The sequence below is a fragment of the Labeo rohita genome, chromosome 12 (genome assembly GCF_022985175.1).
Source record: "Labeo rohita strain BAU-BD-2019 chromosome 12, IGBB_LRoh.1.0, whole genome shotgun sequence".
NCBI classification, from domain to species: domain Eukaryota; kingdom Metazoa; phylum Chordata; class Actinopteri; order Cypriniformes; family Cyprinidae; genus Labeo; species Labeo rohita.
Genome location: NC_066880.1, coordinates 7,722,178 through 7,780,482, shown reverse-complemented (window position 1 = coordinate 7,780,482; position 58,305 = coordinate 7,722,178). Strand labels below are relative to the sequence as shown.

General features: G+C 35.2%; 2 protein-coding genes across 4 annotated transcripts; both read left to right on the top strand.

Annotated features, from left to right (window-relative positions):
- Positions 1-3,990: 3,990 nt before the first annotated feature.
- On the top strand, positions 3,991-11,769 carry btbd17a (BTB (POZ) domain containing 17a). Its single transcript, XM_051124185.1, has 3 exons — positions 3,991-4,328; positions 6,459-6,741; positions 9,499-11,769. The coding sequence occupies exons 1-3, from the start codon at positions 4,235-4,237 to the stop codon at positions 10,583-10,585; spliced, it is 1,464 nt and encodes a 487-aa protein (XP_050980142.1). The 5' UTR covers positions 3,991-4,234; the 3' UTR covers positions 10,586-11,769.
- Positions 11,770-12,579: 810 nt separating this feature from the next.
- On the top strand, positions 12,580-36,062 carry map2k6 (mitogen-activated protein kinase kinase 6). Of its 3 annotated transcripts, none has more exons than XM_051124196.1 (12): positions 12,580-12,930; positions 25,734-25,797; positions 26,003-26,051; positions 27,417-27,530; positions 29,316-29,435; positions 29,738-29,854; positions 30,049-30,100; positions 30,186-30,313; positions 31,841-31,918; positions 32,134-32,273; positions 32,978-33,023; positions 34,264-36,062. In XM_051124196.1, exons 1-12 carry the CDS (start codon positions 12,843-12,845, stop codon positions 34,339-34,341), a joined length of 1,074 nt encoding a protein of 357 aa, XP_050980153.1. In that variant the 5' UTR covers positions 12,580-12,842; the 3' UTR covers positions 34,342-36,062. The 3 variants fall into 3 exon arrangements, with proteins under 3 accessions (XP_050980153.1, XP_050980154.1, XP_050980155.1); XM_051124197.1 differs by lacking the exon at positions 12,580-12,930 and adding an exon at positions 13,361-13,415; XM_051124198.1 differs by lacking the exon at positions 12,580-12,930 and adding an exon at positions 23,424-23,497.
- The last annotated feature ends 22,243 nt before the right edge of the window (positions 36,063-58,305 follow it).

Genomic DNA, 58,305 nt, shown 5'->3' with positions numbered 1-58,305 from the left:
CCCATCTCAATTTCTTCTTCAACTTCAAAATCTTCCTATATTGCTGTACTTTTATTTATTTATTATTTATTTTTGTAAAGGGCGTTTGAAATTTTTTGCATGTTCACTTTGTAAACACTGGGTCGGTACTTCTGCAGTGATGTAGATGATTTTAAAGTTGGGGAAGAAAACGAGATGGGAGTTTTTCTGGGACCCTTCTTTCCCAGATGGGATCGTTCATAGCCCTTCAAAGCTTCATTTAAACTGCATTTTGGAAGTTCAAACTTGGGGGCACCATTGAAGTCCACTTACTATATGGAGAAAAATCCTGAAATGTTTTTCTCAAGAAACACCATTTCCTATCCACTGAAGAAAGAAAGATAATACATCTTGGATGACAAGGGGGTGAGTAAATTATCTGTAAAGTTTTTCTTTGGAAGTGAACTACTCCTTTAATGACCGCTGTTCTTTCACCTGAATATGAAAGCTTACTGCTTTATTACACTGTCTATGAATCACTGCATCACTCATCATAGTTACTGTTCTAACACTCTACAATAATATTGACCGTTCCTAGGACAGGTCACCAATGGAACAATACAAACATTAAGTAAGGCATAATCAGTTGGTCATTATCAGCTGACGGTACATTATTCTGCATTATGTAGCTTTGGTGTACCATTTAAATAAATAAATGGGCATGAAATATTAATTTAAAGTGAGATTATTACAATATGTCAGAAGAAATGTAGAATCCAGCACAGCTCTGAATAAACTAGTTGCAAGGGACAACAGTCAGTTATACAGTTTAGCTGACATATTTTATCAGATGTGAGATATATATATATATATTTTTATTGTTTCTTTTTTTTTTTTTTTTTTTTTTTAAGAAATTAATACTTTTATTCACCAAGGATGTATTAAGTTAATAATTAAAAGTTTATTAAAAGTTAATAATAAATAATTTACATTGTTATAAAATATTTATATTTTGAATAAACACTGTACTTTTTAAACTTGTTATTCATGAAAGAATCCTGAAAAAAAAAATCACAGGTTCCAAAAAATATTTGGCAGCACAACTGTTGATATTATCCAACATTGATCATTCTAATAATAAATCCGCATATTAGAATGATTTCTGAAGGATCATGTGACACTTAAGACTGGAGTAACAGCTGATAAAAATTCAGCTTTTCATCACAGGAATAAATTCTATTTTAAAGTATGTTAAAATAAAAAACATTATTTTATATTGAAAAAACATTTTGCAATATTACTGTTTTTTTTCTATATTTTTAATCAAATAAATGCAGCCTTGATGAGCATAAGAGACTTCTTTAAAGACTATTACAAGTCTTACTGACCCCAAACTTTTGAACGGTAGTGTATATATTTTTAAATTAATACTTTTATTTAGCAAGGCTTCGTTAAATTGGTCAAAAATGACAAAGAATTCATCAAAGAATCCTGAAAAAAATTTATAATAATAAGAATGTTTGTTGAGTACCAAATCAGCATATTAAAATAATTTCTGAAGGACCATGTGACATTGAAGACTTGAGTAATGATGCTGAAAATTCAGCTTTGCACTCACAGGACTATATTACATTTTTTTAAATATAAAAATATATTAAAAAATGAAAACAGTTGTTTTATTACAATGAGATTTCACTATATTACTGTTTTACTGAAAGCAGCCTTTTTATCAGGCCTGTTAAACTCTAACTGTGTTTTGTCGCAATCAAAATCAATTCACTCTGATGTAGCCTTAAGAGGAATCCATTCATCGCTACCAGTCTAGATCAGGGTCACAATCGGCCTGATAGTAGCTTCAGGGTTTCTCCTAAGTAAATGATTTACCCATATTTTACTCGGAAGTTCGTCTCACACGCACACCACACACTCCCGTACACTTACACAAACACACGCGTATCTGTTCTCCCTCTGTTGCCTTGTCACACAGCCAAGGTTCAGGCTCTCTCAGCACATTTCCACCGCTCCTTTGACTGGCAGTAAACAAGTGACATAACCTCTAACTAGAGGACTCTGCAGCAGGGGTGGATGTCCTTACATACAGAGAGAGAAATAGACTCCATTCCTTCTTTTGATCCTGAGTGTGGACAGCATGTAATAAGATCCACATGTTCAGTCTGGCTGAGTGACCGGCTCAGTGCTAAAGAGAAAAATACTATGTACAGAGCTCTCAAATACTTCTGGGTGCCATGTTTAGACAGTCCTTTTACTACTTCTCATACTTTGAACAAACCCCTAACTCTAAGAATTAAGCTTTTGTGATATGGTTATGATATCTCAAACTGAGAAGGTTGTTGTGCTAAATCAAGTTATGCGATTTTAAAGAGACAGCCCACTACCTGACCGGAAATGATAAGAACAAACCTGAATGTTGTAAAGATTCTTGCTCTGGAAATCCTGGTTCAGTTCAGCCAACCGCAAACGCCTTTTGTTCCTCAGACAGTTTTTTGCAGTCTGACCGATTAGTGCAGCCCAAAACATGACAATAATTGACCATTTTCAGCAGCAATAATCAGCAAAATATGCACGTTTTGTTCGCTTCAGTGGCATTGTTTATGTTCAGTACCGGCGATTGATGACGCATCATGAAATAACTCTGTTCCAAAACTGTTTCAGTTTCTTTCATATGCAAAATACAACAGAATACATTTAAAAAATGTGTCTGGTTTTATCCGTACGATTAGTCTTCATTGTACTGCATATACATTTTACAAAATATGATCTTTTGTGTTTTGCAAGAAGAAAGAAATACATATGAGAAGGAGACAAAAGTGGGTAAATAATATCCAAATTCTGGGGCAAACTTTTTTTAACTTGATTTTTTTTTTGTCTCCCCTAATGAATACAACAGACCAAAAAATCTCAGATTTACACTGAAGAAAGATTTAAGACATATCTACATTGTAAACAATTTTTTAAATACAACTATTATTAAAACATGTTTGACAAGAAAATAACATTCACATTTAATTAATGTGTAAATTGCTAATTCTGTTATAATTTGTGATATTTTACTGAGTAAAAATTGTTTCTACACCATTTTTTCCACTGTAGGAACTAGAATATCACATTTTTACTTGGGCTGATTTTCAACCAGCTTTGTATTGTTACAATACTAGTAGTATATCATGTGCACCCAAATATCCCTGTTTATTTGTCAGCAAAATGCTGATGGAAAATTGTGTTTGTTTTTTTTTTTTGTTTTGTTTTTTGATGAAGTTAACACTTCAGATCGAACTTCTGCATTTTTGTATCCCTGCCTACAGACAGTCAGACTGACAGTTGGGTGGCACCAAAATCAAAAGTGCATTATGGATGCTGAAGTTTATTTTTTAGTTTTTTTTTAGTTAAGGCTGCTCTGTGCCTGCTCAAAATTCTGTGTAAAGACAATGCTGGATAAAAGATAGCCCTCAGCCCCTAATATGAAAGTTTACAGTTGAAGGGAATTGCAGTACCTCTGAGCAGTACTAAGTAGTCTGTACAAAGACACCTAAATGCCACTGCAGAAGTGCTTCTGTGCCATCTTTGCAGTGTAAATTTGGTTATGCGGCACCAGTATATAAACTGCGACCGCCAAGTTTTATTAAAACCCATCTTTTCAGCAGTTACACCTGAAAGCAACGATTCAGCAACTCTCTGATAACCTCCACAACACCCTTGCAACATAATGGCAAGTTTTTTACAAGCGTGTTCATTTTACTTTTTTTAAATGTAAAAATGCAGTTGCTGTTCTAAGAAATGCATGTATTAATTTATGCATGCAGATACATTTGCATAAACACACCTGCAGTTCTCCATTACAGTGATTAGAATTCCACGCTCGCTCTGCCCGAACAGCTGAGGCCTCCTCTGGATGTATGTCATACAACATTGAAAAAGGGAAAAGTCAAAATCAAAGCCGTTGTCATGGCAACTGCCGTTCCTGCCCACCAAAACGAACTCCCCACCCCCCACAGGTTCCACTGATCGATAGGATATTGTGAGGGTGGAACTAACCCAAAACAACCAGTAACCTACATACTAGTTATGCACCATAGCCTATATGCCACATAAAGAGAAAGGGGCCGACAGACTATCCATCATCCGCTGAAAAGGAGGAGGAGGAAACAGAAGAAAGACAATTCAATTAAGGAAGAGTAAAGGGTTGAAAAGAAAGAAAAGAGACAAAACATAGTATACGAACATAGGAAGACCAAATCTACTATTGGACAAATAAAAGATGGCTTGTTTGTTGGGGAATGCGCTGCTTGCCCACATTTACCTGCTCTTCTTGTTGTTGGACGCCGGGTCTCATGTGCAACCCGTCCATGGAGGTAAGACGACTTTTTTTTGTGCTTTCTTCCAGATGATAGATGCTTCATTTCGACATTGTTTCAGAAGTATTGGTTTTGTAGATGTAGTTTGAAGTGTGCACTTTGCAAAGTTGCATGTTAACAGATCAATGAATTTTCAATCAGTACTTCAATTCATCAATACAAAAAGCATGTTTTAGAATATTTTTAAATATTGTCTGTCAGAGACAATCATGTCAGTTATATTGTTTTAATTTGATGACAAACAATGTATCATCAGCCATTAAGCCTTTTCTTTCATTTCTATTATTATGTTGTATTTGATTACGGATCTGTTTTATGATTCATAACGGTTTGTACTTTATGTGGTAACAAGTAATAGAAAACCAGGGCACTATGAGTGGTATGTTCACACGCACACCAACGCAAATAAAAGCACACACACAAGCAGCTCATGGCATTTCCCAGAACTCTGCAATGACACCTATCCCAGTGTTCAAGGAAATGTACAACAGAGGTTGAATGATGATGAGGGTGTCCATTATGAAAACACATTCTGTTTAAAAATACTTGTTCCCTTCTGAGCAAACATGAGGGTTAAGACAGTTCTACCAAATAGTTTTAACAATGGATTGGGAAGGTTACTTTGGAATCTAATAGGTTACAGATTATAAGTTACCCTATTTAAAATGGAATATATAGTGTAACTATTTCAATTACATCCATATTCATACATTTTTTATATATTTTTTTCTATATACAGTTGAGGTCAAAAGTTTACATACACCTTGGAGAATCTGCAAACTGTTAATTATTTTACCAAAATAAGAAGAAGCATAGAAAATGCATGCTATTTTTTATTTAGTACTGGCCTGAATAAGATATTTCACATAAAAGATGTTTACATAAAGTCCACAATAGTTCAATTTATAAAAATGAACCTGTTCGAAAGTTCGCATACACTTGATTCTTAATACTGTGTTGTTACTTGAATGATCCACAGCTGTGGATGTTTTTTTTTAGAAATAGTTTTCCTGTTTTCCTGAACAGTCTGAGGAAAACTGAGGGACTCATATGCAACTATTACAGAAGTTTCAAACACTCACTGATGCTCCAGAATGAAAAACGATGCATTAAGCCCGATGCATTAAGGGGGTGAAAACTTTTGAATTCGAAGATCAGGGTAAATTTAATTTATTTTGTCTTCTGGAAAAATGTAAGTATCTTCTGGAGCTTCTGGAGGGCAGTACTAAATGTGAAAAAATATATTTAGGCAAAATAAGAAAAATTTACACGTCTTCATTCTGTTCAAAAGTTTTCACACCCCAGCACACTTAATGCATCATTTTTCCTTCTGGAGCATCAGTGAGCATTTAAACCTTCCTTAATAGTTGCATAAGAGTCCCTCAGTTGTCCTCAGTGTGAAAAGATGGATCTGAAAATCATACAGTCATTGTTGGAAAGGGTTCAAATACACATAAATGCCAAAAAAACAAGAATTTGTGAGACCTGAAGAATTTTTCTGAGGAACAGTGGGCAGTTCAGGACAAACAAGGAACTCATGAACAACTCACTAAACAAGACAAAACAAACAAAAAAACAGCTGTGGATCATTCAGTTAACAACAGAGTATTAAGAATTAAGCGTATGTAAACTTTTGAACTGGGTCATTTTTATAAATTCAACTATTGTTTTCTCTGGTGAACTTGTGTAAACATCTTTTATGTGAAATATCTTATTCAGGTCAGCACTAAATAAAAAATAACATGCAATTTGTATGAACCCTATTATTTTGGTAAAATAACTAACATTTTGCAGATTCTGCAAGGTGTAAGTAAACTTTTGACCTCAATTGTATATGTCTGTGTGTGACTCAGGTTATGAGGCCTGCATAGTTGCAAATTGAGTTTCATTCCTGAGCCATTTTAATACGTAATACAGAGAATACATACTTATTCATCAACATCATAAGCCTATATGAAGCAGCATATTTTAACGGAATAAACCACTCAACCATGTTTGAAAAATGTCTGTTTCTAGAAGCTAGTTCCAGGCAGTGACAAGCACTCAGGAGCATTTTATATTCAACAAATCAGACTCAGTGCAGTCACTGGACATTAATAATTACATTTCTTCCCCCTTGCTTTGCAGCTTTGAGAGCAGAGGGACTGATTGAAGGCACCACAGAAGTAATCAGTCACTCACAGGGACTGGTGGCACGGCTGGAGGGCCTTCTGGTGCTAGGGAATAACAGTGACATTTCCCTACGTGTGGAAACAGTGGATGCGGATGAGGTCAAGGTTATTCAAGCCCACACGCTAGTGCTTTCACTGCAGAGCCTAGTGTTTGAGGAAATGCTGAGGAACCGCAATAGTAGCACGCTAGTGCTGCGAGAAACAGCAGAATGCACTGCCGTGTTCGAGAAATTCATCAGGTGAGTGAAAAACTCAGATTATTTTTTATATTTATTTAATACATTTTTTTATATATATTTAATTTTACATATATATATATATATATATATAATATATATTTTATGCTATTTAACAGTGGAACACCTAAGGTTAAATTCAAATAAAAGAACCGACCAAGTATTTTTATTATTTAGGTCAACTAAACTAGTCTAAACTAGAATTGAAAAGCATCAGAAACATTTTCCTTACAAAAGAATGTGAGGTGGAGGACTGACTGAGGTGGAGGCTGATGCTCTTTACCTTTCCAAGCACTACAAATGTACATTTTTGGAAAAAAACCTGCAGTGCTCTATCATCCCAACATGTTAGCCTAAAACATGTTGGGACATGACTAATTATGAGCGCATTCCCATCCCACACATGTCCAAGACTCTCTCTAATGGCCAACGCTGGAACTGCAACTTTCCTGCTGTCACCAGCTCAGACCTAAAAGGAGATAACATCTATGAAACACAACAGCAATATTTAAAAATGAATTTTCTGCTCTTTAAGCAGCTTTATACAATGAGATTACCTGAATAGGGTGACGTTACAATAGTGATGTGTGGCTAGCGTGAGAAGATGTTTTGGTTACAAGATCACACGCCGCCTACTCATTTATTTTGAATGAGCTGAAGTTTTTGTTTGGGGTTTTATTTCCTTTATAGCGATCCAGAGGATAAGACGGCAAAGATACAGTCAAAAAAAAAAAAGGGCAAACAAGGCAGTGACGGCATTAAATTACAATGGTAAACAACACAACAAAATGCATTATTATGAAAAAAGAGATTTTTATTTTTATAAAAATAAAAATGCATCAGTTTTTTTAATTTGGCAACAATCCAGTTTGGCCCCACAGAGTCATTAGATGCCACATGTGAGACAGCCTGTTAAATACATACCAGGGTAGCAGAAGATTTTGGCACTCATTCAGTTCATGAGCTGAAGTATGAATTGAATTTGACACACCCAACAGGAAACTTAATTGGAATTCAAATCAGACTGACAGGAAGACGAAATGCAGCTCATCCAACACAAGTTTAGAGATAAGCATGAGTAATTACATCATTGTTTTTGAATAATCATGCATATTTATTTCCTGGAATGTAGAACATCCCATATTTACATCCTATTTTTAACCAGTTATAGTTAATAAAAAAATGTTAATATAGCCAAATGTTCACCATAATGTTGACTGCTAACTTTATAAAGTTAATTAAATATATATATATTTATTGAATATTTTGCTGTGAATATCTCTTTTTGTTTTCCAAGACGAAAAGGGAATAAAAAACATTTAGGCCAAAACAAAACAGCCAAATGTCCACCACAATTTTGTCAGCTTTTTAAAAAAATAAATAAAGTTAATCAAGTTAATTTAATATAATATGTTAATTTATTAATTATTATTAAAAGTATCATTAATTTGTTATTTATAAATAAAACTCATTTATTAATTATTATTTTATTTAATATTTTGCTATGAATATCTCCTTTTGTGTTATATGAGAAAAAAGGAAATAAAATTGTTTGTAAATAATGACAAAATTTGCCAAAAAATAAAAATACTGCCAAAATGTTTAGCACAATGGTGTCAGCTAACTTTATAAAAAAGATTATTTATTAAATATGAAATTTTGGGTATGTGTTTACATAATTACCAGGGCGGTCAAATCAATTAATCTGGATTAATCGCATCCATAATAAAGGTTTGTGTTCACATAATTACCAGTGTGGTCAAATCAATTAATCACGACTAATGGTATCCAAAAAAAAGGTTTGCGTTTACATAATTACTATTGCGGTCAAATAGATTAATCAGGATTATTCGCATCCAAAATAAAGGTTTGTGTTTACATAATTACTAGTGCGGTCAAATTGATTAATCGCGATTAACTGCATCCGAATCAAAGGTTTGTGTTTACATAATTACTAGTGCAGTCAAATCGATCAATTGTGATTAATCGCATCTAAAATAAAGGTTTGTGTTTACATAATTACTAGTCCGATCAAAACTATTAATCACGATTAACTACATCCAAAACAAAGGCTTGCATTTACACAATTACTAGTGTGGTCAAATCGATTAATCGCGATTAATCACATCCAAAACAAAGGTTTGTGTTTACATAATTACTAGTGTGGTCAAACTGATCAATCATGATTAATCACGTCTAAAATAAATGTTTGTGTTTACATAATTACTAGTGCGGTCAAAACGATTAATCATGATTAACTGCATCCATAACAAAGGCTTGTGCTTACACAATTACTGGTGCGGTCAAATCGATTAATCGCAATTAATCGCATCCCAAACAAAGGTTTGTGTTTACATAATTACTAGTGCGGTCAAATTGATTAATCGCAATTAATCGCATCCTCCCCCTCCCAAAAAAAGGTTTGTGTTTACATAATTACTAGTGCAGTCAAAACGATTAATCGCGATTAACTGCATCCCAAACAAAGGTTTGTGTTTATATAATTACTAGTGCGGTCAAATCAATCAATTGCAATTAATTGCATCTTAAATATAACATTTGTGTTTAATTAATCGATGTGACAACACTACTAATTACACATTAGTACAATGATGTACATTTAAATAATAGAATGGACTAAAATATTTATGACTCTGTTTATTGCTTGCTACCTTTAAACTCAGGCACTAACTGACATTTGTAATTTGTGTAAGATACACTGAATGAGCTTTGATTAACCTGTTTTCTTCTGTTTTGCAGATATCTGTATTGTGGTGAACTCACATTGCAGTTAGACCAGGCCACTCCACTGCACAGACTGGCTACCAAGTACGGCATCTCCAGCCTCCAGCAAGGACTAACCCAGTACATGAGCCAGAACCTGGCCAGCGATTCTCTGGGCGGTCACGTGGTAGGCTGGTACCAGTACGCTGTGTCGGTGGGTGACACGACACTGAGAGACAGCTGCCTTCAGTTTTTATCGTGGAATCTGTCATCGGTGCTTCAGAGTGCAGAATGGCCGTCGGTCAGTGTCGAATTGTTAATGACCCTCCTGCAGCGCTCCGATTTAGTGTTGAAGAACGAGCTGGAATTGTTTGAGGCGCTTGAAATCTGGCTCACCCAAAACGACCCAGATACCCTGACAGCAGAGAATGCCCTCCGACTGGTGCGCTACGCCATGATCCCTCCACGTGAACTCTTTCGCTTGCACCGACAGTCGCCCATCATGACGCGCTACCACGAATCAGTGCGTGATCTTCTCTACATGTCGTACCAGTTCCATTCAGCTTCACCCCTTCAGCTGGCTAAGTTCTTCGACGTGAACTGCAGCCTCTTCGTGCCCCGCAACTATCTCTCACCCATGTGGGGATCTCAGTGGATCATAAACAACCCAGCACGGGACGACCGCAGTACTAGTTTCCAAACCCAGTTGGGTCCGAGCGGTTTTGACTCCAGTAAGCGGGTGACATGGAACGCCCTGTTCTCGCCCCGCTGGCTCCCTCTCAGCATGCGGCCCATGTACACCGAGCAGGGCGCCATGCAGCCTCCAAGGCCCGATGGAGGAAGTGGCATCGCCCGGCCTCGTATCATCATCACACCTGCTACTTCCAGTGCAGATTTTGCAGGTGTCAGCTTCCAGAAAACTGTGCTCATCTTGACAAAGCAAAAGAACAAGCTTGTGGTGCGGCATATCTTCAGTTTCCACCAAAGCACAGAGGAGGTGGGTGACTTCCTGGCTGGCGTGGACCTGCAATATCGCACATCCGAGTACCTGGTGGATGGATCGCTGTACTTGCACATCATTGTAAAGCCTGTTTACCAGACTCTTATAGCAACCAAGAAATAATGTAAGAAGCACATTGAAGTAGGATATGTTTTAGATTTAGATTTTTTTTTGATGCATGGAAATGTATGAAAATGTTTAGGTCTGATGTGATTAACACTAATAAAGTGCATCTACACTGTCCTTATAATTTACTTTTAAGTTTTACTCTGGAAAATGTGTCAAAAAATGAAATACGCTAATCCACATGTACAAAATTTAAGGGATAGCTCACACAAAAGTAAAATTTTGTCATCATTTACTCACCCTTGTGTCATTACAAACCTGTATGACTTTCTTTCTTCAATGTAACACAAAAGGAAATGTTTTGAGGAATGTTAACGCTGTTCTAATTATATATATATAGTGAAAGTGAATGGAGAACCGGACCAGTCAAGCTCTAAAAAGCACAAAAACACTATAAATCCATCTTAAAAGTATTCATATGAGGCACTACATTTAATTGTGTACCATTTACTGGCATTGTATGGAGAAGAACACCTTTGAAAATCTGCTATGAATATCTCCTTTTGTGTTCCATAAAGGAAAGGAAATAAAAGTTATGTAAATTATAACACAATTTTAATTTTTGAACTATAGGCTGTGACATACACTTAATGTCCAAGATATTCTCATATCATAGGCATTATTCAACGTGATTAGGCAGAAGCCCTTACCTTTTTTAGGAAAACCAATTTATGTGTAATCACCACAACATCCTTTGTCCACACTGAACTCAATGGACAAAGAAAGAGAAGGTGCGCAGAATCTAAACCAGAGTGTTAAATTTAACATGATGTATATTGAAAAAAAATAAATACAGTTTTGCCACATTATTCTTAACAATTAAAGTATTTCAAGGTGCTATTGTAAATCTAATGAGAAATATCACATCTCTTTCATACCTATAATGTCTTGTAAATATCACACAGTTGTGCTGGTTATCTAGGCCAATGTTATAATTCATCGTTGTTTTTTTTATATTATCCTATTGTTGTGCCCTGGCTAAATCTTTTATGAAATTTCCTTGCATGTTGGGATCATGTATGTTTAATATTCACTCCCCTGTGCAGACCACACAATAAAAAACATGATGCTTACACAAAGTTTTAATCAGTTATTGAGTATGAGGGTAAGAGAAACAAGACACATGGTCATAATGGTCTTCATTTCTTTAACATAACTGCTAAAAAGTCACATTTTATTGAGTGCACTTATCTGCAGGCCTAGAGCGTAAAAAGTAGGCCCTACCTGCGACCACATAAGTCATATTTACGAACAAAACACTAAACGAAAGTGATTCTAATGAGTCGGTTCTTTTAAATGAATCAACAACATGCAGCGCGACTATTAGAGTCGGATTCCAGATCGAATGACCTTATGAGTCGGTTCTTTCAAGTGACTCGAAAACACTTCTGAATCAGTTGGACGGGTTATAAATTAATCTGTTTGAACGTCATGTCCGACTCAAAACGAACAAACAGTTTGTGTTAAATCTCGCGAATTTTATGTAGCAAATTTAATCAGGTTTAGTTAGTGGATGTTTGTATTGCTGTAATGAGTGATATTTTAGCGAATTAATAATTATGTTATCACATATATGCAAAAAGTCGGTGTAAACTTTACATACTTTTTTGAAAGAACTGAGAGAATTGATTTCTCTAATTCGTAACATATGATATACCTTCACATAAATCGTTGGTGGAACTGAAATAGTTAAGAAAAATCAGAACAGGAACAAGAACTGATGATACTTTCCTATTAAGAAAACATTTCCATCATCAAATATTCAGTTTCAGAACTGCTTGTTGGACTACAAATTCAAGCAATGACGTTTGCATAATGTAGTACACTTCCTGAAGTGTTTCACACCCTGCTTATCAGTCTGAAATACACAGTGTGTTAGCCTGAAAGAGTCACATTAGCATTAGGCCTGCTCCTCCTTTTTCCCCGGCGCACAGCAATTACGTGCAAACTACCAGTCCCATGATCCCCGGCGTCGTCAGGCAGGAAGAACGTGTGTTAGCAGGGGCTCACACTGATCCAAGTTAGGAGCTCTCAGCTGCTGGCCTTGGCCCATCATGTAAGTGCCTGCCGAGGTTTCTTTGCAGAGCGGTTGCAGAAAACCCCCCCGTTTTCGTTGCGTGCAATTGAAAGGCCAGCCTTTGCACGGAGAACAAGTTACCCGACGCCCAAAGGCTCCGAGTGCATGAAGATCGCGGCTTGTATTTTGCACCTTTGTTGCAAGCAAGCCCGCTTGAAGCCTCACTGCGAGGGATAGATGGAAGGAGGGAGCGACAAGGAAAGCAAAGTCTTTTGTGCTTCCCCTTCCCCCAACCCAAAAGAGGAGATGTCCGTGCCAAAAGGAGGTAGGTACTTTTACTCAGCCGATCCGTGCAAAACCTCGGAAATGCAGCCAGCGTTGCATGGCTTGCAAAGTGCACGGCTGCAGCTTCATCGTGGCCAATGCATTAAAAGTTTGATGGCTCGCGAGGGTCAGTTGCAATGCCTGTTTTAACGATCTGCCCTTTTGCAGAGTTTCTGGTAAGGCGATGCTCTCCTTAGACACTCGCACAGGCGCTATTTGCATTCTTGTTGTGCCACGATTATTAAAAGAAACGCCTTCTTTCCGCGTTGAGGAACTGCCTAGCCAGCAATGCAAAAGTGATTGTGCAATGGCAACGCCGTCCGCACCCGACTTATTCACGCGCACGAGGCGATTTTCTCTCGAACAATGTTCGACTGTTACGTCACGACGGCCTCGGCTTCGTTCTGCACATTTACATTACTTCGTACAACTTCTGCCGTTCGTGCATGCGAGGTGCATTAGATAACACGAAACTTTGGCCGACGGGTGAGTGTGCAAGTGCAATGGGGAAACAGGGACCTGACAGTCTGCTTGCATGCCATGTTGAGCATGCAACAATTTTTATTAGTTGCGCGTAATGGAAAATTATTCGGACGCTCTGTCATGCAAGCTTTGTTCCAAGCAGTAATGCATAGGTAGAGGCTGCAAAAATAAGATGCTAAATATAGTTTTGTTGCTGCAAACAGTTTAAGGAACAGCCTTCAGATGTGCTACACGAGTCTCCATTAAAAAATATTCACAAACCCTCAAGCCAAAACCTGCAAAAAAACACCCTTTCATATTCCATAGGTGCAAGACTGCTGTAAACTTGCGTGCTACTTGATTAATTGTGCATATTTTTAAATACTGCCATTTGTTCACCAGTTCATGCACAGTCATTATGCTGATTTGTTGCATGCATTTTCATTTTTTCCATTTATAGTGGCACACTGGATAAAGCTTTGCATGCTAAAGACTTGTCCCACTAAATTATGCAGTTTTCACCATATAGTCAATGGTGTGGAAAAGTCAATTTGACCAATTTTTTGTGTCAATATAGAAAGGAATTGCTGAAGTTTTAGTAAATTAGGACACGACTTAAATTATTTATTTGCCTTGCACAGCCTAGTTTGCAAAAGGATTCATGAATGTATATTAAAAACCTGCAGCGCATAGCGCTCTTTAGTACCAGTGCACATTTTAAGCTTTTCCACCATTTAAATTTTGGAATGCATGCTCCGAAAGCAGTATAATAATAACAATTCCCAACAAAAACACAGGGTTCCCGGCACTGCATGCTTAGACCCCTTAATTACACTCCATGGAGCCTTTGCAACATATCTAATATCCCTGCGCTTTCATGGAAGTACTGTATAGAGCCCGTGTGTGAGGTTTCTCACACCTTGGCCTGAATTGACGTACATACACAAGCCCAAATTAAAGCTATGGTCAGCAGCTGTTATACCGGGTCTGTTCCTATCCAAGCACTGATGATCACAGTCAAGAGGCGGATCGCAGCGCAGGAGTATTTAAATTTTAAGGACAGAACAATCATGGATCATATATTAGTAGGCGTGGTTGAAGAATGTGTGATTCTGACGCCCTAATGAGGTGATTTTGCATCGTTGAAAGAGCAGTAATTGTGTTGTTGTGTAACAGTGACACACCTGAGGAACATTTGAGGAACTAAATCCTTATGAACCAAGCCTCCGTCATGCAAACAAACACAGCTTTACCTTTGCACGAGGAGCAGGTCGTGGATCACGAAGGGCAATGTTTAAGGGCTGCTTGATATTGCAACTAGTTTGAACTTAAGTGTATCCTTAAAGGGACAGTTCACCTATTGTTGAGGTTTTTACTCACCCTCATTTACTTCCAAACCTGTATGCATTTCTTTCTTGTTTAGGGAAAAAAAGATGTTTTGAAAAGTTGTTTTGCTGTTGCTTGATCTGTACATATTTCTCTACTGATCCAGACGATAAGATACTCACATTTACCCGAAAGCTACAGTTTGAAGTTATTAATGATGGATTTGTTTATTACAAACATCCAGCTTTTAACTTATCAAGCTGTGTTATAGATTTTGGTGTTTTTATCTCTCATTCTGACGGCACCCATTGGCGAACAAGTAATGCAGTACTACATTTAACCAACTCTTTTACATCTTAGTTGATCTAAGAGAGAGCAAAACTTTAATTTTTGTTTTCAGACTATTCATTTAAGAACTTAATTTGCTTAATTTTCTTTCATGCACAGGCATGCTTGTTGTTATGTTGCATACTTGCATGCTAAATATGCAGTCTGAACATAACTCAGAATATAAACTGAAAGTCAGATTGCAAAACTGATTGGAAACAATCACTTAAGACGATGCACGTACGCTGTTAAAAAGTTGGCAACTATTTTCCTGGTTGGAAGTGATTTCTTGGAAGAGCACTCCTACTTATGTTAGTGGGGGTCTATATTGTGCTTGTTGGCCCCTGGTTCATTGAGTTTGCACTGGCCCCAGCGGTGCACACAGCGTATTGATGTCCCCGCCATGCAACCGTGCAGCCCGTTGCCCATTGCCGCCATGCGCAATTGTTACGTTTGTCATGCTAATAGACCACAGAGATACTAAATCCCCTATTTGCGACAGCTCAATTGTTGGTGACTGTCCAGCCTTGCTGTGGTGTTTTGATGCAATAGCATGAGGATTGTTTTAAGCATTGTGCAGCTGATCCCCCCCAGACCTTTCACTTTTCATCTGTGTGCGTGAAGAGCACAACCCTGCCCGTTCCATCTCTCCAGCATGCTTTTTTGCATGCTGCAATTCAGGGCATGGAATCTCCACTAGATACTTGCATGCAAATCACAGTTTGCACGTCTCTATATCAACGCAAGCAATACATTGCATGCCTTTTTTAAGCAGCTAAGCTGTTTTTAATGGGGTAATGTCAGGCCTGGGAGTGTCCTCCTGCTGAATCGCTTGGGAGTGACCAGTGTGATGACTCTATTGGCTCTCTGGGAGGCCCTGTCTGGAGGCCCCTCTCAGTCTGTCTTTGTTTTTTGTTTTTTTTTCTCTTTCGTTTTCTCTCCGTCTCTCTCGCTCTCCTGTGGGCCGTGAGCTATGCTGGGTTGCAGGAACTGCATTCTGACATTGATCCATCTTATTGCAGACTTCTGAATAATTGACAACTTTTAGGGTTTTCTCTTGAAGGCCGCCAGGGTGTCTCTTACCATAGCATTACTAACAGTATTGCTTTCCAAGAAAGGACTGCCTTTAGCTCATTGCAATCAGGGTGTGAAGTACATGTGTAGAAAGGGTGGAGATGACTTCCTCGGATGCCTCATATTGGGGAACAGTAGATGTTTTTTAAAAGCAATCCAATTTTATTATGCAAATAATGCATTTCTTGGTTTGAATCCATTTATCTGAAGTATATAATGCATATTATTGTCTGTCTTTGCATTTTTTTCCCAGGAAGACATGATGCAGTTAGATATAAGATGCTTTTAAATTCCTTTTTTTTAAGGAATTAATATTTTTGATCAAACTTGGCATTGAAACATTTTATAATATTACTAAAGATTTCAAATAATTGCTTTTGATTATTTTTTTTTTTTGAATCCTAAAGAATCCTCAAAAATTGTGCTGTTGCCAAAAATATTGAGCAGCACAATTTTTTAACATTGATATTAAAAATGTGAAATACCAGATCAGCATATTAGAATGATTTCTGATTTCTGAAGGATCATGTGACTGAAGATTAAATAATGCTGCTGAAAATTCAGCCTTGCATCTCAGGAATAAATTTCATTTTGAAGTATATTCAAATAGCAAACAGTTATTTTAAATAGAAATAATATTTCACAATTTTACTTTATGATCAAATTCTTAATGCAGCCTTGGTTTGCATTTGTCAAAAACAAAATCTTACTGACCCCAAACTTTTGAACAGAGATGTGCATGTTATTAAAAAGTGATTTCTGTTTGTATTCTTGCAATTAGCCGTGCAGACAAAACAAGTCATTTAAAATGTATTTTTAAGTAAATGACTGATTTCTAATGTGTATTTTCTAGAGAATGCATGCAGATTTTCACTATGAATGATGCACTAAAATTAATGTTCTTTTGATTATGCTATTGTAAAGAGAAATTACGTCATGCATCCTTATTTAAAAAAGATTTTGTATTTATAGCACCCGAGGGAGGCCCCATTTCTGCAGGGGGCAGTAAACAGCTTTCTGTTGTCAACCAATGAAGCCAAAATGTGTTAGATATTAAGGCAGCCTTTACTTGGCCCCACATGCACAGTTGTGCAAAAACCATCTCACATGCAGGAAATAATATCTATCTACAAATGACAAAACAAATTCGTTCTGCGGTGCGAAATTCTCCTTATGCAGGTCTCTGTTCAGATTGGCTTATGAAATTTATGGTTTTGTTAAACCCTTACATTTCATAATAACATTCAGTATTTTGTGGAATGATTTTGCACGAGCCTGCATCTTGCGTGTTGAATTTAAAATAGTGAGATGTACATCTTATATAGTTGTCGTGCTGCTTTCCAGTGCCCACATTTACTCTTAACACTTTTGTTTAGTTTTCAAAATGGCGTATGTCACAACCAATTACACTAAGTGCCAAATAAAAGATTTTGCGTCACATACAAACCACTTAGTCTGACTGCAGCTGTGTTTCATGCAAGATGTCAGGGCTGAGATTGAGTATCAACAGGTTGAGGACTCCACCCTCTGGTAGCACATTGCCTTGCTCTAGTTTTGCCAACCAGATCATGCATGGTGGAATTGGGACGGCTCCTGGTATCCTCCCATGCTTGGAGGAGAATATCAGGAGACGGCATCATGGTTAATGGATCATGGATTCTAGAGTTCGCTGTCTGAATATGCATGCAAATTTGTTAGATAGTAGGTTACACTCAGGGTCACCAAATCTAGCTGTCCCTAATCACAAGCTGAATAAAATAGGAGCATGTAATATATGCATGCAAAAATGGTTAGATTGCAGTTAAAGGTACTTTTTTTCTGTTATTCAAATCAACAAATGTAAGTGTTTTTTCAAATTTGGTTTGTTGAGGCAGTGTTGTTCTTTTGGGTTGGTCTCCCATTCCAAGCTGCATTCATCTAAAATGGTGGCATGCAAAAATATGCGTGCACAAATTATTAGATTGCACTTAAAGTTAAATTTATGTGCAGCTAATGTCACCAAATGCACTTGAGCCAGTGTTGCTCTTTTGGCCTGGTCTTCTATCCCAAACTGGTTGACGCATATGCACACTTTGGTCGTGCAGTAGTGTACAGATGTAATGGCGACATGCTTGCTGGTAGAAGAAACTGTTTTGTTAAATGGAATTACCTATTTGAAGCTGAATTTATAACATCTGCAGTTACTGTAATATATTAGTATGATGTTATACACTGTGGAAAACCTCTCTCAAACAAGCAGTCTGTCAGAGCTCACATGGCTAACCACACAAAGCTTGTATGATCTACCTTAAAGCGTTTAGTAAGAAGTGCTCCCAATTTAGCTTCTGAGCTTTCCGTTCCAGCTCCCTCTGTGGTCCCTGCCATTCAAATGCGTATTTTACATCAAAATGAATTTTTGTAAAAACACATTTCTTGTTTTCAGTACTGCAGCACACATCCAAAAAATGTCAAATGTTTTCTTTTTTTTCCTCTAGTTTAGTTAAGTTATTAGGGCTGCTTTTAATTGATCAGAATTACATGAACTTTACAAAAAAATTAAAATATTGGTTTAAAGTAATTTTCCTATTTTATTATACATTTTAAATGTAATTTGTTCTTGTGAAGGTAAGTCTGAATTTATAGCAGCCATTACTCCAGTCTCAAGTGTCACAGATTCTTCAGAAATCATTCTAATATGCTCATTATATGATATATGTTAACCATTTCTTTTTGTAAATGTTGAAAATAGTTGTCCTGCTTAATATATTTGTGGAAACCATGAACATTTTTTTTTTTTGATGAAAAAATCCTTTTTTTGAGGATATTTTGATGAATAGGAAGTAAGAAAAAAATATATACACTACCAGTCAAAAGTTTTTGAACAGTAAGATATTTTTTTTTCTCACCAAGCCTGCATTGTACAGCAAAGTACTGCAAAAACAGTACAATTTTGATATATTTTTGCTATTTAAAATAACTGTTTTCTATTGAATATATCTTAAAATGCTATTTATTCCTGTTATTTCAAAGCTGATTTTTTTGTCACGTGATCCTTCAGAAATTATTCTAATATTCTAATTTGCTGCGGAAACATATTTATTATTATTATTATATTGAAAACAGCTGAGTAGGATTTTATTTAGGCTTCTTTGGTGAGTAGAACAATTACAAGAACAGCATTTATCTGAAATAGAAATCTTTTGTAATATTATAAATGTCTTTTTCATCACTTTTTAAATTTAAAGCATCCCTGCTAAATAAAATTATTAATTTCTATACTTTCTTTCCCAAAAAGAAATTATACTGACTGTTTTTGCTTTGGAATGATGTAGTGTATCATGCCACAAAAGCTTTTTATTTTAGATAAATGCTGATGTTTGGATCTTTCTGTTCAGTTATTTTAAATATTAAAAAAAAAAAAAAATCACAACATTACTAATTGTTTTGTATTTTGGATCAAATAAATGCAGGCTTGGTGAGCAGAAGAGAATAAAAACATTAAAATCTTACTGTTCAAAGACTTTTGATTGGCAGTGTAGACTCCAAACCTTTGAAACGGCAGTCTGTGTCTAATTTTTTAGTATATATATTTCTTATTTTTTGCCATTTTAACCAAGCACATTTAGGCTACAGGCTTTTATCTGTCTCTGAGGATGACATGTCATTCCTGGACTGTCTCTGTCAGTGGAGAGCAGTAGAGGATGCACAGTGAGAAACGGTGACGACATTGGTTCTAAAGCAGAGTCCCCAGCTGCTGTAACCCAATGGGTCTGCCATCTTTGGAAGTATAGAGTGTCTTAAAAATTGCCAGTGCGGTCAGAGGGGCCAAACAGCCGGCAGCCCAAGAGAAGTTATTTTCATCTCTCTCTCTCTTTCTAATTCATCGGCCCTCCTCCGGGTCCCTGAAATTCCACTGAAAACTCTAGGGATTGTTGGAATTCTGTGTGCGAGTGGGATAGTGAAGAACTAGAATTGGTAGACTTTGGTTTTATGGACAGCAGACATGGTCCCGGGCAGACGTCCACAAGTCAAGCTAGGGGGTCTCGGAGGTCAGAAAGTTCATGTTACAACGTAGCGCGAAACACGACTGCAATTGTGCCTGATTCGCATTGCTAACGGTCACCTGGGGCCAGCCGCTAAAGGACGAGCCAGACGTTAGCAATGACTGTTCTGTGCCAGTTCCCCTGTGTTGCGAGTGAAGCAATGAATTAGGCATCTGATTAATTCAAACATGTTTTGAAGGTTTTGCGAGCGTGTCTGACATACCTGGACACCTTGTGCTTTTCATTATGAAAATGAGAATTGGTCTGTGTGCTTGCTTTTCCCTTCAACATAACGTTGAGTCAACATTAGTAGGCTTATTCAAGCGATATAAAAATATAAGTGTTGTAAAACTAGGTGTGCGAACATTGTGGACTTAATTTGCTTTCTGTTCTTGTTGAACAATACCTTTGTTTCCTGCCAATACTGCACGATTATATAATCTATTGATCTTTTTTTTGCCTCTTCTCACTATCTTGTTCTCCCTATGCAAGCACTTTCACATGTACTGATATCGTGTGCTTTGGGTCCTGTGTGTGCATGCATGTTGTTGTTTTTTCTTCTTGTTTACTGCTATGGGAACAGTGGTGTTTAGGTCAGCCTTGGGTTTGGACTGGCATAAAAAATAATGAAATTAATTTTGTTACTATTGAAATTAAGGCTTTGCGATAAATCGATAACGATAATTATCGCGCGATATGAATTTCCTTGAAGTCTTTTTAAATCTACAAATCGCCATCATTTACCATAGATTTACTGTAGTAGCACTGTGGTATTGTGTCAGAAATGTGGGTTTGTTTGTGTCGAATGGACACAAACATATAATATAATGGAATATATTTACATAATTTTTTTGATTAAGCTATAGCGTTTATGCATTTATACAAAATTTTTATACACTAAAGTTTTTAATACAAATACCTAAGAACCATATTCAGTTTTTTTTTTACCATGGTTTTGAGATGATATATTTGTGGTTTTAACTGTATTATCATTATCTATGGATGATACTATGGGAGAGCAATGGTTAATTTAAAAACAAAAATAAATAAGTAAAACCTCACACAGTCAGAATAATTAAATTTCTCCATATAAATATAAGGTTGCTACCATTTTTACAAATATTACTAATTTTGATAATGAATGTAAATCTACATCTGCATCCTAATTCAAGCTACTATCAAATGTGTTGTTCTAGAGACAAAAAATGTTGTATCATTATCATTAATATTATCAGGTAATACAAACCTGTTTCTTGATTTGAAACAATACTCATTAAAACATGCAGAACTAAGAATGTTTTTTTTTTTTTTTCTATTAAGGTACTTATTTTGTTAAGGAAAAATTAGTTAAAAAAAACGTGAAGTGTTTGCCATGTTCTGACTATAAAGAATATTTTAAAGCCACATTTAACTGTTTGGTTTTAACTTTCACATTGTAGCAAAAATTTTAAAATAATGTTTTTAATTATTAAATAATTACTAAATTATATTGTTATAATATTAAGGCATATATATATATATATATATATATATATATATGTAATTTTTAAAAACTATTAAATTACTAAATTATATTATAGTATTATTAATTCAAGTATTAATAAATACTATAATGCTATATCAATACTGTACTAATAGGCTGTAATATAAATAATACTACAGTAACACTGGATTTGACACATCTATATGCATTTACTTGTAAATGCAAAACTTTTATTCAACGAAAGTCATTTTGCAAAGTAATTTGGAATCATTGCTGCATTCAAAAGGTTTATTGCAAGTAAAATAAGCCTTGTTGCAAATAATCAAGATTAGTCCATACTGTTTTCATAAGCTGCAGTATGTAGTTTATTTTTAATACTTGAAAAAAATGATTTAAAAATTGTCAGTTTTGAATGTTAATTTTTTTTTTTATTTATTTTTGTTGCGCAATAAGCAGTGACTCAATAATAATGCACAATTCTCAACATCATTACAATTTGCAATGTAATAATTTAAAATCATTGCAAATGTACACTACCAGTCAAAAGTTTTTGAACGGTAAGATTAGTAATTGTTTTTACTTTTATAATTTTACAAGATTTCTATTTCAGATAAATGCTGTTCTTCTGAACTTTCTATTCATCAAAGAAACCTAAAAAAAAATCTGCTCAGTAATAATAATAAATATTTTTTGAGCAGCAAGTCAGAATATTATAATGATTTCTGAAGGATCACGTGACTAGAATAATAATGCTAAAAATTCAGCTTTGAAATCACAGGAATAAATTACATTTTAAAATATATTCAAATAGAAAACAGTTATTTTAAATAGTACATTTTTTTCTTTTAAATTGTCCTGTTTTTGCTGTACTTTGGATGAAATAAATGCAGTCTTGGTGAGCAGAAGAGACTGTCGTTAAACAACATTAAAAATCTTACAGTTCAAAAACTTTTGACTGGTAGTGTATTCTGACTAGTCAGTGTGTTGCCAAGCCCTGGTTTGAACTTTACATTGTCTTTTAGTTGTGCTCTTTGTACAGTGCTGAATAAGAAAGCTTATTTATCTCGGTTATGCAAGCAATAATTGCCAACCACTTCAAGAGCAGAATTTATTTACAAACGGAGTTCGTTTACGTGACCAAAATAAATGCAATATGTGTTTATGTGCATGCATGTGTTTAGTTCTAGATGCGGCTGGTAATTTTCACGGTGGCTTCAGCATGGATGAAAGCGCTGCAGAACACGCCGGAACATGTTCCCACAGATAGAGCCGCCTCTGCATCTCCCTTTACGTTTTGTCTGTACGTTGACACTTTAAATTGCTGTAGGCTGTGGATGTGCTGCAGTCCCGGACTGTTTACCGTCTTCCTCGGCTCAACTTTGTCACATCGCCAACGTTCGCTCATGCTGGCTTATTAATTGCCAAGTCCTGATAAAACCAAATGACTTCCGGTCGCTTTATGGCTGTAATTGCAGTAGTCGATACCAATACCAGGAACTTTTCTTGTGACATATAAGGGCACTTGTTATATTTAAAGCATCTGAAGTGGCTGTTTTTAATGCTTATGCAACGGTTTTCACAAAGTTAGCAAGTCACGCGTAGGTCCAGTAACTGAGATCAGCCTTTTCCCTACATCGCTGATGCCATCAGCCTGAAGAAAGCTATCGGGTTTCGGCCTGTAATGTGTCAGCATATGTGATTTTAAGGATTAGGGCTTTCAACGCACAGCATTGCTTGAGTCGGTTGCTAGGGAGTGATTTCCAGTTGGGGCATAGTTATTTTGGCAGTTGTGATCAGCGATGTGCTTTCTGCAGGAGGTGTGCGACCATTTTGTGGTTTTTGTACCCTTGCTTTAAAAGGGATTGGAGTCCTTGGTGAGTTTTTTTGAGTGTCAGCTTTCTGTTGCTATTGTTGTGCATGTAAAGGCAGGTGGGAGAGGTTCGGAACTTTTTTGCCGGTAACAATAGTGTAATGGACATACAACAGGACTGTGGGTGAAGGTTGACAATGCACAACTCCCTTCTCACGCTGCCGTGGCAAATAGCTGCTCGTATTTTGTGTAGAATTGTCACAATATGGGAAGTGTCTCTGCATTTGTTTCCTGTCTGTGGGCTCATGGTGTGGTCAGGACTTTTCTGAAGCCACACCTTTTGCAGGGTTTCTTTCTCGGGTAGTCATCTGTGTAGCCTTTGAATGTTTGTTGAAAATTATACGTTTTTTTTTTTTTTTTTTTTTTTTTTTTTGCTAATATACTTTCTCTTAATTCGTATTAATAAGACCAACTGTAATTAGGCCATTTTTGTGTTGATTATCCTGACAACTTTAAACACTGTGGCTTTTATGTTTGTTGATCAGCTTTTCTCTGTTTGTTGATCAGCCCTAAATGAGTTTGATCTGTTTTGTTTGGAAACTTTTTTTTTTCCATGTTTTGTTTTGTTTTGTTTTTTTTTATAATTTTATTTTATTTTATTTTATTTTATTTTATTATTTTATTTTAGTTTAGTTTAGTTTAGTTTTTTTTTTTTAATTTAATTTAATTTTATTTTAATTTTGCAGTGCAGAATGTTTAATTTTGCTTCCTCCATCTCTGTTTAAATCTAGGCTAAAGAGACTTTATTTTTATTTTTATTTAGTTTTTTTTTGTTTTGTATTTTATTTTATTTTGTATTATTTTTGCAATGCAGGATTCAAAGTGCTCCTTCCATCTCTGTATTTATATCTAGGCTGAAGGTATTATTATTATTATTATTTTTTATTATTATTATTTATTTTCAAATAATTTAATTCATTTCATTTTATTATTTTCATTAGTGAATAAAAGTGCTCCTTCCATCTCTGTTTTTAAATCTAGGCTGAAGACACTTTTTTTTTCTTTTCCTTTTTTTTTTTTTTTTTTTTTACTTATTTTAATTTCAAATAATTTATTTTATTTTATTACTTACATAAGAGAATAAAAGTGCTCCTTCCATCTCTGTTTTTAAATCTAATCTAAAGATACTTAAAAAAAAAAAAAAAAAAATTCATTATTAAAATTATTTTATTTTATTGCCATTAGAGATTTAAAAGTGCTCCTTCCATCTCTGTTTTTAAATCTAGGCTAAAGACATATTTTGGCCTTCTCTGCCTATTTTCCTATAATCAAAACATTATTTTGTTTGCTTGAGCAGCCAAAAACTACAAGTTTGGCTCATCTATGTGTTTTTCTATTATTTTATTATTTTACTATCAATTACTTTTGGTGTTAGTAGCACAGAAATTGCACATAATACTTCAAATTTAAGAAGATTGTCATATCACCAACATTTCAGTAAATGTGAAAAATCAATAAACACAAAATAAAAATGTTAAAAGATAAAAATCAGGAAACATGCATGACCATTAAAAAGCAGATGCCTATGAGTCACATAGCATTTAGATACCAGATTGGGAGCTGCTGACGCTACACAGAGACCGATATGGTTTAATTTCCATTTTTTTTTTTTTTTTTTTTTTTTTTTTTTTTACTGTTACAGAAGTACAACATTTGGCATCCCTGTCCAGTCACAACTGTTGATAAGCATTGCAGTATCTCATTCAGCGCACGTTTATACATATTCTTTGCATTTAGCAGAGTCAGTCAGGTGGGTGTGTTCGTGTGCATCAGGTATGTGGATTGCCCCACTCCGGTGTCACTCACGATGACGGGTCACGCCCGTGTCAGTAGCGCCTCCGATCTGCTTGCAGATGGAGAGAACGTACCTGGCCCTACCGTCTCGCCTCCCTCTTTCACACTTGCACTCTCTCTCCTCGCACTCTCTCGCTCTTTCGCATTTACTCAGCCAGGATCTGGAGCCGCTTGCGCTGTCTGACCGTAAGTGCTCATCCGATAGGGAATCTCGGAATTCCATGGGGAGCAGAAATAAAGGAAAGGGCTCTATATCCCTCGGGACGCTTTCAGAATGCCTCTTTTGTTTAGACAGGCCTTTTGAGCTTTTTATCTCACATAAAGCTTTTGTTGCAAGATATTTTTTCCCCTCTCTCTCCTAAAAGGATCTTCTTACAAACAAATGCAGAAGTTCTTGACTGACTTGAGCATAATAATGATGATTTTATCTTTTCTTCCCTCTGCAGGTAAAAAGAAGCTACCACTCAAGCTTCCAAAAGAGGCGTTTGAGAAACCCCAACCTGCTCCCACGTAAGATTTTATGCATTTTTAATGCACTGATGAAGTTTTAGTTGTTCTTGATGTTACAGCGAACACATTTATATTCATAAACGGTGCTAAAAGCTACCTTTCTATCTGAGTGTGTGAGAGTGAATGGATTTTATAATTAAGGCTGGCTTTTTAGTCTTTTACCTTGTCAGACAAGGATACTCAATGGGATTTCTTTGTTGCACAGACCCCCGAGAGACCTGGACTCCAAAGCCTGCGTTACTATTGGAGATAAGGTGCGTTTCATTAATTAAGAAGGAGAATCTTGTGCATCTTGTGTATCTTCTGAACTCCGTTTGTCTCCTGTTGTTTTTTTTAGTTATTAAAAATAAATCTGCATCAATCTGTTCATGGCAATAAAAAAAAAAAAAAAAATCTAGCCTCTCTGGGAAATATTTCATGCTGCAGGGTTTCACTTCACCTGCATCTCTTCCTTATCTGTAATCAAAAGCAATATGAGAGGAACTGTCCTTGGGTCACCTGTATGCAAAGCGTCGTTGTAATTTGCATTCCCGTGCTAAGGCGATGCACATATCTTTTCAAATGTCATATTTTACATCGCTTTTTATGGTGATGTAACTCCTGTGCCGGGCTTGATACGAAAGCTTGGCTTGGTGAGAGACCGGCGGGTTGTAAAGAATGGCCCAGTGCACATTACAGCCCTTTTGAATACGTCTGATTGTAGGCAGCCTGGAATGTACTTTACTGCCTCTCAGGCTGTAAAAATATTTATTTTAAACTCATCAAATAAGTGGAATTTTCCATTGGCAAAGATTAAGGCTTTTTGTCTTACAACCAAACCCGATGAGTAAGTAACTTACTAGTTTTTTTTTTGATAAACTCAGGTTGGCACGTATGAGCTTTTGTGAGGAGCTGGGTTTGTTGCCTTCAGGTTTAAGGCGTTTGTTGTAATTGCTAGTGATGGCGAGCTGAAACGGGGATAGGAAAATGTGCGTGCTTCCATTATTCATACTTCATAGGAAACAATCATCTTATGCTCATTTGTGCCATTTTTTTCTTTTTAGATGTCTTTCAGATTGTCTGTTTGGTTTGGAATGCAGGGCTTCATTTTGTTTCCCGTCTGTCCATCCTTTGTTTTTTTTTTCTAGGTGTCCTTTTATTGGCCATTGTGTATGCATCAATTTTACCATTCATATGTAACCCTGGATCACAAAACTTAAGTAGCACGGTATATTTGTGTATTAAAACCAAAAAATATTAGACTGTTAGGTAAAGATCATGTTCCATGAAGATATTTTGTAAATTTCCTACCATAAATGTATCCAAAGGTAATTTTTGATTAGTGATATGCATTTCTAAGAACTGCATTTGGACAACTTTAAAGGCAATTTTCTCTATATTTATTTATTTATTTTTTTTTGCACTCTCAAATTCTAGATTTTCAAATAGTTGTATCTCGGTCAAATACAAATAGTCCTATCCTAACAAACCATAAATCAATGGAAAGCTTATTTATTCAGCTGTCAGATGATGTATATGTCTCAGTTAAAAAAAAATAACCCTTATGACTGGTTTTGTGGTCCAGGGTCACATATAATACCTTTTTTTTAATGTGTGTATTTTTTTTTTGTTGTGAACAGAACTTTGTGGTGAAGGCAGATGATTTGGAGCAGATCGGAGAGTTGGGCCGAGGGGCATATGGAGTGGTGGACAAGATGAGACACGTCCCAAGTGGCGTAATAATGGCAGTAAAGGTGAGTTCGTACAGGCCTATTTTAGCCAGGCTCATGTGGGGAATATTGCTGAAATTAAATGTCTCAACTATAAACAAAGTTTATAAAAGGAGACCTATTATGCCCAGTTTTACAATATTTAATAAATATGTGTCTGTGAAGTTTCAGCTCAAAATACCTCACGGATCATTTATTATATAATTTTGACAATGCCTATTTTGAGTGGAAGCAGAAACGCGCTGTTTTTCTGTGCATGTCTCTTTAAATGCAAATGAGCTGCTGCTCCCCACCCCCTTTTTAGAGACAGAGTGCATTTAGGCTACGCCCACATCGAGGGGGGGGGGGCAATCCACTTTGTATTGCAGGAAGCTGCCTCCTTGTCATTTTCTGACTTGTACAAGATGTACAGTTAACAAGCTAAAAAAAACCCAGAAATATGTTTTTATAAGCTGTCGACCCAAAAACAAGTGTTTAAGGACACAAATAGTTGTAGATGTCAGAATATTTAATGTTGGGCCATTCAGTTGGATCATTTCTCCAACAAAAGGAAGGTAAGGAACTGACATAGACCAATAAAATTTAGCTTCTCAGTATATCTCCTCTGAGGTTCACATGGGGTGGTGAAATAAACCTTTAAAGGGGTCATCCTCAATAATCCCCAAGTTGATATGATTCTTTAATTAAAAATTTGATTAAAAATTGGTAGTGTAAAACAAGCTTTTTTTACTTTGTCAAAATCAGCTCTGCAAAAATCATCTCATTCTGGTCGAGGTTGCTTTAAATGTTAATGAGCTCTGCTCGCCCCGCCCCTCTCTTCTCTCTGTGGAGTGACAAGCCTGTTTACTTTAGCCGCATTTAGTCACTAAACTTGCTAACTAGCACGTTATTAGGAAAGGCGATTGCAAAGATTCATAAAAACAAACCCTTGAGTATCTTCTGCTGTAAGTGAAGCTGGATCACGAATGATTCGTGCAAACAAAGTAGTGTATATGTGTATATAAGTATGTATGTATATGTGAACAAAAACGTTTATTTTGGATGCAGTTAATAGCTTGACAGTAATTGTTAAACGTTTTAATTAACCGTTTGACAGAACTAAGGTTAAATTAAGTTCATTCTTAATATTTTTATTAAAACATTATTAAGCAACTCAGAAGATATAAACTCTTGTTCAGGAGTTTGGTGTTGGTAAGAATTTGTTTTAAATGGTTTTCTTATCTTTTATGTTCATCAAGGTGTCGTTTATTTAATTAAAAAAATGAGTAAAATATTAATATTGTGAAATGTTATTCTAAATTAAAATAGCTGTATTAAAATGTTTTATTTATTCCTGTGATAACAGAGCTGAATTTTCAGCAGCCATTACTCCAGTTTTCAGTGTCACGTGATCTTTCGTAAATCATTAATAATCATTTCTTATCAATATTCAAAAACAAATCTGCTGCTTAATATTTTTATTTAATCTGTAATCATATTTGTGTAATTTTCTTTTGCAACATTGAATATTTTCGCTGTCATTTTGATCAAATAAAGGCGTCCTTGCTAAGTAAAAGTATGAATCTTTATTTATAAAAACCTTGCTGACCTTGATCCCAAAAGTGAAACACTTTAAGTTAACCTTTTGGTTTTATGTGTGTCCTTAATTAATTTTTATTCAAACATTATTGAAGTCAAGTTGAGTTAAGTGTTCTTCTGCTAAAAAATACATTCTGTGACATTACATTAATAGACAAAGCTGCAACTATTGTGTTCACCAATGATTTTACAACATTATTGCTCATTTCCCTGACCCATTTTATTCCACAGCGAATCCGGGCCACAGTAAACACACAGGAGCAGAAACGGCTGCTCATGGATCTGGACATCTCAATGAGAACAGTTGACTGCTTTTATACTGTTACCTTCTATGGAGCCCTGTTCAGAGAGGTACATCCACACATCCAGTAAATTCACTGAGCAGTCATCTCATTTACCTGATAGCATTTGTAGTTGTTTTAATACTAGAGTACAGAGTGGTAATTGTAGAGACTAAAGGGCTGAGCAAGCCCAGTTATCTGAATCAGTTTCCTTATGTCTCCACTATTGTACTTTTGATGTGAAAGAAAAGTTCCACAGGAAGTGCTACAATGGGAATGTGTTTAGTCATTTCCTGCTGTCTCATTTTTATGTCAGGTTGTTGTTATGTCTGAAATCCCAGCTTTAACCTGATTGGCCTGTTGTGTTGTCAGGGTGACGTGTGGATCTGCATGGAGCTGATGGACACCTCTCTGGATAAATTCTATAAGCAGGTGCATGAGAAGGGTATGACCATCCCAGAGGACATCCTGGGCAAGATCACCGTTTCCGTAAGTACCACCTCCTTTCCTCATATTGAGCTGAAACTTGACATGAAATGTCTTTTATACTGATTTAATGCTTAATATGTTTCTTTTTTTTATTGCATCCCCACTTCCTGAGCATTTACGATCATTTTAATGCTGTGTAACTCTGAGCTCCTGCAGATCTGTAATGAGCCTGATGTTTTATATTCCCATTGCAGATTGTGAAAGCATTGGAGCATCTCCACAGCAACCTGTCAGTGATACACAGAGGTGAGCTGCGCCTCAAATACAGCATCATATGCTTGCGTTTTAATGATGCCAGCAACTGATTGTCATGTTTTCTATCTTCCTCCAGATGTGAAACCCTCTAACGTGCTGATAAACATGCAGGGTCAGGTGAAAATGTGTGATTTTGGCATCAGCGGGTACCTCGTGGATTCAGTGGCCAAGACGATGGACGCCGGCTGCAAGCCATACATGGCGGTAAGCAAGAAGAAAGAAGAGTTGTATATTTAATTTTCTTGGAATTTCTATTTTTCTTTTTCCATGTACATCTTCACAGTCAGGTAACTACAATATACACATTTCTAAATGAATCTGAATATTTAGGTTTGGAATATTAATTATTTTGTGTGCTGTTTGTGTGCATAGGTTAATAAAATAAAAACGAAAAAGATATAAGAAATAAATGTATATTTGTTAACGTAGAGACAGAATCACGAAATCCAATTTAAAAATGGAATTTACTGTGTATTGTAGAATTTTTCAGAATTTGTCAAATTGTGTGACGCTTGTGGTGTTTTCAGCCTCTGCCACCTCAATATATGAGTACATGAACATATAAACAAACTCTAGAACTGCTCTGAAAGTCACTTTGTGAGCATTTTACAGTTTCTTTAGGACAAAAAACCTGTAGTTGTATCATATAAACACAAAAACGTAAAGGTCTTCACAGCAACCCGTCAAAATAAGTTTTTTTTAAATTGAAGAAACTGTGACAGAAATATATTGCTTAATGTAATGATAGCACTACTAAATTAAGACATTTTTTACCAGAAAAACAGTATTTCTGGGAAATAAATATTTTTTTTATATATATAAAAAATAAATTAATTAGAGATGCTTTTGATTATTAAGATTTAATAAAACCATTTAAAAAGTTTGGAAAAAACAAAACTGAATTTGAGATAAAATACAATGTATTTCATAGGGCCTCAAATCTTTTTTTTTTTTTTTTAACTTTTAATAAATTGCTGTTAAATTGTGTAAGTTTCTGCTGTTAAATTGTGTAAGACATGCTTTTTGATTCTTTTTTTTTATTATTATTTAACCATTAAAACTGAGTCTTGAAAAAAATTAAACTGAATTTTGAAAAAAAAGAAAATAACATTGATTTTATAGGGCCCTAGTTAATATTTTCATATATTATTTGTGAAATAATAAAGATAGTTAAATTGTTTTTATTTGATGTCTTTTTAAATATTATGAATATTTTAGAGTCAGTGAAGCTGCAGAATATTTAAGTGGTATTTGAAACTTTTTGACTATTTGCCTTAAAACCGATATTGAAACTACCTACTGTACTCAGTAATGAATGAGACATGAGCTGTTCACAACTGATGCAAAATATTTCTAAATGCATCTAAATAATCAGGGTTAGAAAATGCATTTTTCTTATTTTGCATATATTGTCAATGTGTGTATGTGGTATGTGTAATACAGGCTAACAAAATAGAATATTAGTCATTGCTCTGTAGAGCTCTCCACACACCTTAGACTTCAACTCGCTGAGCCAGTGTTCATGTAGCTCTGTTATATAGCTTTAAATGTTTACATCTAAATGAGAGACTTGTGTCATAAAGAATATAGTAAGAGCAATAATAAAAGCAAAAGTGACATATTTTATGGCACTTTCTCGCGCTTGCTTATCTCTCTAGCCTACTTATCAAACCACACTTCCTCTTTTGCCCACAATCATTTTAATCAGTCATATTTCTCTCTCATTCACAGCCTGAGAGAATCAACCCAGAGACCAATCAGAAAGGCTACAACGTCAAGTCTGATATCTGGAGTTTAGGAATCACAATGGTACGTCGGATCAATTTCGGATACTTGTTTACATGCGTTTTTTTTATATATTAATATCTTCAATGCATTTACATGTATATGAATTTAGAAATGATCTATAAAATGGCTTTCTCTTTTTAGTGCTTGTTTCTTTAATAAATAATCAGTGCTGCTTCCTCTGTTGCATGGCACATGATGGTTATGTTGTGACGTGTGTTTGTTTTTCGTCTTGTCAGATCGAGCTGGCCATTCTGCGGTTTCCCTATGACTCATGGGGAACGCCATTTCAGCAGCTCAAGCAGGTGGTGGAAGAGCCGTCACCCCAGCTGCCTGCAGACCGCTTCTCACCCGAGTTTGTGGACTTCACGTCACAATGGTGAGCGAGCTGTTACACAAATTGCACACTGAGCAGAGCACAGCACAAACATGATTTGTAACTTTCACTGGTTGTACCACAAAAAGTGTGAACTGCTGTACTTTGATCTGAAAGAAAAGATCTGCTTTCTCAAAACTGAAATATCAGTTCAGTTTTGAGGTACATTTTATGATCAAAAGTGACAGTATATAATCCATCCTGAAAAAAGTATCACTTATTTTTCTCTCCAGGATGCTTTAGTGTTTGTAATAGAAATACAATATGATTACACTGACTGAATGAATCACTAAACTCTGTTAGATCTGTAATGCACACTTGTGATTTCATCATCTGAGGTGGATATTAATATGCAAATGAGACCTATATGTAGACACAGGATGTTTTACTTGTGTATCGTGTATGTGGGATGATCATGACTCCAGATTCAGTAGAATTGCATTTCTCTGAAACGATGCTGACACCACATAGTTTCGTAAAAGTGAAAACGCACTCATTTAAATGCAGCGTAAAGCCACACACACACTATATGTACCTTGACTCTGCATTGTGTAGTTGGAAAGTGAACAGGATGTAGAAACCCTGATTGCATCCTCTCTTTCACATCGTGAGGGGAAGTACTCAAGGCCACAGTTTGCTGCATTGAGGTTTTTGCGTGTTCCTGCATTTCTAACATGTATGTTTTGCTTTCTCTGGTTGTGTTGCAGCTTAAGGAAGAATTCCAAAGAGCGGCCAACTTACACGGAACTAATGGTGAGTTTGTTGAAATGACCTTTTTTTTTTTTTTTTTTTTTTTTTTTTTTTTTTTTTTAACATACACTTCCCTGGATTGGCCTTTAGGTGTCAGACTTGTGCTATCGATGCAAACTTGAACCTTCTCTGTATTTATACCATGAAGTAGCCATCTGATGCTGAACAATTTGACTTGCTCTATATATAAGGTCAAAAGTTTTACATACACCCTTGCAGAATCTGCAAAATGTTAATTATTATACCAGATTAAGAGGGATTATGCAAAATGCATGTTTTTTATTTAGTACTGACCTGAAGATATTTCACATAAAAGATGTTTACATATAGTCCACAAGAGAAAAGAGTTGAATTTATAAAAATGCCGTTTAAAAGTTTACATGCTTGATTCTTAATATTATGTTGTGACCTGAATGATTCACAGCTGTTTTTTTTTTTTGAAGTGATAGTTGTTCATGAGTCCCTTGTTTGTCCTGAACAGTTAAACTGCTTGCTGTTTTTTTAGAAAAATCCTTCAGGTCCCACAGATTCTGTTTTTTCAGCATTTTTGTGTATTTGAACCCTTTCCAACAATGACTGTATGATTTTGAGATCCATCTTTTCACACTGAGGACAACTGAGGGACTCGTATGCAACTATTACGGAATGTTCAAACGCTCACTGATGCTCCAGAAGGGGGTGGAGAAAAAAAAAAAAAAAACATGCATTAAGAGCTAGGGGGTGAAAACTTTTGAAATTTGAAGATCCGGGTACATTTAAATTATTTTGTCTTCTGGGAAACATGTAAGTATCTTCTGTAGCTTCTGAAGGGCAGTACTAAATGGAAAAAAAATGATATTTAGACAAAATAAGAAAAATGTACACACTTTCATTCTGTTCAAAAGTTTTCACCCCTGGCTCTTAATGCGTTGTTTTTCCTTCTGGAGCATCAGTGAGCGTTTGAAACTTCTGTAATAGTTGCATACGAATCCCTCAGTTGTCCTCAGTGTGAAAAGATGGATCTCAAAATCATACATTCATTGTTGGAAAGGGTTTAAATACACAAAAATCCTGCTATCGCTAAACAAAAACACACAGCTGTGGATCATTCAGGTAACAACACAGTATTAAGAATCAAGTGTATGAAAACTTTTGAACGGGGTCAACTATTACAAAACATTTGTTATATTTATACGTTTTTTTTTTTTTTTTTTTTAGATATTTAATTGACTTATTGACATTTTAAAATCTTTTCCACACCCAGCAACATCCCTTTTTCACCCTCCATGACTCCAAAGACACCGACGTCGCTAGCTTTGTGAAGAGCATCCTTGGGGACTGAGAGCGTCCCTCTCGGCAAAACTGACGTGTTGCCGCGGGGGGAGACGGGACTATTTCAGAAAAAGCACCAATAGCAAGACTAACACCTGTAAGACACGCCCACCTCAGCAGCCAACAGTGTACAGGCACTCAGGAGGGTCTGGGGAAAAGAACACCGAAACTGAGGGTGGGTGGGGCGTTTCCTAGCAACACACGGAGTAGGGCATGGGACGGGAATCTCGGCGCGTGTGTGCACGTATGTGTGGGTGCTTGTGCGAACGAAGCGCATTTATTTAAGCGCATTCGAATGTGTGAGTGAATTCTTCGCCTGCCTGTATGTGCATACATGTGCATTAAAAGGTTTTACAGTCCCAAGTCAAACTTCATCTATTGTTCAATCCCAGTCCTCCTCCAGCTTTACCTCTCAATCCAAAAAGCAGTTTTAGCATCAGGTGAGTCTGTTATAGATGTCTGTTAAGTTTCCCCAGTGGCACTTCAATGTAATTCTTAAAGTATTCAAGAAATGTTACCCACCCCCACAACGTCCGGTTCTTCAAAAAATATAAAAAATAAAAAAAGAGAGAAAAAAAAAAAAGAGAGAGTGGTATAGATATATTTATCTATTATCTAGATATGTATATATACTCAAAAAATATTTCTTGAATTTGTTAAATGAGTACATGAGGACAATATTCTGTGTTGGCTGTAAGGATGGTTATTAAAGTGGATGAATGGAGCATCTTTCTTTTTTTTTTTTTTTTTTTTTTTTTTTTTTTTTTTTTTTCCTGAATTTGCAAAGACTGATTGGTGCATTTGTATCACTGAAGGCTAATCTCGGATCAGTTTATAAATGCTGTCGTAATAGTGAGGGTCTGTGCCCGCAAAGCTGTTCCTGAATCGGACGTTAATGGCCAGAAGTGAAAGAGGGCTTTTTACGTACCCTCCATGAACTGTGTGTGTGAGTAAATGGGTGTAAACGCTTGTGTGCTTTATATGCTATTCATCTAAACCAAGGTAATTTGGGGCAAAAGGTATCTGTTGGCTACATCTAGACCTCTCTGTTCTGAGCCAATCATAAAATTCTCACTCTTTTCAATTGCAATCCAACTGGAAATTATTATAATTATCATTATTATTATTTTATTATTATTATACACAGTGCATATGTATTAACAGTAATGAGGTGTTCTGCAGTTTCTGTATGTGTTGTAACTGCTGTTTTTCTCATTGGAAACTTGACAATTTCTTTTTAATTTTAAGGTGGTGTGCAGGTATGAGCGTGTGGTCATTTGCGAGAGCGTGTGTGTGTGTACGTGTCCGCATGTGAGCGTTATATAAAAGTCTGAACACACGTAGCTGACACTTCTTTCAAAGCCTCACTGTGACTCGGAAGCCTGATTTTGTGCCTCTCTATCGAAAAAAAAGAAAAGACGAAAAAAACACCTACATTTAAAAACAAACTACAAAACCCACGCTGCTTTGTCATAAGACATGCTTTGCTTTCCACAGGCTTCAGATAGTGGCGGGGGGGTCTGTTGCTTTGCTTTCTGGGCTTCTGGTTTTATTCTCGTATCATTTTTGCAAGGTGGAGATGATGAATGTGTATGAGTGTGTATGTGTGTGGGTTTTTTTTCTTTTTTTTTGTTTGTTTTGTCTTGTGACCACTGTATACAGAATGGATAACACTGCTGATTTGCCTGTAATCGTTATATTGTTTGATTCAAACATAAAAGTTCTCTTATATCTTCGCTGTTTCTTTTTGATATGCTACATTTAAGATGGTCAGGATTTCTTTTTTCTTTTTTTTTTTTTTTTTTTTTTTTTTTTTTTGACCAGTCAATCTGAAATCAGACATTATCATCAGAGATATGCATAATATTTGTGTAATGTACAATTAAATTGTCAAAACTTAGAAAAAATAGTTTATTATTTGGGTAAGATTTGTCAAGGTTGTGTCTGGATCACACTTCCTGCCCACAGCCACCAACCTCCTCCCATTGTGGCATTTTCATTATTTTTACATTTGTTGGATGACAAAAAGCCATTTCAGCAGTGTGAATGAAATGACACTTAAATAGTAAAAATGTAGAGACAAAAAAAAAGCATCATACTATGTTGTATTCTCTTGAATTAATGCTAACAATTGTTTTGCAGCATTTTAGTGTAACACTGCTAAAATTATGGATACCGTAATGAAAATGATGAAGAACGTGAATGTAAAGCAATGTAAATTGTTAAAAGAAAAGAAAAAAAAAAATTAAGTGTAAAAATCAAAATGACCTTCAATTGTTTGACTTTTGTTGATTTGAAAAAAAATTATTCTTTTGAAGTAAAATGTGACGTGGACATGTAAAAATGCAAAAACAAGCATGTTAAAGGGTTACTTCACCCCAAAATGAAAATTTTGTCATTAATCACTTACCCCCATGTCGTTCCAACCCCGTAAAAGCTTCGTTCGTCTTCAGAACACACTTTAAGATATTTTGGATGAAAACTGGGAGTTTTGTGACTGTCCAAGTAAATACCACTGTCAAGGCCCAAAAAAAGTATGAAAGACGTCGTCAAAATAGTCCATCTGCCGTCAGTGGTTCAAGGATAATTTTACAAAGCTACGAGAATATTTTTTTTATGCAAAGAAAACAAAAATAACGACTTATTTCAACCATTAGTCTCCTCCGTGTCACCGTAGCACCATTTTGGAGAGTATCCTCTGGACGCAAACAGCGTACGCTGTTCTGTCAGTTGAACCACACGGATACGTTTTCTACGTTTATTTACGCGTTAATTCGAAGGAAGACCGCATATCTGCGTGACGCAGCTGACACAGAACGGCCTACGCAGTTTTGTGGCCAGCAGGACTCTCCAAAATGGCGCTACGGTGACGCGGAGGAGATGAATTGTTGAATAAAGTCGTTAGTTTTCTTTCCGTATAAAAAGTATTCTCGTAGCTTTGTAAAATTATGCTTGAACCACTGATGGCAGATGGACTATTTTGACGACGTCTTTCCTACTTTTCTGGTCCTTGACAGTGGTATTTACTCGGCAGTCAATGGGACAGTCACTAACCTCCCGGTTTTCATCCAAAATATTTTAAATTGTGTTCCGAAGACGAATGAAGCTTTTACGGGTTTGGAATGATATGGGGGTAAGTGATTAATGACAATTTTCGGTTTCGGGTGGAGTAACCCTTTAATGTGAAAACTGACTTTACATTTTTCTAGTTTTGGAAGTTTCTGTCTTCAAGTGTCCTTCTTCAAAAAGATGACTGTTGGATGCCACCCAAATTTCTCCACTTCGTCTGCTTCATTCATCCGAATGAATGTTCCCAGCCATCGCATGTTATAACAGTAGACATTAGAGAGTGGACATGACCACATGATGTAAAAACATTTAGCATAAGCACTTAGAAAATACAATTTTCATAAGAGACATCTTTCGTCCACACTATTCTTTTTTATTTCACATTTGCCCTAATTTCTTGTTACTCTCAAATGCTGTTTTATCAGTTTGTCACTTCATGATCATCTTTATTTAATTGAGGAGGGTCATTCTATAAAACGGGTACCGTTAGTGTTCTTTATATGCATGTGGTAAATAAAACATAATGTGTTTAATGTGTTAATACAGACACTTTTAATGCATCAACAAAAAATTAAATTTCAAGGTTTAGTTACACTACCATTTAAGTTTGGAGTCATTAAGTTTTTTTTTTTTTTTTTTTGTTTTTGCTCAAGTTTGCTGTTTATTTGATCAAAAATAAAGTAAAACCATATTAAGTGTTACCACGAATTATAATATCTTTAATATTATATAATTATTAAAGATGTTATCTTTAATGTTTTTGAACAGTAAGATTTTTTGTTTTTAAAGAAATGTCGCTTGCTCACCGAGCCTGCATTTATTTGATCCAAAATATGGCAAAACGGATATAAAATTCAGATATAAAAAAACAAACAAAATTCTGAAATATTTGTACTATTTAAAATAATGTTTTTCTATTTGAATATATTTTAGAATGTAGTATATTCCTGTGATTTCAAAGCTGAATTTTTAGCATCATTACTCCAGTCACATGATCCTTCAGAAATCATTCTAATAGTCTGATTTGCTGCTCAAAAACATCTATTATCATGTTGAAAGCAGGTGATTGGAATTTAGCAAGTTTCTTTGAGTAGAAAGTTCAGAAGAACAGCATCTGAAAAAGATATCTTTTGTAACATTATAAATGTCTTTATCATCACTTTTGATTAGTTTAAAGCGTCCTTGCTAAATAAAAGTATTAACTTTTATAATTTCCCCCTAATTTAACCGACTCCTTTGTAACTATAATGTTACAAAACTTTATTTCAGATAAATGCTAATCTTTGGATCTTTCTATTCATGAAAGAATCCTGAAAAAAAACTTAATTGCTTTAAATGTTGATTATTATAATAATAAATGTTTCTCGAATAACAGATCAGCATATTACATTTCTGAAGGATCATGTGACATTACTGGAGTAATGATGCTGTAAATTTAGCTTTGATCCCAAGAATGCATTTTAAAATATATGCAGATAGATATGAACTATATTTTAATTGTATTTCAAAACTTTACTGTTTTTGCTATGCTTTGGATCAAGTAAATGCTGCTCGGTGATGCATAAGTTTTTGTAACAACAAAGGCACCAGTTTCATATAATGATAATGAGAGAAAAAATTGGCTCTTTTTCTCTCACCATCTCTATCCCACACAGGAAAAACAAATTGCTGAGCTTTGTGGTCTTATGACTTGCCCTTCCAGAATGCCCTCTGTAGTCACACCGATAACTTTTCCATTAATTTAGCCAATGTGACAAGAAGCTGGACTGAGAACCCAACTCATGATCAGTTCAACATCTCACTCTCTCTCAGGCAATTCTCATACTCACAGGTTGTCCAAAAGTCAGCCAAGTATTTTTAGAGGTGGGGCATGCAAAATAAACGCAGTTTGAGATTTGTTTCAGCTGCCAACACACCCTCCAAAGCCATGTCTGCAAACGTGAACAAGCAGAATGACTGACAGACTGAAGTATTCTGATTAGCTGGTTTTATCTGTAATATAGTAGGGATGTTTTACATTAAAAAATATGCAAACTTTTAATGTAAACTTCATACAGAACAATGGTACATAATAGATTTCACACTCATAGATTACATTAAAAATGATGCCAGATTTGTGCAAAAAATTTGCACATTGCACTGTTTCTTTGTAGCGGTTCGTTATATGCTTTTCTTCGCATAAACGTTCATTCTTTAGCTTATTTGCAAAAGCCAGTTGTGTATATCCTTTATGAATCAATTCAACATCAAAAGAGAAGCAGAAAAGAGTTCTTTGATCAGAAATCCACAGGAGGTTATCATATAATTATTATGCTTTGTGTTTGCTGTGGTTTGTCTATTCTTTCTCTCCTCTGGTCTCTGACAGGAAAATGGCGAGCCACCCTGTAGGTGTTAAAAATTGTGTCTCAAGGAGGTGTGTATTTGTCTGATTGTTAATTAAAGCGTTTCAGCCTTCCATGTGAGTATGTCTCTGTGTGCCAGCTCCGTGATACCCACATGCTGACAAAACTCAGGTTTTATGGATATGTCACCTGTACAATACAATGAAAAACGTGCATCGGTGACATTTTGTTCAGCTAGTGATCTCAGAAAGAATGAATCAGATGAGTTCATCTCCTCTTACTAGAATATGAGAATATGGCTTTAATTAATCTCAAAGCTCCGTCTGCACGTTGATGTGACTGATCCAATGAATCTCCACAGATAAAGAATTCAAGGAAATGTGAGGACATGTCTGTTCCTGTTCCGATGCCGTAAAAACTCGATGGGGAAAGCACGTTGGAGGGCATGCAGAGCGTCATGTAGGTTTTTGTTTTATCCAAATATGAAAAGCCTTCAGGCATTTAAAGTTCATAAAAATGTAGTTAAATCTGTCTTAACTGTCATAGTGCGCTGGGAAGCCCCTTTGACAGAGCTTCCCAAGGTACAAGCTGCTCCTAATTTAAAATAGTTAAATTACAGTCAAGCAATCCAAAGTGTAAAAAAGCAGCTGCTTTTTAAATATTAATTAGATGAGCTTATATATACACTAACAGTCAAAAGTTTTTGAACAGTAAGAGTAAGAATTTTCTTCTGCTCACCAAGCCTGCATTTATTTGATTCAAAATTCAGCCAAAGCAGTAATATTATAAAATATTTTTACTGTTTAAAATGTAATTTCTTCCTGTGATCAAAGCTAAATTTTCAGCATCATTACTCCAGTCTTCACTGTAACATGATCCTTCTGAAATCATTCTAATATGCCGATTTGCTGTTAAAGAAACATTTTTTATTATTATTATCAATGTTTTAAACAGTTGAGTGCATTTTTCAGGATTTTGAAAGACCCAAAGATCAGCATTTATCTGAAATAATAAGCTTTTGTAACATCATACACAAGCTGGAGTCAGTATATTATATTTATAGAAATTAATACATTTTTATTTAGCAAGGATGCTTTAAAATGATCAAAAGTGATGATAAAGACATTTATAATATTACAAAAGATTTCTATTTCAGATAAATGCTGTTCCTCTGAATTTCTATTCATCAAAGAATCTTTAAAAAATCTACTCAGCTGTTTTCAACATGATAATAATAATAAAAGTTTTTTGAGCAGCAGATCAATATTATTATTGCTTTCTTAAGGATCATGTGACTGGAGTAATGATGCTAAAAATTCAGCTTGGAAATCACAGGAATAAATTAAGTTTTAAAATATATTCTAATCGAAAACAGGTTTTTTTTTAATAGTGAAAATACTTCTGAATTTTACTGTTTTGGCTGTATTTTTGGATCAAATAAATGCAGGCTTGGTGAGCAGAAGAGACTCTTCTTACTGTTCAAAAACTTTTGACTGGTATTGTAATTTATTAATATAACCCAAAGAATTTATTTTCATTTTACACAAAAAACAAACATCTCAATTAGGTTCATATAGCATTAAACTTAAACAGGAATGTATGCCAAAAATTTATGTCTAGAGTGCATGGTAAATCTATAATGAATTTATGATTTTTTTTGTTTTGTTTGTTTGTTTACTGTCAATTTTAGTAGTTGTGCATTTTTACATTTTTATTATTTTCATGTATTTCCATCATTTTTTTTTTCAATTCCAGCTTTATTTCAATTAACATAATTTCAGTTATAGTTTTTCTTAACACTCTTCTATGTAGGGCCTGAATCTGTACATTTGCATGGTTTACATGAACCAAACAAACCAATTCACTAAAATCGGACTTTTGAAGTTCAGTGTATAGTCCACCCAAAAAGGAAAATTCTGTCATCATTTACTCACCTTCATGAACTTTTATGACTTTTTTTAAGGAGATCACAAATTGCAAATGGAAAACTGATTTTTATTTTATTTTATTTTATTTTAATCACATGATGAAAGTTAGTGGGGTCCAGTGTCGACTGGACAGCATTCTTTTTTTCTGATTCTTTTAAACATCTTATTTTGTGTTTTGCAGACAGAAAGTCCGGTTTTGAACAAGTTGAGAATAAATAAATGATGGCAGAATTTTTATTTTTGGGTGATCTTCCTTTTAAATTGAAGTTAGTATTGTTACTGCTCTTCAAATCTACTAGTGTGTACAAAATGTTATTGTGTGTATTGAACTTGGCAGTAAATGCACAGCAAGTTTATTTTTTAACTGCCTTTTTTTTTTTTTTTTTTGTAAAAAGAGTAAAGTGAGTTTTTTGCTTGAGGACTTTGAGGCCTTTTTGCCTTTTTGTCAGTCCTTATTTTATCCATGCCTATTTTTATTTATTTATTTTTTTGCAATGCTTCTGTGCAGCTGAGGACAGTTCCCATTCATTCAGCAGGTTCAGAGGATAAAATGGAAGCTTTGACTTAATTTTCCCCATGAATAAAACTGCAGCAATGAGAAATAAGTCAGACGGCATAACCTTTGAAGGTTTTTCTTCCTCTCTGTAGAACTAGTGTTGAGAGAATGGATGTACAGACATGTATTTTTGCACAGCTGAATAGATTTTTGTGCATATTTTAAATAACAGTTGACTGATTTTGTGACCCTAATGAAAGAGGCTCAATAAAAATGGATTTTATACTTTAGAAATGCCTGTTCTTGGTCTCATCCTATAATGAAAAAGACTTTGAGAGACATGGGCTTCAATAGAGGACATTTGACACATGGCTGGTCTCCAGCGTTTAATCAAAAGCTTGGGCTTTGACAGACTTTTTTTTTTTTTTTTAGCAGAATGGGGTTTAGGCTGCAGTCACGTAGCATTGTGAGCTAGTGTATACGGCAAGGCGGCCACATGAACTCATTGAACTTGTTGAGCGTATTACACATAATATAGACAGCCAAAAACAGCAGAGACGACAGACAAAACATGCCAAAATTAAAGCCAGTCTGTCCAAAAAACCCGATGGGAAGAGAGGGGAGTGAGAGAAGATGAACTCTTGTGGCCCGTATGTGCGGCATGATATAACGGGGCCCTATTTACGGACACCTGCTTTGATGCGTTGTGTGTTTTTGACGCACATCCCTCCCCCCATGATCTTGAGCTAAATAATGTCCCGTTTGGATAGAGGAGGTATTTATAGCATACTTCAAGGCCTCTGTTTCAAGATCTTAACAGATACTTCTTCACACACAAGTCCAGCTAAAGGGCAAGAGGATCCGTTCACTAATGGAGACCTTCACCTCTGTTTAAGTATAAACAAACATGGAGTATGTTTTGCGTTTAAAAATATTACTTTTTATTAAATTTTCAGGTCATACTAGGACATCAGGGCCCGGTTACACGGACAGGGCTTAGACTAAGCCAGGATTAGGCCATAGTTCAATTAGGACATTTAAGTAATTTTTATAAACTGATATATTTTAAGATCAGTCAGTGCAAGTTTCTTTCAGCTGAAACAGCTTAGACTTACATTTTAGTCTAGGCTTAAGCCTTGTCTGTGAAACTGGGGGTAGGAGGTTTATTTGAGATATCTTGATGTTGATTCAGCCTTCCATGTTGTCTGTAGCCTATAATGCTATTAAATTTTGTCAGTAGAATTTGGTTTGAAAGTAAGAAATGAACAAAGCTGAGAGGTTCTTTAAGTTTCAAGATGATGAGAAACAAATTCAGTCAAGTGTGAGGGTTTTTTTTTTGTTTACCCACTTGGCACTGGAACTTCAACTTGTTTCCTCTTACTTATGAGAATTCACGGATTGAGGGGTCATAAACAAGACGTCCAGAGGAAGTGTTAAAATATGCTCTGCACGCCAGCTCTTTTGTAGAAAGGTGACATTTGCACATACACTTGCAGAAGTATGGAAACCGTGAACAGCTTTCTTTTTCTCGACTTGCATCTCAGCATTACAGATCAAATAATTTCTTGCTGTAATTATTAATTTGCCTGTTGTGTTAGATTAGAGTGCAACAGTTGGTTCTGAAATTAAAAATCACATTAATTTTTGTTGAAGTCAGGTTGTTAATGGATGGCATATATTTTGTTTAAGCCATCAGCCCTGCATTTTTCAAAAATAACTAAAAAAAAAAAAAAAAAATCATATTTAACAGCACATTTGAAAAACTACACTGTAAAAAAAAAAAAAAAAAATGCAGAAATGTAAAATATATTTCTATACACCATCTTATTCTTTAACACAGATTTCCAGTTCATTAGACGTTATCCACCTTATTTTTGTAAATTTTATGGGTCTGCCTTCCGGTCTCATCCAGGTCCAGCTTTTTTTTAGCCATACAAAACAGCTGGTTTTGCTGCTTAATATTGCAAAGTGGCATGTCTTACTGTATTATTTTAAAGTTATATCAAAATTCTGAACACGCTGGTTTGTAGTGCAAATTTTTACTGTTTACAGCACGTTACTATACTTCTCGTTATTTCCTTATGGCGGCAAATGAACCGGAAGTCTCGTACATAGCCTTACTTCCGCTTTGAAGGTGGATAGGGAAATAACAAGAATAACAAAGTGCAAAACTGTTTGCACTACAAACCATAATGAACCATGTTCATAATTAAAATAATACATCAAAATAATATGGTAAGACACACCAATTTGCAATATCAGCAGCAAAACAAACGTGGAGGACACCGGAAGCCAGACCCTAAAAAATAAAAAATGGCCGGCTCTTACAGAAAAATAAGGTGGATATATCAATTTAAATCAGCGTTTTACAGTGCTCAGTAGGTAGGTTGGTTGTTGCACGCTATTATTTGTTTATCTATGGCGATAGAAGAGTACAGGCAAAAAACGAACAGTTTGGTACAGTGTGAAGTATGTGGTATGGTGGTATGACCATATACAGTGTACTAACTTTATGAATACAGTATAATTTTGACAGAATTTGCACATGTCTGTGTCTATAGTTCCCCTTTTAACAATGCTGAGACGCATTTCGGAAAGCACCAACGACACGGATGTGTTCTTGTACTTGTGTAAGGTAGCATGGGTGTCAGTTTTGTTTTGACGCGAAGCGTTATGTTACTCGTATAATATGAGTAAAAAGTAATATGAGCAAATATTGTGCATATATGCTATTTCTGTTCTTATCTGGTCATATTTAATTTGCTTTATTGTTTTGTGCTCTATAATGTGATATGTTTTTGCACTAATATGAGACTTTAATTTATTTGTTTTGCTTAATACCTACCTTTTGGTTTATGTCTGCAAAATTCCAGATTTGGGGGCGGAAAAAAATATGTATTTAAGTCGCCAAAGTGTGGGAATACAGATAGTACACTACATGGTTATGTAACCTACAGTAAATAACATTTTGTTGTATAATTGCATGTAAAAATAGCTCTATTTTTCAATATACTGTTATTATGACTTGAGATTTTGGTCATACCACCTCCATAATGTATGTGAAGACCTGTGAGTGGCCTTGTTTGAATTTTCATAACTATTAATGTCATTTCATGGCTTTGTGCATGCACTCACACCTTTACACGCATGTGTAACATTCATCATTGTGAGTGTGTTTCTCAGTGGGACTTCTCGTTGCGTGAGGGGGCCGGTTTCCTCTCTGTGCCCTGGTTTGAGTTTCACAATATAAAGGACCGGCTTCCCATACTGACAGCTGATGATGTCATGGAAACTGTTATGATTGCACTTAAAAACGGGAGAATGATTTGTAATGAAGTGCAGCTCTCTCACTCGCCTCTTTCTCCCCTGGTTTTTTTGAGGAAATGGGGGGAGGTGGTCGTCTTTAAGCCTTTGCGTTCATTAAAGCCATCTACCTGAGCTGAACTCGTACTTTTTTGGATATCTATGCATTTACGTAAGTGCTTTGTGGGACCCTGTTCATGCTGAATTTTAAATTAGTTTTTTTTTAAAAAGTAGGGCCTCCAGTAAAAGATGGTTTTAATGCACATTTTACATCCGTTGCTGCTTTTCAGGCTAGACACTGTAAATTGATTGCAGTACAAAAGACCCGTCGACCTGAGACACAAGGTCTCTGCAGACCTTTATATCAAACTGTCCTTTTCTCATGCCAGACCACTCAAACAGAAAAGCATGTGGAGAGAGACCAGGGGGCTTATGAGACTTATGCTTATGGGACATTGTTAAAAAAAAAAAAAAAAAAAAAAAAACTCAGTGGCTATTCTTAATATTCCCACAAAGGATATGTGACATAAGGATCTTACATAAGGCAACAAACAGTCACGGAAAAACTTGCATGGCTAATTTACGTATCAGAAAATACGTAACAGCATGCATTACCAAACAAAGTGCAACAGTGGGATCCTGGAAGTAAAAAGCCCATTCGTTTTTCTCCACAGAGAAATTTATTTCTAGCAGACGTGTCTGGAACTTTGAGATTAATTAAAATATGCTTCTCTTTCTTTCTTTTTCTTTTCTTTTAAGTCTTTGAATTTTTAAAAATTGGAATAGTGTTGTTGTTGTAGTAATTTTTAATTTATTTATTCATGTTTATTTCTGTTCAGTTTAATTTGTATGTTAATTTGTATGTTTCCCGGCACAGTTTAGTGCTATGGTGGTACCAGAAAAAGTGATTTTAATTATTCGCACGAGTAGATTACACACAAAGTCATTGCAAAGATGCAGATAGATGCAAATTCGTGCCTGGTGAAGCGATTGCTGCAAATGAGCGAAATACGCCTCAGTCAAATTTCAGCTGTAACAAAAAATTTGTGTGACGCATTGTCGTGCAAGCCAATCAGCGAAGTGCTTATTAACACGTTCGGTTGTGTCAAAAAATGTTTTCGTTTTTTATTCGCGCAAGTGATGCGAAAAACATCCCACGTGTAAACTAGAGCAAGTTGATGCAAATATTCGCTTTGCATTTGGTGTGCACAAACCATTTTTCCTATCTAGTTTCATTTTTTTTGTTTAACCTTTGTTCTGTGCTGGGAATATTTTCCTAATAGACCAATTTGAAGTAGATGTCACTGTTATGCCACTTGCAGCTGCATGTGCATTGTGGTGGCAGAAAAACACTGGTAACAAGAGGAGGGAAATGGGTAAAATCCATGGAATAAGATAAAAAATGTGTTGTTGTGCCTTTGGATGCCAGAATCCGAATGCAAATCATTTTTATAAAATACTGTCATCAAAGACGCCACAGATATTTAAACGGACAGACTATGGATGAAACCTGCTGATTACTCTACTTTTAAATCATAAATTTAAACAATAGGTCAACATAATATTCATATATGCAGTTCATAGGGGACATATTGTTGCCCAACAATTACAGCATGACATGCTATTTAAACTTGTAACATTTAACATAATATTTGTAGTTTATATCTTCTAGTTTGGATATAGTGAGTTTGTCAATTCTGAGGAAAAAAAAGCAGAAGTGTGTGATATAAACTAATGATTCTGAGCCGAGGGGAAAAGAGAGAATGACGAGTTGATTTTTCTTATCAGAATTGTGAAATACAATTTCGGAATTGTGAGAATAAAGTCAGAATTCTAAAAATTTTTAAATTCTTTTATTCCATGGCTTCCGTAGAGTCCTACTTGAAAACTGTCATTTTCTGCCACCAGATAGGCTCCGCCCACAACAAGTTCTCATCACTAACACCGAATTGGTCTATTTGGTGTTCTAAGTCAGAAAGTACCGGCCTTTTAAAAATTGCTTCTAAATTTCTAATTACACATTAAGCATACATTCTCTCTAAATTCAGTCTTTTTGTCAACTTGGTATCTCTCAGAACAATTTTTGTATTTCTTTTTGGAACTGATTAGTCATAGGCATCATTGATCTAAGCTTGTGCACCTCAGTTTTTGAATGATAAATAATTGGTAATAATACAGCAAGCTGGTTTAGGCCAGGAAGACCACAGGGTGATTAAAAAAAAAATTAATTAAAAAGTACAATTATTTTTGGGAACTGGATATTTCCTGTGCAGGCAAAGTCTGTAAGTTTTATTCCAATGCAATAACTAGCAATTTTGGTTAAAAAAGAAAATCCTCTCTGGGTTAAAATGACCGGAACACAACATGAGGGTTAACACAGACAAGTTGTAAAAGTTTACAATTGTATTTCAGTAATTTTTTTTAAATATATATTTTTTTCATATAGTTTGCATTAATGTTAAAATACTTGGGAAAGAATGGGAATAATACTTCAAGAATCAAGGCCACCCATGCGTAGTCACTGTCACGCCCGCATAAAGGCCTTGTGTACAGATTTGGTGTGAGTTTGTGCTAGAAATAGCAGAAGATGTATGTGTTTTGTAGATAAAGAGCGTTCACATGGCGGAGCAAGATGAGTTCGGAAGATGGAAAAAAGGGGGGGGACGGAGGGGTGGGGTGATCACCACGTTGCACCTGCAGTGTCGTTGCTCGTTGGGAAAAGGGAAAAAACAGGATATAGAGCTCAAACAACATCCTGTTACAGCCCCCCCCCCTCCTCCTCAGGCTGTTTGTGTGTGTATGTGTGCGTTTGGTTATTCATGCCTCCTGAGCGAAAAGTGGGAATGAACTGAATAAGGATACGGTGGGGAGGATGGTGAAAGGAGAGTGGGTGGTCTTGTCTTTTTAGATTGGGTTTCATTGATTCTCTCTCATTCACCTCTTATTTCATTCATCTTACCTTAGGGGAAAGACAATGAATAGAGTGTGTGTTTGTGTGTATGAGAGAGGGAAAGAGGAAAAAAAGTCATCAGAGAGATAAATAGTGAGTGTGTGTGTGTGCGCATATCCTTCGCTCTTAATGACAGTCTGAGTAAGTGGCCTTGTTACTGGAATCAAAGCCCTTCCTTTTGTGGAAAAATCGCTTCATGTCGTAACTCTGCTGTCTAAAACTGGCATAAAGGTGAAAGAATAACACCATCATTTCCTTGTGGCGATAAAGCAAGGCATTACCGCACGTTTAAACGGACTTCCTACTAAGTTCTCATTACAAGAGACTTCCTTCTGTCTGTGTTCAAAGAGAACGGGGTTGTAGCATCAGTCATCACAACAGTACGTGGCAATGTTATAGTTTACAGCTGACCTCCGAGTCTGTGTTTGCGTTCTATTTTTAACAAATTCGACTAGTTAATTGATTCAGGACCTGAACCAGTAGAGTTTGGGCTAATTATGTCAACACGCATGGTGGCTTTTCCCGCGAATGGCTTTTTTCTGCAAAGGAAAAGCCCGTGTGAAGGGAAGTGTGCGTGGTGGTTGTGTTTGGCTACGGGAAGGCAAAGTGTTAAAGTTATTTGCTGAGAGGGAGTGTGGTGTTTAGGGGGCATCCTGTTCACAAAAAGTGCTTCCTGTCTCAGCTTAGCATGCCATAAACAACAACGTGAGGGCAAGAGGTGCAAAATGATGTGTTTGAGAGACATAACAGGTTCACAAATGACAACTCGGTGAATAATTTAAAAAAAAGACTGTGGGTCCGTGGGACTTTTGAGCCAGTCACTTGAGCCGTTCATGTTGCTATCATCTTTGTTTCTTTTCTTTTCCTCCTTTATATATACACACACTGTCATTCAAAAGTTTGGAATCAGTAAGATTTTTAATGTTTTTTAAACAAGTCTTTTTTGCCCATAAAAGCTGCGTTTATTTGATTAAAAATACAGAAAAAAAACAGTAATAACTGAAACATTATCGCAATATAAAATGGTGTTTTTCTATTTTAATATACTTTAAAAATAGAATTTATTTCTGTGATGCAAAGCTGAATTTTCAGCATCATTACTCCAGTTTTCAGTGTCACATGATCCTTCAGAAATCATTCTAATATGCTGATTTTTTATCAGTGTTAGAAACAGTTGTGCTGCTTAATTTTTTTTTTTAAATACTTTTTTTCAGGATTCTTTGAAGATGATGTTAAAAAGAACTGCATTTTTTACAAATAGAAATCTTTTCTAACAATATACATTACTGTTCAAAGTTTGGGGTCAGTACATTTTTTTTTCTCTCTTTATTTATTTGAAAGAAATTAATACTTTTATTCAGCAAGGATGTGTTAAACTGATAAGAAGTGATAGTAAAGACTTATATTGTTAGAAAAGATTTCCATTTTGAATAAATGCTTTTCTTTTTAACTTTTTATTCTTTAAAGAATCCTGAAAAAGCAATCACAGGTTCCAAAACAATTTCAAGCAACACAGCTGTTTTCAACATTGATAATAAATCAGCATATTTAAATGATTTCTGAAGGATCATGTGACACTGAAGACTGGAGTAATGGCTGATGAAAATTCAGATTTGCATCACAAGAACAAATTATATTTCAAAGTATAGTAAAATAGAAAACTGTTACTTTAAATTACAATGAATTAAAAGTCTTACTAATCCCAAACGTTTGAATGGCAGTTTATTTATTTATTTTAATGATTCATATGTATCTTTTTATCTTGAAATGTCCAATAATAAGTTTTTAATTTTAATTTAATTTCTTATTTTTAATACACTAATAGGTGTGGTAAATAATCATTATATTTTACTAATAATTATGATTACTATTGTCGTTTTTATGCTGATGTGTTCTAGTTGTTTTGTGATTTTACACTGAAAGGTTCTTATTTTTAGGTTCTTATTTTTATTATATTTGTCAAAACTTGCAACATCTGTGGCATTGTGCTGTTTGATAAAACTGCACATTTTAGAGTGGCCTTTTATTGTGGCCAGCCTAAGGCACACCTGGGGCCGGTTGCATAAAGGGGTTAGACCAGTCTTAAAAAGTAAGTCAGCCAAATTTTTCTTTATGTCTGGTCCTAATGTTTTATATTCAGTTACAGAAAAATGTAGATTAGTCAAAGCTGGATCCAAAAAATAAGACTGATTACTCTTTGGTTAACTGCTAGTTTATCAGACTAGTACTTAAGACGCTGTCTTAACATAGAGGCTAAGTTTATGCAACTGGCCCCTGTGCAATAATCATGCTGTCTAATCAGCATCTTGATATGCCACACCTGTGAGGTGGATGGATTATCTCGGCAAAGGAGAAGCGCTCACCAACACAGATTTAGACAGATTTGTGAACAATATTTGAGAGAAATAGGTCTTTTGCGTACATAGAAAAAGTCTTAGATTTTTGAGTTCAGCTCATGTAAAATTGGGGCAAAAACAAAAGTTTTTGCGTTTATAATTTGGGTCAGTATGTATGTGTGTGTATATATATATATATATATATATATATATATGTAATTGTGTGCGTATGAACACGGATCTTTTCCAGCAGCTGCGAAGGCACTTGCGCTCACTGCTGCTGCCGGTGGGGACCCCAGATATTGCCACAGCAGAATAATTGTTGCAGAAACACTGTATTTTATGCTTGTTATTGATTGTGTGACGTCATGTGCAGTACTGCCGGTGGCAACTGACCACCACGGTCACAGGCCTACCCCTACACCGGCGTCAAAATAATGGCGGTCGGACTATTTACAACTCACTCAGGGCGGGTCTAATGTAAAATCGTCGTGTCAATCAATCCTTGGTGGGTGTGACATCACACAGATAAGATGCTGAGAATGGGGGATATTACTTATAAAGATTACGAAATACCACTGGGTAGACTTTTAGCATAATAGGGTAGTTGTGTACACACACTGCCAACACACATTTATGTTCAAACAACATGTAAAAGTAAGTTTTGCATCCAATGACCCCTTTAACAACAATTGTAGTTAATGCGAATTACCAGCAGGGGTTAATTGGACCATACTAACCAGCCAAACCTTAATCTGTTCTAGACTCTATTCTTCTAGTCTCCACTTTTTCTGCTGTAGTCTGGATGAACAGGACTCAGTTGATCGTATCTATTGACCAGCAGATCTTCTAGCAGCAGCTGCAGCAGGTGCATGGCTGAAACACACATACACACACACACACACACACAGATTTATGAATTTTTTTGGCTGTCACACAGATTTATGAATTTTTTTGGCTCTCACACTCCGTCAAACCACAACACTTGATCCTCGTCATTTTGACCAGCTTGGCCAAACTCGTAAGACATGTGATATCATTACACAATTATTAGCTGAAATAAGCCAGATGATGTAACAGACCGAAATGAAAGCTTGTTCTTGGATCACCCCCAAACCGTTTCCTTTGGGAGCTTCCAATGTGCCCTACTGCTCTTCTTGATGAAAGGATTGATCCGTAATTGGGATAATGAAGGAAATAAGCCTTGGGACCATCAAGGCCCTAGTTAGGCCTTGACGTCTATCCATGCCAGCTCTTTCCCTCCCTTCCCTTCTCTTTCTGCAATGCCCTCATGTTGACTTCGGACACCACTGATAGAAATTTTCTGGCACAGAGGTTGGTATATATACCCATCAGATTCTGTTGTCTAACCTTGGCATATGCCCTGTTTTCGGGATCTCTTTTATAAGCGTATCCGTAAGGTGTACGTGATGATGCATGTGTGCCAAATCACCATGCCATTCAAGGCTTGTGTATGCCATCCTGGCAGTGCAGCTGTCCACGTCCGTCTGAATACATGCCCCTTCTAGCGGACGAACTGAACTGGCACAAAAAATGTGTCATGGGCCATGCACAGCAAACAGACACAATTACGCACATTCCGTAGTAAGGGACTGCACAAATATGCAGGGGATCTTCACATGATCCCTTGCTAAAAGCTTGTGCAATGCATAGTCCATCAGTGCAGTGGGGCAGATGATGGTTTGGGGCAGATTGATGATGGGAGAGCTTTGTGGCTTTGTGCGCCTCTGCAGAGGATTGTGCATTACAGCTAACAGCGTTATTAATATGACAAGTTATTTTCTGTTTGTCATGTTTGGCTGTCTGACTCTCTGATTGAAGGGTTGGGTTATATTGAAGCGCATTTTCATTCCTAGAAAGCATGCATTTGACATGAAATGTGATGTATTTTAGGATATTCAATGAGAAAATATATTGAATTGGAGTAATTGTTCTCTGAAAATCTTTCTCACATTCAATCTAGCCCAATTACTAAATATTTTGCCAGTCTGTTGGATTATTAGAAATGGAAATTATTCAAATAGAAGTATATTTTGTCTGACACTGGGCAGTGGATTTCTAGCTCCCAGCATGGTTTGCATGTTGCATTGTTGAAACTGTAATTTTATGCGTTAGTCTTTAATGTTTTGGTATTTGTAGATTTATGTTTTTGAGTTTTTTGTTTTTTTTTGCAAACATTACGCTGAATAGAGGAGTTTGTGCTTAGGTTGATGTTGCTGTAATGAGTAGTATATTGTGCAAAATATAGCAATTTGTTGAGTAACTTCAACACATCTTGTTTTATTGAGAGTTTTCCCATTCAATTAGGTTTTCAGTACACAAAGTATTTGAGTCAAGGCTAATTGGGAATTTTGTGTTAAGAGAAATAATTTATTTTATTTTATTTTATTTTATTTTATTTTATTTTATTTTATTTTATGAATTTGCTTGCTTGCTTATTTATTTATTTATTTATTTGAGTCATATGGATTGCTTTTATGATATTTGGTGCTTTTCTGATGATGGCTATTTATTTTATTTTAATTTTATTTTAATTAATTTGCTTATTTATTGATTGATTGATTGAATAAGGTGGATTGCTTTTACGTCATTTGGTGCTTTTCTGATGATTATTTTTATTTTATTTTATTATTTTATTTTATGTTTATTTTATTTTAATTGAATTAATTAATTTGCTTACATATTTTATTTATTTATTTATTTATTTATTTATTTATCTATTTATTTATGCAGTCACATGGATTGCTTTTACGATATTTGGTGGTTTTCTGATGATTGTTAATTTGATTATTTTATTTATGATTTATGTTATGTCTATTTTTAAATGAATGAATGAATTTAATTTAAGTATTTTATTTTAATTAATTAATTAATTAATTTACATATTTACATATTTACATATCACTTACATATTTATTCATTTAGTCAGGTGGATTGCTTTTATGATATTTGGTGCTTTTCTGATGATTATTTATTTTATATTATTTTATTATATTTTTATTTTATTATTCTATTTTATGTTTTATTATTTTATTTTATCTTAATTAATTAATTTGCGTACGGATTTATTTATTTATTAAGTCAGATGTATTGCTTTTATGATTTTTGGTGCTTTTCTTTTTTATTTTATTTTATTATTTAATTTATGATTTATTTTATATCTATTTTGTAAATTAAATTGTTTAAATAATTAATGAATTTATTTATTTATTTATTTATTTATTTTCACAGGGATTGCTTTTATGATATTTGGTGCTTTTCTGGTGCTTGAAAGCATTTAATGTGCATGGAACAACATGAATAAATTATACATATTTTTTCTGATCTATTTCTGTAAAATATAATCTTTCTACAATGATTTTTGAAGTTGCAAATAAAACAATTATTTGTGAAATATACTAACAATTTCTGACCGTTTTTTTTTTTTGTGTGTTGTACAACAGGCCTAAATTATTTTAAATTATTTCTATATGGTTAAACCATGCATTTGTTCTGTATGTGTACAGATGCATCATCAAAATTTCTAGCTAGTGCCTATTAAAACATTTATTTGTTTGTTTAAAAGGAAAAACGTCAAGATGAGGTTTCATGAGGAGTGCAAAAGGTGACAAGGCAAGGATCCAGAAGTCTTGGATATTCTGTCTGCTGTTAACTCCCTTCTTGATGCAGTATCACGTAACAGGTTTCTCCGATCACGAAGCTGAGATTTTCTAACCATCCTGGTTGATTTAAAGCCCACAAGGCATGAATCCAAATCCAAATGTGTTGTTGTATTTCCTCAACCCATTACAGAGTATCTGGAAGCTTTATGAATCTATCAGTTGTGCTGTGGTTGTTAACTGTTTTGGCTTTCAGGGAATGGCTCTTATTACAGAGATGCTTCCAAACGGCAACACTAGCCTGTGACAATGATTTCTACTACCCAAAACAACAACTTGTTCTTAATGTTATCATGTCTGTTCTTTCTCATACAAAAAGCTTCAAATAGGTCAGAAGTCTTGACACCAACACAACAATAGCGCTTTTTCAGAAAGTAAGTAAACAAAAAGGCCAACCTAGAACAACGGAACTACAAGTTGTTATTACGATATATAGACAAAGGTGGACGGGGTGTGGGAAGGATATGTATTTAATAACATAGTAAGGGAGGGAATTGAGAATGAGAGTCATCAAGAACCTAATGAGTGACCTAGTGGTCAAAAACAGGGCAGGAGGTTATGTGGAACGTGAAAGGAAAATGAATCAGATCCGATATGAACATTAATGATTTTTATCAGTTTAGTACAGAACGTGAATAATAATCGAGAGCGTACTCTTCTGAGCATTCTTCCTGATCAAGTGTGTGCATGCTGGAAAAGGTTATGACAAAGTTTATTCAGTATTTCTGTACATGCATGTAAACAATATTTATATTTGTATGCTATCTATCTATCTATCTATCTATCTATCTATCTATCGTTTTCTATTTTGTGTAATTTGTACATATCTGTATTTTATTATTTTTATATATAAGTCTGTGTGTGTGACTTTATATATAACAGTTAGAATATAGAATTTATTATTTAATTAATTATTTAAATAATTTAAAATATTTATATTAAATATATATATATATATATATATATATATAATTTAATATAAATATATTATAAATTATTTAAATAATTAATTAAATAATAATTAATACTATAATTGTTATATATAAAATCTGACTATTTTTTATATTTTGTAATAAGATTTAAATTGTGATATTACATTTAATATAATTATAATAAATATTAATAATGTACATGTATGTATATGTATAATGTGTGTGTGTGTGTGTGTATGTACAGGGGTTGGACAATGAAACTGAAACACTGGCCAATATAGTGTTGGAGGTTTCATGGATATGTTTGCACAGCCTGGTGGCCTATCTTCACTGATTGCACACTGCACCAGTAAGAGCAGAGAGTGAAGGTTGACTATGTGCACCCAATGGATCAAACATTGTACTCTGAAAGTAGTGCCTTGTATCAGGATGATAATGCACCAATACACACAACAAGGCTGGTGACAGAGTGGTTTGATGAACATGAAAGTGAAGATGAACATCTCCCATGGCCTGCACAGTCACCAGATCTGAATATTATTGAGGGATGTTTTGGAAGAGCGAGTTAGGAAAAGTTTTCCTACGCCAGCATCACGTAGTGACCTGGCCACTTTTTTTTTTTTTGCAAGAGGAGAATAGCTTAAAATCCTTCTGGCTACTGTGCAGGACTTATATTTGTCATTCCCAGGATGAAATGATGCTGCATTGGGCACAAAAAGGCTCAACAACATACTAATTGTTTTTAAAAAAACAGGTGTTTCAGTTTTATTGTCCAACCCCTGTATATATATATATATATATATATATATATATGTGTGTGTGTAATTAAAAGTTTAATTATTTAAATATGTATAATTAATTCTATTATATATATAATTATATAATATATGTAATTTTAATTTTAATTTTAATATAAGTAATTTTAATTTCAAAATTATATATTTATATCAAAATTTAATTGTATGTAAAATTATATATATATATATATAATTTTACATACAATTAAATTTTGATATAAATATATAATTTTGAAATTAAAATTACTTAAACTAAAACATTTCTATGTTATTAATTGGTATTAAAAGCTTATTTTTTACTACAATTAATTGAATATCGATTCAACAGATTACCACATAATGATTATGATTTTGATTGCTGCATAGATTTGAGAAGGTCAAGAGGTTGTACAGACCAAGTTTACCATTTTATGACAAGGTACAGACATTTGATGGGTTTAAAAGTACGAGATTAATACTAGGTTAGGTAATCATTGTATATCTTTCCAATCTAATATTTTTTACAATAAACAGTATGGGACTTGTGGTCTAATGCTTAAAATAGCTCAAAATGAACGCAACCACTACTTGTACCCTACTGATGGAAAAAGCCTTATAATGTTTCAATGAGATGGTCTTTATGTGTGTGCACAGGGGCATGAATGAATGAAATGTTTACAAAGTGTGTGTGTGTGGAGAGGAAAAAAGAGAGAGGATTTCATTTTATTGACTGGACGCGGTTAGGCCCCTGTATGGAGGGAAAAGGAGAGGAATTTCCCATGCGGTCTGCGGTACTTTTAGGAAGCAAAAAGCTTTTAAAAAAAGACCTCAGCGGAAACTGGAAGAGGTGGGGGGAAGTCAGAAACGTCAGGCCAGGAGTTGGTGTGAAATTATTCCTGCCCTGAGAATTCCACAGACACCGGATAAGAAATTTCTTTACGTCTTTAGTCAGTACAGCTCACGAGTGCACTGGCATGATCGCAAGACTTCTTTCCGAGCCGCTCTTTTGTATCAAATGTCTTCATCTCGTATTCTTTCCGTCGACTTGTGCTCCGTGTAACTCAAGACAACGCAACACAATTTGCTGAGGCATGTGCTAAAACCCAAGCTGTACAGTCAAGAGATAGAAGAGAGGCCTAGTTTGAAATGGAGAATAATGAGCGTCAGTAATGCTCTTATGAGATCATGTTCATTTCCATTTGTTTGTGTCTTTGTAGTTTCCATTTTGTGGGCCAAGGCGATCGTATTCCGTCAATGTGTCCCATTTAGGCGAACGCTCATGAAATGCTCTGTCCGCGTCACTTGCATTTGAGTTTTCACTGGGTTCCACCACTAAGTTACAATATGATCACAATACATTATGGTTACACTTTATTGTAAAGTTCCCTTGTTACAGTGTAATTATACAAATAAGCACTGAGTGATATTATAATAACAACATGTGCTTGCTATATAATTAGGGTTACAGTTTGGTTTAGGCTTGGTTGCTTGTAATTATGCGCAAGTTACTGTTATCACTATAGTACATGTAAGATGTGTAACAAGGATACTGAAAAAAAAAGAGTTACACTTGTGTCCTTGTTACAGTGTAATTATGCATTTAAGTACTAAGTAATATTAAATAACTATATTAACCTACTATATGGTTAGGGTTAGGATTAGGGTTACTTGCATGTAATTATGCATAATTGTTAGTGTAATAGTAAGTACATGTAACAGGTGTAATAAGGACACCTTAAAATATAGGGTTACAAAAAAGTCCATTATTTGTTTATTTTTTTGGATAAACAGCTTATTAATAATTTAACTCCCTGGGAACTTAAAAAAAAAAGTTAAATTCATTAACATTAGATAATGCAATATCATGAATTGGGTTTGGATTCATTATCAGCCTGGCTGATTATCAGCACCAATATTAAGCATTTTTATGGTTATCGGTATTAGTCATTTTTAAAACCGATTTTTGCCGATTAAAAAAAATTTCAAAGCATTTCAAGAAAGCTTTTGTCAGAGGCCTTGTTATTATTGATTTTGACATTAATTTTCGTTTTTACTCCAGACATATATTGGTTCAAAATATCTACATTATCTTTAATAACTGGCAAAAAAAAAAAAAAAAAACGTGCTTGCCGATATTAGGCATTTTTATGGTTATCGGAATC

Bases quoted from the DNA above. Each gene is read 5' to 3' on its own strand.
- map2k6 (XM_051124196.1), top strand. From the start codon at position 12,843: ATGGAAGGAGGGAGCGACAAGGAAAGCAAAGTCTTTTGTGCTTCCCCT. The intron at 29,436-29,737 runs GTACATCCACAC...TTGTGTTGTCAG, and splicing joins ATGGAGCCCTGTTCAGAGAG to GGTGACGTGTGGATCTGCAT. The intron at 33,024-34,263 runs GTGAGTTTGTTG...TTCCACACCCAG, and splicing joins CAACTTACACGGAACTAATG to CAACATCCCTTTTTCACCCT.
- btbd17a (XM_051124185.1), top strand. From the start codon at position 4,235: ATGGCTTGTTTGTTGGGGAATGCGCTGCTTGCCCACATTTACCTGCTC. The intron at 4,329-6,458 runs GTAAGACGACTT...CTTGCTTTGCAG, and splicing joins TGTGCAACCCGTCCATGGAG to CTTTGAGAGCAGAGGGACTG. The intron at 6,742-9,498 runs GTGAGTGAAAAA...TCTGTTTTGCAG, and splicing joins GTGTTCGAGAAATTCATCAG to ATATCTGTATTGTGGTGAAC.